At 52.7% G+C, this 70,020-nt stretch overlaps 5 protein-coding genes across 5 annotated transcripts in view; 4 read left to right on the forward strand and 1 right to left on the reverse strand.

Annotated features, from left to right (window-relative positions):
* The first annotated feature begins 8,229 nt into the window (after positions 1–8,229).
* On the forward strand, positions 8,230–9,276 carry LOC142076236 (olfactory receptor 14A16-like). Its single transcript, XM_075138614.1, has one exon. It carries the CDS (start codon positions 8,230–8,232, stop codon positions 9,274–9,276), a length of 1,047 nt encoding a protein of 348 aa, XP_074994715.1.
* Positions 9,277–15,670: 6,394 nt separating this feature from the next.
* On the reverse strand, positions 15,671–16,627 carry LOC142076212 (olfactory receptor 14J1-like). Its single transcript, XM_075138592.1, has one exon. It carries the CDS (start codon positions 16,625–16,627, stop codon positions 15,671–15,673), a length of 957 nt encoding a protein of 318 aa, XP_074994693.1.
* A 5,479-nt stretch (positions 16,628–22,106) lies between these two features.
* LOC142076244 (olfactory receptor 14A16-like) lies at positions 22,107–23,042 on the forward strand. The gene has a single exon (XM_075138623.1). It carries the CDS (start codon positions 22,107–22,109, stop codon positions 23,040–23,042), a length of 936 nt encoding a protein of 311 aa, XP_074994724.1.
* Positions 23,043–34,397: 11,355 nt separating this feature from the next.
* LOC142076213 (olfactory receptor 14C36-like) lies at positions 34,398–35,333 on the forward strand. The gene has a single exon (XM_075138593.1). It carries the CDS (start codon positions 34,398–34,400, stop codon positions 35,331–35,333), a length of 936 nt encoding a protein of 311 aa, XP_074994694.1.
* Positions 35,334–64,418: 29,085 nt separating this feature from the next.
* Positions 64,419–70,020, forward strand: part of LOC142076214 (olfactory receptor 14I1-like) — an 8,957-nt gene continuing 3,355 nt past the window's right edge. Inside the window, exon 1 of the mRNA XM_075138594.1 lies at positions 64,419–64,863. Coding sequence (XP_074994695.1) covers positions 64,419–64,863 — 445 coding nt within the window. The remainder of the gene's footprint in view (positions 64,864–70,020) is intronic.

Genomic DNA, 70,020 nt, shown 5'->3' on the forward strand with positions numbered 1-70,020 from the left:
GAGGTCTCCCCTCAGCCTCCTCTTCTCCAGGCTAAACAACTCCAGTTCCCTCAGCCGCTCCTCATAAGGCTTGTGCTCCAGGCCCTTCACCAGCTTCGTTGCCCTCCTCTGGACACGCTCCAGCACCTCCATGTCCTTCTTGTAGTGAGGGGCCCAAATCTGAACACAGTATTCGAGGTGCGGCCTCACCAGTGCCGAGTACAGGGGCACGATCACCTCCCTACTCCTGCTGGCCGCACTATTCCTAATACAGGCCAGGGTGCCGTTGGCCTTCTTGGCCACCTGAGCACACTGCCGGCTCATGTTCAGCCAGCTGTCAATCAGCACCCCCAGGTCCTTTTCCTTCGGGCAGCTTTCCAGCCACTCTTCCCCAAGCCTGTAGCGTTGCCTGGGGTTGTTGTGGCCCAAGTGCAGGACCCGGCACTTGGCCTTGTTGAACCTCATACAGTTGGCCTCGGCTCATCGATCCAGCCTGTCCAGGTCCCTCTGCAGAGCCTTCCCACCCTCCAGCAGATCAACACTCCCGCCCAACTTGGTGTCGTCTGCAAACTTACTGAGGGAGCACTCGATCCCCTCGTCCAGATCATTGATAAAGATATTGAACAGGACCGGCCCCAGTACTGAGCCCTGGGGAACACCGCTCGTGACCGGCCGCCAACTAGATTTAACTCCGTTGACCACAACTCTCTGGGCTCGGCCGTCCAGCCAGTTTTTTACCCAGCGAAGAGTGGACCTGTCTAGGCCGTGAGCCGCCAGCTTCTCTAGGAGAATGCTGTGGGAGACAGTGTCAAAGGCCTTACTGAAGTCCAAGTAGACCACATCCACTGCCTTTCCCTCATCCACTAGGCGGGTCACCTGGTCATAGAAGGAGATCAGGTTGGTCAAACAGGACCTGCCTTCCATGAACCCGTGCTGGCTGCGCCTGATCCCCTGGTTGTCCCGGACATGGCTCGTGAGCACCCTCAAAACCAACCGCTCCATGATCTTCCCCAGCACCGAGGTCAGGCTGACCGGCCTGTAGTTCCCCGGATGCTCCTTCCGGCCCTTCTTATAGATCGGCGTCACATTGGCGAGCCTTCAGTCGTCCGGGACTTCCCCAGTTAACCAGGACTGCTGGTAAATGATGGAGAGCGGCTCGGCAAGCTCCTCCGCCAGCTCCCAGAGGAGGATTGTCCTGGGAATATGGCAGGAAGAAAGGCCCTTCTTGTACAAACAGGGATGATAGAGACATTTCCACCCTGTGTGCACGGCTCAGCCTGGCAGAAGGGGAATGCCCACTGCTGAGGGGAATGTGCTCAATAGTGTCCAATGAGCTGACCTTGATCTCTTTTCTTCCTTCACTGCCCACAATTGGAAGGACCTCAGGCAAACATCCATGAGCCTGGGGAATGCCAAACCTCCTGGCCTGATGTCCCATCACATCTTGGTTGTTTCAGGAGCATTAGCAGGGCTTTGGAAGGAGCTGGACAGTTTGTGGAGAACTCACAGCCGTTGCAGAACCTCAGAAAACCACAGCTTTATTTTTGACGAACTAGTCAATGAGGACAGAAAGTCATCAGTAAAGCTTGGGACATGATGGGATGAGAGTGAGGTGGGGAATCAGGGCTGGTGGTTAAAATCTGCAGAGAAAGAGGCACAGGCACAGAACAGTGTAGGACAGCCTGTGGAGGGGATGGCCCCTTTGTGGGGGCTGGGACCCCCCAACGGAACTGAAATCCTTGTCCTTTCGACTATGGTTGCTGTCTCTTCCACTGTAGCCCCTGAGAGGACACCAGTTCCTTACAGCCCCAGCACTTCCTTGCCTCCTCACCCACCCTCCACACAGCCTGGGAGGAGTCCTACTGCAGCCCTGCCCTCGGCATCGCACCCCCCACATCTCCCTGCTCCCTGGAAGAGCCCTGAGCATCACAGGAGGGAACGGATCCCCATTCCTAGGGCATGGGGGTCAGCGCTTGAGCATCTGCTTGATGAAACACATCAAGGCCTTTCACAGTTGCCTGCACATCTGATCTTCAACCTGTAAGCAGTGCCTCTGCGTTCCTGCTTCACTGGCCCCCAGAGACAGTCGCCTTGTCATCTCATTCCCTTCATGATCTCTTCAGTGATGGCCCGCAGGGGGACTAAATAACACCTGCAGAAACTTGGAGACGTGCTGCTGGCTTTTCCTTCTCCAGAGGCCAGTTCAGTCTTCTTTCAGTATCTGCAGTTCAGGACCTTGGCACCAGAGGGCTCATTAACATGCAAAATGCCCTAACCAGCCAAGTCTCTGCGCATAACTTTCCTTCACTCCTCTGTTCTTATGTGGTTAATGTGAGAGGTTTCAGGAGTGTAGTCAAAGTGAAAAGTTTTCAATACTAAATATCAGTAAGAAACCATTTCTTCTTTTTCCCCTTCTTCTTTTTCTGCTTACACATTCCGTGATACCAGAAAACTCCAACTGATATTGATCCTCAGCATCTCCTCACGGAGGCTGAAGATGTAGGGAAGTCAAGGCCCTGTATGTCAGACTGGCAGTCTTTGTCCCTACCTCCAACCCCACCATTTCTCCCATCAGCCCCTGGGACTTACAGCACCTTTGTTCAAACCTGAGCTTTCTCCACTACAGTCCGTAGCTGCGTGTTTCAGCCCATCGGCACCAACTCCCACCCGCTTTGCTTGGAGAACGAGCTGCACGCAGACACAGAAGGACGTTTCTTAATTCCAGCAAACAAAACCAAATGAAGGCATGGTTCAATAAAAAATAAACCACACTCCTCTGCTGTATATTAAGTCCACCTTACCTCCTCTGAAGTCCACTTTCCACAGTGCATGGCCTTAGACCAACAGAAAACACGTTTGTGTCAAGCACAGATCCCAAGAACCCCCAAAGCACTCCCTGCCCCAGACTCTGTTTCTCCATACTCACTCAGAGCGAGTCACACGCTGAAGTCATGAGCTCCCTTAATGCACAGAGGGAAGCAAAGAGACAAAGTGCATGGAATGCTCTCTTTTGAATAGCCAAATCTGCACTAGTCCCAACATAGCGGGGTTACAGGAGCATCTTCAAGTAGACTCTGCAGCACCTAGACCCACTCATTTCTCATTCTCCTCCAGTGCTGGACATCTTGGGGGCAATTGTCCAGGCTTCCCTTCCTACTCAAGGGAGAGAAAGGAGTTGTCTGAACTGAGATGCTTTGGTCTACCTGCCTGTCCACCAGCTCCTGCTCCAGAAAGGCTCCTGTCAGCCTTGGGTAACATTTCCCAGTACCACGTGGGGTCTTCAGCTACCCCTGGGAATCTCAGAGGCAGTGGCCACCTCGGTGTGGGCAAGTGCATCAACCCCTGAAGGAAGATGTTAGGCAGAAGTTGAAACATATGCAGAAACGACCTCGGTGTAATAAGTGTTTAAGAAGGCTTCATCTTGACAGCTTTGACACTGGTCTGTAAATTCTCATTATTTTTTCACAGGCCACGGACATGGACCAGCAAGCTGATGACACTTTCTCTCCCTCGATGTAAATACAGATTTCTACATCCGGTCCCTTTTCACTGGTAACATTTGAGTTTGCTCAAGCAGCTACTGATTTGATTCCTGTCCACTGAAGGCTGTTTTCCTCTGGAGTCCTGCCTTGAGGCGCAAAGGCCTGGGAGACCTTGCTGGTGATAAGAGCACATCAAATATCTCAGATCTATCCATGCCTACTCTTACTAGATTTAGGAGTGATCCCATATTATCTTTGCTTCTTCTTGAACTGTCCCTGAAGTAGTAACAGCTCATTATGGTGCCCTTGAATTTACATCCAAGTTTCAACTGAGTTTTCATAGAGACCATTTCTGTGCTTGGAGGATGCTGTCCTTGAAGACCAGCTGCACTGAGCTCTGCTGCCCTTCAATGCTGCTGACCACGAGACCCCACCAGAACACCCCAGAAGAGGCCAAAGTCTGCTCCTCTGATGTCTGGCATCTACAGCCTTCAATTCTCCTTCCTGGCTTCCCTTGGGAGCTGGGACCCCACTGTTTCAGTGTCAGGACAACCAAGGCTTACACTGACCTTCAGTTCACTGGCCAGCTCTCACCTGCTTGCAAGTGTCAGATCCAGGTTTGCATTACATTTGCTGGCCCATCTGGCTCCAGCTCGTCCTGGCTGTGCCCCTGGCTGAGGGCATCAGTGCACATTTGGGCTGTAGCACTGCAGGTGCAGCCCCAGGCCAAGCTCTCACTTGTCTTAGGCAAACCTGGGACCAAGTGTCCAAGCCCCTCTGTGTGCAAAGGCTTTGCTTCACAGCAGAGACATGCCGGGGTGGAGAGCAGGTGGAAACATAAAGCTGAACCTGGGTGCCAAGAGAGTGAGGAAACCCTGCTGTCCCCAAGGGCAGAGAGGACCAGGGCTGGGAAGGCAGCCCTGGCAAGACATGGGTTTGCTGTCGGTGGGGTCTCTGCTGTCCCCGAGGGCCTTTGGTGGAGGTGAAGCTGATCTCCAGGAATGACAAGGTGCTCCTGACAGGCCCACTGTGACAACTGTTGGTCTGGTCCTTGACTGTGTTCTGCAGGGGGTGAGGGAAGGTTGGTGGAGAGAAAAACCAGAAGTCTGAAGGTGTAGGCACACGCGTGGTGGCCCTGGTGTGATGGGCTTCCTATTCATGGAGTGCCCTACCTCTACTGGAGAGAGAAGGCACGGACCTTGCCACGCTGCAGGGGTGGCAATCAGTTTCTGGCCCAAAGGCACTGGATCTGTCGCAATGCTGTCTGGGTGTCTGTCACACCCTCGCTCTGCATGGGGATGGCTTTCCTGTGTAGGACCATCGCTGTCCCTGCCAACTGCATGTCGCTGTGTGTGAGAGCCTTGGCACCTCACCTACCATGACAGACCTGTAACTGGCCTTACATGGAATAACTGCCCTGAAGTGGATTGGGCAATGCGAGAATGTTCAGGACACCACCGCCATTAGAGTCAATGGAGATCTAGTCAACCTGGCGGATGGGAAAGACAGAGAGGAACTGAGCTCTCCCTGTGGTACATGACTCCATCAGATGAATCACTGCGTAGGCTGCCCAGAACATAAAGAAGAGAGACAGGCTCCATCATCCTAAATGTGGGCATCTGATGCCATTTCCACTGGCCAGAGAGATTCACCTCCAGCCTCCAAGAAGATGCCCCCAGATGCTGCCCTGTCTCTCAGCATTGCTCCACTAGAGCTTGCAGCTAGCTCCAGGTATCTTGGACCACCTCTGGCACTCCAAATGTCCCCAGGTCTTTGCATGTGACCACGTCAGCCCTGGCCTCCATCTCCATTAATTAGCAGGGAGCTGAGAGAAGGAGCTGACATGCAGGTGTCTGCTGTGTGCACACCTGAGCTGAGGCCAGAGGAATCCCACCTCTTGTGGGCTTGTGCTGTGCGTGGGGGGCAGCTGAGCCCACTGCTAGCCCCAGGGCCACAACCATGGAATGGGGGCTGAATCCCTTCCCTGGGCACTGCTAAATGAGATCCTTCCCTGTCCCTGTCCGGGTGTCCTGTCTACAGATGGGCCAATGAAAAGGTGATTCCTGGAGCTGACTCTTCTTCAGATGGGAGAAATGCCCCTGCTGGAATGAAGTGTCTCTCCCAGCTGAGGGAGGGACCATCAGTGATGGCTTCAGGCTGTTCCCAGCAGGTTCCCTGGAGGCGCAGGGACACGTGGAGGGAGCCCCGAGGGGGCAGAGCAAGTGGTGCCTTGGGCTGGTCCTCTGCTGCTGAGCTGGGCTGGGCTCCTGGGATGGAGGGAGCTCCTGGCAAGCGGGCAGTGCTGCAGAGAGACAGCTCTGCCCAGGAGCAGGGCTGGGGGCACTGCCTGCAGGCACCGAGGGGAGAGGAGCGAGGCAGAGAGAGCTTAGAGGCAGTCTGGGCTGGGAGGATGCTGAGAACGAACGGGAGGAGAAACCTTCACAGCCCTTGACACGGTAAGTCTCCGGGTGCAGGGCAAAGAAGCTGCGGTGCCTGGAGAGATCTCCAAAAGCTGGCACATGCCACAGCCTGTGGGGCATTTCCGGAGGTCTCTCCCACCTTCTCTGGTGTGGAGGAGGAGGACATGGTGCAGAGCAGGGCTTCCCTGCTGCACGGTCAGAGGGACAGGGCATGAGGGCTGCCTTCTGCTGGGGGGGACTGCAGGGGTGTGCAGGCAGGGGTGCCCAGGGCTGTCCTTGCGAGCAGGGTCCCTGCACCCCAGGGGCTGTGTGCTGGGGCAGGGACTCTGCCGCCTGCCAGGGTCAGCACTCAGCCTGCCCGGGGAGCTCCCCACGGCGCTGTGGGGAGAAGCTGTGGGTGGAAGGAGCGAGCCCCAGCAGGGCAGGGTCCTTCTGCTGTCGAGAGGGTGCTGCCGGGGTCAGGGCTATGCACACCTCCAGATCAACACGAGGAAACTTCCAAGGGGATGTTTCAAGGGGAAGGTGATGGCAGGGTTTACTATAAAGATAAGGAGATTTCACGAGTCTGTGGTTTCAGTTTCCTACCCTGAGGGCAGGGGACAGAAGAGGAGCAGTGTGGGAGTGAAAGAGAAATAGAGAAGGACCTGTCAAGTTTGAACAAGCTATTGAGACTTCTGAACTGTATCTCTGAGTGGTCAGTAGGTCTGCTAATAGCCTCTAAAGTGTCTTCAGCTACTCCTCTGCCTATGGACAGCACCAGCATCACCTTTGTTGGACCCATCAGGTTGTTCTGACCTTTTGAACCTCCAAACAGGACCTGTGCCCAGGTAGTGCCCTGCAAACAGGCAGGTTTCTGTAGGTGATTGCACAGAGATTACAATGGGGTTAGTGAGCAGGGAAAAGACATGGGACAGGAAAACACCTCCCAGGAGGAAAACCTCCAGGCAGAAGGGATATGATGAGGGAATGAGAGGAAACCAAAACCAGAAATATTGTGGGAGGGAGGATTTGGAAATCTCCTTATCATCCCCTCCAATGCAAACCCCTTCCTCTGAGCAAGCCCCTTGCCTCCTCTCCCACCCAGCATAGCCCCTGTCCTCAGGGCACTGGGGTCCAAGGCAGGAACCACCTCCTCTGCAGCCAGAGCTCCAGCAGAGCTGTGGGGCAGCTCTCCAGCCACGTGCCCAGTTCCCTCTGCAGAGCACAGGGGCTGAGAGCAGCTGCCCGGCAATGGAGGTGTCTGGGAGGTGGCTGCAGAGCTGGGTGCGGGGAACGCTGTCCTGAGTGCCCGGCTGCCTCTGCCCTGGCCTCGCTCAGCCAGACCCTCACCGTCTTCTTCCTTGTTTCTGCACTGCCCTGTGTTACTGTTCTCTTGTTCTTGCTGTCAGGCTCTCTGGGGATGGGAGTTTCAGCTGCAGGGTCACACGCTGATCTTGTGGGTCCTCCCACGCAGGTGTGTCCATGGGAAGAAGTGTCCCAGCTTTCCTCTCCCCTGTGCGGTTGTGGGCAATGCTGTCAGTGGGGATGGGGAATGAGCTGATTTTCCCTTACAGAGATGCCATCATTAGGACAGGTGGCTATCTCCCCAGAGTGGCCTTCCAAGCTGTCAGCTGCCCGGCAGGATGCAAACCTGCCCCGTAGCAGCTTTGTGTTATCTGAAAGCCCCATGGAGATGGCAAAGACTCTAGGACTGAGGAAATGCTCTTGGGTTGGTGAAATGAGCCACGAGTGTCCTGGGCTAGAAGTGGGGTGCTGAGACCTTGAGAAAGGGTGAGACATTTTGTGGTCTGTAGTGGATCCTTCTGCTCTCAGCAGAGTCTGGTTGCTTTTCAGGGTAACATGGGAGTGTAATCGCCCTCCATCTCGGAAAAGTGCAAGCACAGGGAAACTGGGAACCAGGTGGAGGGACAGACCAGCTCCCCTCACTCCGCACTAAGCCACAGGCAATCCTCTTGCCTTATAGGACTCATTGTGTTCTCCCTGAGTGTAACAAAAATGCTGGAGGTTTCTGACATCCAGAAAACTCCCCAGGGGAGATGGAGGGGGAGCTGTAAAAAAATACAGAACTCTCAAATTGCCTTTACCATGCCGGTTTCTTAGCACTGGGAGTGCAGATGCTGACAGGCCCTTCTGTGTTAGGAGCAGTTTCATTTGACAAAGTCAAACACTTGTCCCATGAATCCATTGCTGCAAAGCAGGGCTGATTTATCAAGAGCCCATGGGCAGAGGCCCTGATCTTCATGACACGCTTGGCCAGCACCAACAAGGGTTCCAGCCACAGACCTGAAGGAAGGTCTCCTAGAAAAAGAAAAGGGTCTCTGTGTGTGAGAGGGCGAGGGTCTATGGGAATGGCTTTGATATTACTCAGAGTAGTCTCCCGTAACTTGTCACTACCTTTTTCTCCTACGACAGTGCCCAATGCCCAGAGGAAGAAAATGTCCAACGGCAGCTCCATCACCCAGTTCCTCCTCCTGGCCTTCGCAGACACACGGGAGCTGCAGCTCTTGCACTTCTGGCTCTTCCTGGGCATCTACCTGGCTGCCCTGCTGGGCAACGGCCTCATCATCACCGCCATAGCCTGCGACCACCGCCTGCACACCCCCATGTACTTCTTCCTCCTCAACCTCTCCCTCCTCGACCTGGGCTCCATCTCCACCACTGTTCCCAAAGCCATGGCCAATTCCCTCTGGGACACCAGGGACATCTCCTACGCAGGATGTGCTGCACAGCTCTTTTTCTTTCTCTTTTTTATCTCAGCAGAATTGTACCTTCTCACTGTCATGGCCTACGACCGCTACGTTGCCATCTGCAACCCCCTGCACTACGGGACCCTGCTGGGCAGCAGAGCTTGTGTCCACATGGCAGCAGCTGCCTGGGGCAGTGGGTTTCTCACTTCTCTCCTGCACACGGCCAATACATTGTCACTACCCCTCTGCCACGGCAATGCTGTGGACCAGTTCTTCTGTGAAATCCCCCAGATCCTCAAGCTCTCCTGCTCACACTCCTACCTCAGGGAGGTTGGGCTTCTCGTGGTTAGTGCCTGTTTAGTGTTCGGGTGTTTTGTTTTCATTGTGGTGTCCTACGTGGAGATCTTCAGGGCCGTGCTGAGGATCCCCTCTGAGCAGGGACGGCACAAAGCCTTTTCCACGTGCCTCCCTCACCTGGCCGTGGTCTCCCTCTTTGTCAGCACTGGCATGTCTGCCTACCTGAAGCCCCCCTCCATCTCGTCCCCATCCCTGGATCTAGTGGTGGCAGTGCTGTACTCAGTGGTGCCTCCAGCAGTGAACCCCCTCGTCTACAGCATGAGAAAACAGAAGCTCAAGGATGGTATTAGGAAAGTGAGGTCAGGGATGTTTCTCAACAGTGATAAACTTCCTATCTCTCTCCACAAATGACTCCTATGGTTTCCCATTGCAGACCTGTACTTTCTTTATCATAATGGTTAATATTATTTCCCTTGTTATTTCTGCTTATTATGTTCCTACATAAATTTCTGTATTCATCTCACTTCTCCAGAGGAATGAACCTGCTCTGTCTCACATTGAAACTCTATAAAAGTGTCTCTACCACTGGGTCAGAGTTGACTCTCTCATAGCATCTCTGTTATGAAATGGCATCTCCCCAGTGCAGTTCCTCAAGATTGGGCTGTCCTTCCTGAGCTGATGTCAACAACAGGACCAAGGAATTTCACTCCAAGAGGACCTGTTGCTCCTTGGATTTCAGAAAGAAAAGCTCATGGTCATGTTGGTAGCTGTTAGAGACCAAGGGTTGCGTTTCTGACCTACCCGTTGGTGTGTGGTTACAGTGGAGATGGTGAATTGTCACTGTGGTACATACCCAGGGCTGTCCCACATGGGACAGGGCAGAGGACATCCTCCAGGAGAGGAGCGTGGAGTTGCCTGGGGAGCCTGGGGGATCTCCAGAGACAGCATGTGCCTGGGGTGGGCACTGACTGGAGCCCCACAAAACAAGAGATTGCGCAAGGTGGCATCACTCAAACAGAAAGTGCTAAATCCATGTATCTGCAAGGAACTCAAGTTGGACACACCCGACCATCCACAGATCAGCTCCAACAGGGAACAGCACCTTTGCAGCCACCACACCAACAACAGCACACACACAGCTGGAAAGACAACTGGCCCCATCCCCTTCCCCCTCTCAGGCTGATCTGGTGTGAAGGTCATGAGTGGTCCATGCATCCCCTGCAGCATTCCAGCAACCCATGGGCACTCCGCCCCCACCCCAGTCTCCCTCCCGTGTGGGCCTGGGCTTTGGGTCTGCCCAGATCCCCTGTCCAGACTTGGGGATGTTACCCACTTTTCAGCCCCGACCCTGGCTCTCTCCAGAGCCTGTCACCCTCCTCCTTGCCAGCCCCACTTGGACTTGGCCGGCAAAGCATCTGCAGAAGTTCACCCCCCAACACATACACAATAGCATCGTCACACAGCAAATAGCCAGGAGCAGAGTTTTATAAGAAGGCAGGACAGACCATGGTGATCAGGCACAGGGTTTGGACAGACCAGCAGTGACCAGCCCCCTGGCAATGTGCAGCTGTCCTCTTGCGTCCCCCTCCTCTCCCTGTCCATGGGCTTCATCCTCCCAGTCCACCTGGATCCTTCCCTCTCTCTGCCACAGTCCCCTCCCCAATTAACAACCGTCACCATTTACTTTTTCTCACATCTCTTCAACCACCCATGGGATCCAGCTGGGGCACACAGAGCTGCCTGTACATCTGGTCCCTTCTCGCACGGTTCTCCACCTTCTGCAATTTCTTATGCCATGTCCCATAGGTTCCCGTGTCGTATAGCTGTGGCTTCACCCCAGGGTAGGGCTCACCAGGGGCTACTCATCTGCCTGGAGCCTTCACATCTGGTGCTTTTGATGACCTCATGATGCCTGGCTGCTCCTGGCTAATCATATTTGCTGTAATGAGGTGACCTCACAAGCAACAGCCCAACCTTGTTGGCTTTACCCACCTCTACCCCTCTCCGCTCCCTGAGTTGGCATCTGTGTTGCTTTGGAGTTTAAGATGTGCTTGATGACATCATAGTACCTGCCTGCCTGCTGCAATAGAAATGGTGTCACAGTCCATCTCCCAGCCATCTGATCTTCACCTTCCTCTACCCCTCCCCTCTCCCTAGCTCTCGGCACCGCTGGGTGGGTTTTCTGATGCTCCAGGTGGCATCATGAGGCCTACCCAAGCACCTGGACAATTGGGTGGTTGCAGAAGTGACCTCCAAATCCACCTCCCAGCTATGATGCTTCTCCCTGCATCTTCTTTTCCTGCAACACAAGTAACCTCCCAGCCAACCTCCCAGCCGATTCCCCTTTGCTGGCCTCTCATCTCCACTCCCCAGCGCTGTCATTTCTGCTGTACAGGCAGAAACGGGCTCCCCTCAGGGACTGCAGAGCCCGGGTGAGACATCTCGAGTGGTGGGAGGGCAGCCGTGGATGGCAACGGCTCCTCAGAAAAGCAGGCAGGAGGATGAGGAGGTGGAGGTGAGCTCTGTGCAAAGGGGAGGCTGGCATGCACAGAGCTTTGCTTTGGAGGACCCAGAAGGGCTTCTCTTAAAGGGTTGTCAGCACAAGGAAGGCAGCTAAGGGAAACGTGGTCCTAGCGGGCAGGGGACATAGCGACAAAGAGTATAAATACAGCAATTCCTCAGAACAGAGTTTCTCCATTCTGAATGTTGGTAGGAAATGTATTTTGTTGAGTAACTGTGCCCACCTACACATTTTTCTATACACTTACTTACACAGAGATTTTTATATATGCTTGCATAGGAAGACAAGTAACACAGATTTGATGAGATTAGTGCAATTTGGCCACTAACAAGGAAAGCTCAGTCATCTCAGAAACAGCCTATGATTTGCCCCATCACCTTTCCAGGGACTGAAACGATGCTGAGCAGCCTGTGACAGAATGCCCAGCACAGGCTGAGCAGCCTGTGACCCAATCCTTCTTCTTGCTCTTCTTGAAGGTGGGTTTGATTTCTGCCTTTTCTGAAGGAACATCCCTGACCACTCTGGCCTTTCCAAGATGCTTGAGAGAGGTCCCACGATGACACTGGCAAGCTCCACCAGCACCTCTCTGCCCCTTCCCACACCAAAAGCCTTCTCAGCATCCCACACTTCCCGAGGAGTGCCTGGGACACAGCACACCTGCCCAGGTCCTCTGGGCCTGTTCGGAAGAGAACCAGAAGAGATTTCTTCTGGCCAGGCCCATGACCTCAATGACTTCTTTGTGCAATTCACAGGGTGGCACCTCTGATGCACTCACAGGATGCCCACGGTAACAGGAAGAGGAGGACTGGGTCTAAAAAGCAGGTTATGAAAGCAAAGCATGTGAGTGCCATGGTGTCACTGTGTGAGAGCTCCAGAAATCATAGAAGGAGTGCTCCAGTACGTTGGGGCCCACAGAACTGTATCTAGGACAACCATGAAGTGACTCCTGCAGAGGACAGAAATACCCTAGCAAAGGTTCAGCTGCCTTCTAAAGAAAGACCTTCCAGTTTGTAAGCCTTGCAGAGAGAAGCGGGTGGCACACAGCCCGGTACCAGTAGTAGGATGTGGCCACCAGCAGGAAACACTCAGTGCATGTCAAAGGTGCGAGAAATGGCACTAACGCCGCTGTGATCAGAGATGGTGCTGTCCCCAGTCACAAAGCTGGCTAGCAGCTGGGACAGGGTGGTGGAGCCGTAGCAGGAATCCAGGGGGGACAAATTCCCCAGGAAGAAGTCCATAGGGTTGATCGGATACTGGTTTGCCACCAGGAGCACAATGACGAGCGTGTTCACAACCCCAGTCATGGGGCAGGACATGAGAGAGACGAGGAAGAGATTTGTTGAAGGGTTGGGGACATTCCCCGTTTGCAGTAGGGGAAACTCCACCGGTGATGTCTGATTTTCCCATTGACGTTTCTCCATGGAAGGCTAAGGTCCTTCTTGTCCCCTCTGATCTCGATTTAGGACACCTATGAGGAAGAACATTTGTTTCTTTGTTACTTGCTTAAAGAAATCGTGAAGGAAGTTCAGAGAAGGGAAAGAGGGAGGTGTGTGTGCCTGTGAGTGTATTCATGTTTCCTAAATGGTCTCTGTGCTTTGTGAAAGGGTGAGATGCCTTATTCGGGAGGGCAATGCCACTCATGGAGCAGCACCCTTCTGACTGCAGAGGTGAGGGGCTCCTCACACCTGCCGCTTCCATGGTGTGTGATGAGAGGGACAGGCCAGAAAGGCAGGGGAGGGGGATGCAGCAGACAGGGGCAGTTGCAATGAGCCTGTCCAAAGGCAGGGAGATGAATGTAGCTGGGACGGTGGGGGGTGTTCCCGGAGAGGCACAAGGAAACGTCAGGGCTCGGTGAGGTGTCCACGCCTGAGCTGGCCTCACGCACTCCTCACACACACAGGGCTGTTCAGAGACAGGAGCCCTTCCCTTGCACACGCACCGGCAGAGCACTGCAGCACTCACAGTGTCCCCCCGGCCTCCTGCTGCCATTCCCAGCGGCTGGCAGGCACCTCAGCCCTGCGCTGTGCCGCCCTGCTCCGCACTCCTCTGAGATGCCCCACAGCACGAGGCGTGGACACAGGGACCTGTTCAAGGAAGCACATCCCGGGGCTGCATTCAGGTGGTTTCCCAGGGGACGTCACTCTCAACGTGAAGTCCCCTCAAGACACTGTCTGTCCCACAGACCTCCATGGCACCCCCAGGGATAGATGATGGCATTTGGGCTCACTCGGATTCGTATTACAACACGCACACGATGTGCATGCTTGCATCTCGTCTGTACAGTGCAAAGGTGGACTTCTGACCTCGTCATTCGGTGCTCCTCCATGGAGGGACAACCAACCTCTCTGAGCTGGGGTGAGAGGTCAGTGCTGGAAGTGGAGGTTGTTACTGGCTGGTCGGTGACAATTGCCCTGGGGCAGCTTCCGCGGGGTGCCCAGCGCACACGGGCACAGCCCCTGCTCTGCTGCTCCTTTATGTCTCTGCCAGGAGCCTGGCTGTGCAAGGACACTGTGGTGTCCCCCCGCCCTGCACCCTCACACGCTTTCCAGGTTCAACTGGTGGTTCCCTCCCTGGGACTCTTTCCAGCCCAGCCCAGCTCTCCCCCAGCTCTCGCCACCTCCCCGCTCTCACTCCAGCCCAGCCCAGCGGAGAAGCCCGCTCTGGGCAGGCCCTGCAGAAGGAAATGGAGGAAAGGGCGGGCAGTGACAGTGTCTCTCTGGCGGGCATGCTCAGGATGTCCTGACGCCAGGCAGCCCGCAGCCCCCGGGCCAGGCCCGCTCCCAGCACAGCACAGAGTCCTGGCCCTGGGGCTCCCCAGGCAGCTCCTGCTGCCCCAGTGACAGGACAGCCTGCCCCAAGCTGGCACCTGCAGCAAAGGCTTTCTCTTTCTGTGCCTCCCTGCTCTTCTCCCGGGACATCCCGTCTCCCCACAGAGCCTTTCCCCAGGTGAACACGTCTGCGCTGGCCTGGCCGGCCATTCCTGCACCCTCTCCCCAGGCTCCTCACAGCCCCCGAGCTGGGGGTGCTGCTCTGCAGAGCACGTGGGCTCTGGTGCCCAGGGCCACGGGGGGACTCTGTTGGGCTCTGCTGGTCAAGCTGGGAGCAGACCCGGCTGATGGTGGGCACAGCCGCTGACCGCCTCCCACTCAAGCTCTTATGTGGCCATGGAGGGTGCCCAGAGGTACCCTGCCTTATTCCAATGCTCTGAGATGTGTTTGGGTGCCGCACTGGATCCAGCCTATGAAAGTGCACTGAGGGTAAAACGAATCACTCGCCAGACTCCTTCTCCTGTGCCTGCTGTGGCCCCTGGGGTGGCAGAGCTCTCGTTTGCTGCTTCACAAAAAATTTAGGATATTATCTCTGAGAGGCACCACGATGGACAGGCTCGTGTTCAGTGGCCTCCAGTCACTGCTGACTCCCTGGCACACGCTGTCCCTGCAGATCCCTGTGCTCTCCTGGCAGCTCCCAAGTCCCTCCAGAAAAACGTTCACCTGCCATCAGCCCTGTCACATGCTGTAGAGCCCCAGGAAGGTTAATTGGAGACCATTCGTCATCTGCATGGGCGCTGGCCACCAACAAGCCAAACCCGAACCAGCCCTAAGTCCCTAGAAGGCCATACTGGGACCCTCACCTCATCACACTGAGCCCATGGAGATACAAGCAAAGCAAGGAGTCTCTTCAGAGTCTATTCCTTGGGCAGGATCTTGAGAGAAACTTTGGAAGAAGACCTGAGCCTTCAGGCACTGTACCAAGGAGATCCCTTTCATGGCTGAACTGCTGTTCTGGAGGCCAGCTCTGTCACAGAAGTGCCCATTGCCTGTCCCTGCCTGCGGTCACAGGACTGCCACACCACAGGGATGTGACCAAGCTGCCAGAGCACTCAGGCCTTGCACCAACACAAGGGCTCAGGAGGAGAGTGTGGAAATGGAAAAAGAGCAGCTCCAGAAAGACCAAGCAGCAGTGCTACCTGGTGCTCCCTGGCTGTTTTTCCTCTCTACCTCTTCGCCTAGGTTCTTAACCTGCAGATTTACAAATATCTCAGAGGAAGGATCTCAGACAAACAAGTTACTACAGGGTCCTTAATTTTGTTTAAATGCACAGAGAGCACGATACTTCATTTACACAGTTTGTAAAAGGTAGACAGTGAATTAGAAGTGGGATGAATAATAACATTTCATTGTGCACAACATTATCACAACAAAAACAAAGAAACCCCAGCCCCACACCCCACCACCAAAAACTTTTGAAGGCAGGCTGGGGCTGTAATGAGTTACATTATCAATGCTATGCAGAGGAAAACAGGCAGTTTGTTGCTTCTGAAAAACATCCTGTCATCATTTTCCTCAGGGCATCCTTGAGCTCCTGGTTCCTCATGCTGTAGATGAGGGGGTTCACTGCTGGAGGCACCACTGAGTACAGCACTGCCACCACCAGATCCAGGGATGTTGAGGAGATGGAGGGGGGCTTCAGGTAGGCAAACATGCCAGTGCTGACAAAGAGGGAGACCACAGCCAGGTGAGGGAGGCACGTGGAAAAGGCTTTGTGCTGTCCCTGCTCAGAGGGGATCCTCAGCACGGCCCTGAAGATCTCCACATAGGACACCACAATGAAAACAAAACATCCAAATGCTAAACAGACACTAACCACGAGAAGCCCAACCTCCCTGAGGTAGGAGTGTGAGCAGGAGAGCTTGAGGATCTGGGGGATTTCACAGAAGAACTGGTCCACAGCATTGCCGTGGCAGAGGGGTAGTGACAATGTATTGGCCGTGTGCAGGAGAGCATTGAGAAACCCACTGGCCCAGGCAGCTGCTGCCATGTGGACACAAGCTCTGCTGCCCAGGAGGGTCCCGTAGTGCAGGGGTTGGCAGATGGCAACATAGCGGTCATAGGCCATGACAGTGAGAAGACACACTTCTGCTGAGATAAAAAAGAGAAAGAAAAAGAGCTGTGCAGCACATCCTGCGTAGGAGATGTCCCTGGTGTCCCAGAGGGAATTGGCCATGGCTTTGGGAACAGTGGTGGAGATGGAGCCCAGGTCGAGGAGGGAGAGGTTGAGGAGGAAGAAGTACATGGGGGTGTGCAGGCGGTGGTCGCAGGCTATGGCGGTGATGATGAGGCCGTTGCCCAGGAGGGCAGCCAGGTAGATGCCCAGGAAGAGCCAGAAGTGCAAGAGCTGCAGCTCCCGCGTGTCTGCGAAGGCCAGGAGGAGGAACTGGGTGATGGAGCTGCCGTTGGACATTTGCTGTTTCTTGGCATAGGGGTACTGTTCAAAACTGGAAAAGACAAGGAAAAAGTATGACAGACTTCTCCAAGCAAAGCCACTCCATTTTTCATAGAAATTCACCCCCCCCTAAAATTGAAACGCATTTCCTTCTCTGGTTTGTGCTGGCTGAGTGTGCTGTGAGGAGCAGGACCTCTGTCCACGGCCAAGGAGCCAGCTTTTCTCTGCTGCAGTGGGTACCTGGCAGCTGGTTTGTGACAGCTCCAATGTTCCCAAGGGATGTCAGATGTCATCCGCCCTTAATGGAAAAGATCAGTATCTGCACTCATGACTCTCAAGAGCGTGGGCTGCAGAAGAGAGGCTTAGGGTGACCTTATAAGAATTTTGTCTCTGTTTTTTATTTTCCACCATCACATCTGGTAAGTGTTCTTTTTAGGGGTAGAAATGCTCATTTCTATGACTGAAAATGTGAAGAGTCTTGAGACAGGACAGGCAAAGGGGCTCAGCTCTCTGTGGCTTAGTGCAGTCAGGTGAGCTGCAGTGTCCATCAGTCTGTTACCCAGCTGCCCTGCTCTTTCCCTTGTGCCGCCTCAAAGATGACTTCACACACAAATTACTCATTAAAAGAAACCAAACCAAAGCACTGGACTCTGATGAAAGCAGGGGAGCACTGTTGCAGAGGGCAGATCTGCACACTCTTCTCTTTCCCACCCCAGAGGTGGAGTTGTGATGGAGAAGGACACCGTCCCTCACAAGAGAAGCAAAGGACTCTGAGCGGAGAGTACTGACCTCCAAGGGAAAGCTCAGCCCTCCCTGGGATCCTGCAGGAGAGCTGTGCCTTTCTGGAGGGCAGCTCGCAAGCCCAGCAGGACAGGCAAAGCGGAGGGTCAGAGGTCCTGAAGAAGGGATGTCCTAAAGGGAGAGTCAGCTCATTGCCCAGCAGACAATGCCCAGAAGACATCCACAGTGAAGGACCGAATGAGAGCTGCCTTAATGGAGCCTACCCCGGTGCTTGTTTGCAGCTTCCTCCCACCCCCTGCCCAGGTCTCTGCTGCCTGGAGCTGTCCCTGCCGAGAGCTGGTTCCCTGTCCGCACCTCTCCTCCCTGTCGGTGCTCACAGACCCCATCCCACCCGCTGTGTGCTCAGCTCTGCCCTGCAGACCCCTCCCAGCAGCAGGGCACTGCGCAATGTCTTCTCTGTCCATGCAGGCTCTGATGGGATCATCAGACCAACCCTGATGAGGCTGGAGAAGTTGTACTGATGCTGTCTGTAAGCCATGGTGTGTTGATTTTTCATACTCCCTGCTTTATTCACCTCCAAGAGTAACAGATTTGGAAATCCAGTGCCTCCTCTTGACATGAGGCATTAATTTCTATGTCCCATTGCGCACCCAGGCAACCCAAAGTAGAAGATAGAACAGGATCCTTCCTTTTCAGGTAGCCCCTGCCTTGCTGTGCTTCTTCAAAAGTCTTCTGGGAAAGTCCTGTAGTGATCTGAAGATGTGAGCAGGGCTGACCCAGGCAGCAGCCTCTCGACAGCAGAAGGACCTGCCCTGCTGGGGCTCGCTCCTTCCACCCACAGCTTCTCCCCACAGCGCCGTGGGGAGCTCCCCGGGCAGGCTGAGTGCTGAGCCTGGCAGGCGGCAGAGTCCCTGCCCCAGCACACAGCCCCTGGGGTGCAGGGACCCTGCTCGCAAGGACAGCCCTGGGCACCCCTGCCTGCACACCCCTGCAGTCCCCCCCAGCAGAAGGCAGCCCTCATGCCCTGTCCCTCTGACCGTGCAGCAGGGAAGCCCTGCTCTGGAGCACCTCCTCCTCCTCTACATTACAGAAACTGAGTGAGTCCTCCTGACAGAACCAACAAAGTGTCAGATGGAGCACTTCTAGGAGATCCCTCCAGGAACTGAAGCTGCATTGTCCCGCACCCAGAGACTTACCACGTAGAGGGCTGTGAAGATTCTCCCCCAGTGAGCTCTCAGCATCCTCCCACTCCCCACTGCCTTTAAGCTCTCTCAGCCTCGCAGGTCTCCTCTCGGTGCCTGCAGGCAGTGCCCCCAGCCCTGCTCCTGGGCAGAGCTGTCTCTCTGCAGCGCTGCCCGCTTGCCAGGAGCTCCCTCCATCCCAGGAGCCCAGCCCAGCTCAGCAGCAGAGGACCAGCCCAAGGCACCACTTGCTCTGCCCCCTTGGGGCTCCCTCCACGTGTCCCTGCGCCTCCAGGGAACCTGCTGGGAACAGCCTGAAGCCATCACTCATGGTCCCTCCCTCAGCTGCGGAGAGACACTTCTTTCCAGCAGGGGCATTTCTCCCATCTGAAGAAGAGTCAGCTCCAGGAATCACCTTTTCATTGGCCCATCTGTAGACAGGACACCCGGACAGGGACAGGGAAGGATCTCATTTAGCACTGCCCAGGGAAGGGATTCAGCCCCCATTCCATGGTTGTGGCCCTGGGGCTAGAAGTGGGCTCAGCTGCCCCCCACGCACAGCACAAGCCCACAGGAGGTGGGATTCCTCTGGCCTCAGCTCAGGTGTGCACACAGCAGACACCTGCATGTCAGCTCCTTCTCTCAGCTCCCTGCTAATTAATGGAGATGGAGGCCAGGGCTGACGTGGTCACATGCAAAGACCTGGGGACATCTGGAGTGCCAGAGGTGGTCCAAGATACTTGGAGCTAGCTGCAAGCTCTAGTGGAGCAATGCTGAGAGACAGGGCAGCATCTGGGGGCATCTTCTTGGAGGCTGGAGGTGAATCTCTTTGGCCAGTGGAAATGGCATCAGATGCCCACATTTAGGATGATGGAGCCTGTCTCTCTTCTTTATGTTCTGGGCAGCCTACGCAGGGATTCATCTGATGGAGTCATGTACCACAGGGAGAGCTCAGTTCCTCTCTGTCTTTCCCATCCGCCAGGTTGACTAGATCTCCATAGACTCTAATGGCGGTGGTGTTCTGAACATTCTCCCATTGCCCAATCGCCTTCAGGGCAGTTATTCCATTTAAGGCCAGTTACAGCTGGTCTTCAAGGACAGCATCCTCCAAGCACAGAAATGGTCTCTATCAAAACTCAGTTAATACTTGAAAATAAATTCAAGGGCACCATAATGAGCTGTTACTATTTCAGGGACAGTTCAAGAAGAAGCAAAGATAATATGGGATCACTCCTAAATCTAGTAAGAGTAGGCATGGATAGATCTGAGATATTTGATGTGCTCTTATCACCAGCAAGGTCTCCCAAGCCTTTGTGCCTCAAGGCAGGACTCTAGAGGAAAACAGCCTTCAGTGGACAGGAATCAAAACAGTAGCTGCTTGAGCAAACTCAAATGTTACCAGTGAAAAGGGACCCGTTGTAGAAATCTGTATTTACATCGAGGGAGAGAAAGTGTCATCAGCCTTGCTGGTCCATATCCATGGTCTGAGATAAAATAATGAGAATTTACAGACCAGTGTCAAAGCTGTCAAGATGAAGCCTTCTTACACACTTATTACACCGAGGTCGTTTCTGCATATGTCAACTTCTGCCTAACATCTTCCTTCAGGGGTTGATGCACTTGCCCACACCGAGGTGGCCACCGAGATTCCCAGGGGTAGCTGAAGACCCCACATGGTACTGGGAAATGTTACCCAGGGCTGACAGGAGCCTTTCTGGAGCAGGAGCTGGTGGACAGGCAGGTAGACCAAAGCATCTCAGTTGAGACAACTCCTTTCTCTCCCTTGAGTAGAAAGGGAAGCCTGGACAATTGCCCCCAAGGTGTCCAGCACTGGAGAAGAATGAGAAATGAGTGGGTCTAGGTGCTGCAGAGTCTACTTGAAGATGCTCCTGTAACCCCGCTATGTTGGGACTAGTGCAGATTTGGCTGTTCAAAAGAGAGCATTCCATGCACTTTGCCTCTTTGCTTCCCTCTGTGCATTAAGGGAGCTCATGACTTCAGCGTGTGACTCGCTCTGAGTGAGTATGGAGAAACAGAGTCTGGGGCAGGGAGTGCTTTGGGGGTTCTTGGGGTCTGTGCTTGACACAAACGTGTTTTCTGTTGGTCTAAGGCCATCCACTGTGGGAAGTGGACTTCAGAGGAGGTAAGGTGGACTTAATATACAGCAGAGGAGAGTGGTTTATTTTTTATGGAACCATACCTTCATTTGGTTTTGTTTGCTGGAATTAAGAAACATCCTTCTGTGTCTGCGTGCAGCTCGTTCTCCAAGCAAAGCGGGTGGGAGTTGGTGCCAATGGGCTGAAACACGCAGCTACGGACTGTAGTGGAGAAAGCTCAGGTTTGAACAAAGGTGCTGTAAGTCCCAGGGGGCTGATGGGAGAAATGGTGGGGTTGGAGGTAGGGACAAAGACTGCCAGTCTGACATACGGGGCCTTGACTTCCCGACATCTTCAGCCTCTGTTAGGAGATGCTGAGGATCAATATCAGTTGGAGTTTTCTGGTACCACGGAATGTGTAAGCAGAAAAAGAAGAAGGGGAAAAAGAAGAAATGGTTTCTTACTGATATTTAGTATTGAAAACTTTTCACTTTGACTACACTCCTGAAACCTCTCACATTAACCACACAAGAACAGAGGAATGAAGGAAAGTTATGCCCAGAGACTTGGCTGGGTAGGGCATTTTGCATGTTAATGAGCCCTCTGGTGCCAAGTTCCTGAACTGCAGATACTGAAAGAAGACTGAACTGGCCTCTGGAGAAGGAAAAGTCAGCAGCACGTCTCCAAGTTTCTGCAGGTGTTATTTAGTCCCCCTGAGGGCCATCACTGAAGAGATCATGGAGGGAATGAGATGACAGGCGACTGTCTCTGGGGGCCGGTGAAGCAGGAACGGTGAGGCACTGCTTACAGGTTGAAGATCAGATGTGCAGGCAACTGTGAAAGGCCTTGATGTGTTTCATCAAGCAGATGCTCAAGCGCTGACCCCCATGCCCTAGGAATGGGGATCCGTTCCCTCCTGCGATGCTCAGGGCTCTTCCAGGGAGCAGGGAGATGTGGGGATGCAATGCCGAGGGCAGGGCTGCAGTAGGACTCCTCCCAGGCTGTGTGGAGCTCCCCTCACTGCGCTCTGAGCCACAGGCAATCCTCTTGTCTCGCAGGACTCACTCTGTTCTCCTGAGTGCAGCAGAAAACCCTCTCCAAGTGCCTTCTGCCACCTCAGTTCCTCAGCACGGGGAGTGCAGGTGCTGACAGGCCCTTCTGCGTTAGGAGCGGTTCCATCTGACCAAGTCAAACGCCAGCACTGGCCCCTGCCCCCACCCTTCCCAGGAACCCACTGCTGCAGAGCAGGGCTGACTCTTCGGCAGCCAGCGGGCAGAGGCCCTGCTCCTCACGCCACATTCAGCCAGCACCCACCAGAGCTCCAGCCCCGCAGCTGAGGAAGGATTCCTGGAAAATGCAGAGGGGGGGTGTGCAGCAAGGGCAGGGGCTGTGGGAAATGGCTTGGATTTTGTCAGAGAAGTCTCCCCTAACTTCTTGTGTTTTCCTCCTCCAACAGGTCCCCGTGCCCAGAGGGCCCAAATGTCCAACGGCAGCTCCATCACCCAGTTCCTCCTCCTGGCCTTCGCAGACACACGGGAGCTGCAGCTCTTGCACTTCTGGCTCTTCCTGGGCATCTACCTGGCTGCCCTCCTGGGCAACGGCCTCATCATCACCGCCATAGCCTGCGACCACCGCCTGCACACCCCCATGTACTTCTTCCTCCTCAACCTCTCCCTCCTCGACCTGGGCTCCATCTCCACCACTGTTCCCAAAGCCATGGTCAATTCCCTCTGGGACACCAGGGACATCTCCTACGCAGGATGTGCTGCACAGGTCTTCTTTGTATTCTTCTTGTTTGGTGCAGAGTATTCTCTCCTCACTGTCATGGCCTACGACCGCTACGTTGCCATCTGCAACCCCCTGCACTACGGGACCCTCCTGGGCAGCAGAGCTTGTGTCCCCATGGCAGCAGCTGCCTGGGCCAGTGGGTTTCTCACTGCTCTCCTGCACACGGCCAATACATTGTCACTACCCCTCTGCCATGGCAATGCTGTGGACCAGTTCTTCTGTGAAATCCCCCAGATCCTCAAGCTCTCCTGTTCACACTCCTACCTCAGGGAGGTTGGGCTTCTTGTGGTTGGTGTCTGTTTAGCATTTGGGTGTTTTGTTTTCATTGTGGTGTCCTACGTGGAGATCTTCAGGTCTGTGCTGAGGATCCCCTCTGAGCAGGGACGGCACAAAGCCTTTTCCACGTGCCTCCCTCACCTGGCCGTGGTCTCCCTCTTTGTCAGCACTGCCATATTTGCCCACCTGAAGCCCCCCTCCATCTCCTCCCCATCCCTGGACCTGGTGGTGGCAGTGCTGTACTCAGTGGTGCCTCCAGCAGTGAACCCCCTCATCTACAGCATGAGGAACAAGGAGATCAAGGACGCCTTGCAGAAACTACTTGAAGACGCACTACTGCAGCATCAATAAGGTGTCCATCATCCTCAGGAAAAGCTCAGATGCTATGTTGATCATATGTGTCTTGTTTTTCTCTTGTTAATTACATGTCATATATTACTTATGCTTAAATAATGCTGTTCTTAACCACCCCGACTGGTGTTTTCGGACCCGAAAGACCTCATGTACATATGGAGCCAGGCTCCCTGTGCAGGTGAAGGAGCTGGGAATAAAGAATGCAGCAGAAAATGATTTGTCTCTGCTCCCATCTCTTACATCTGCTCTGGAGCTGGGGGTGCAGCCCCCAGGAGGGCTCAAGGGGCCACGAGCCCCCCTGCCACATGGAGGAGCAGACACTTGAGGACCTCGGGGCTGCCCCTCGCTGCCTCAGTGGACAGATCCTTTCTGCCACCTTCACATGGGGCTGCTGCTTCCCTGGAGCCATGGCCGTGGACGACAGCAGGACCTGGTCTTTCCAGAGCAGCACTGCCAGCTCAGGGCCCTGTGGAGAGCATGGGGTGGGAACCAAGACAGGCTGGCCAGGCCAGCACGGACATGCTCGCCTGGGGCAAGGGACATCCAGGGAGAAGAGCAAGGGAGCATTTCTGTGCTGCAGGGAGGAATCCCTGAGAAAGAGAAAGGTCTTTCTGCAGGCACCCACTCGGGGCAGGCTGCTCTGTCCCCTGACCAGGACTCTGGTGCTGGCCTGGGGAGAGGGGCTGGCACTGAGCTCCAGAGGCAGCCTGGGCTGGGGATCTCCTGCACCCAAGACCAGGAGCTCTTCGGTTTCACTGACCTCCATTTCCTCGTGGCATGGTGAGCCTCCAGGCCTGGGGCTGATGGGGAGGCTGAGACCCCTCTCTGCCCCCCAGCAGCTGCTGTGCCCCTCAGAGGGGCTGGGGCCGTGGGGTGAGTGCCCAGAGCTCTGCAGCACCCTGCGGTGGGCACTGCCGTGGGACCAGCCCAGGCTGGGCTGCTCTGCGGGGCTGGGCTGGGGAGAGGGCAGGGGAGATGGGAAGAGCTGGGAAAGGTCTGGGCTGGGCTGGGAAGTGCCTGGGAGAGGACAACACCGATGTTACCTCAGCTGTGTGACCAAGCAGGGCAGGGCCATGCTCCAGTGGGTGTGTGGTGTAGAGCCCGGTCTCCTGGCAGGGAACTGAGACAGGCGGGTGCAGGAGAGAGGAGGCTGCTCTGTGCCCTTGGTGGCATGGACAGAGCGAGAAGGTGCCCCAGGGCATTTATCACATCCCCATCCCAGCCTCTTCCCTTGGCCATTTCCAGCACTGGCCACTCATCCCAGTTTACGGGTGGTTTTGCTCTGTGGCCACCTCCTCCCTCCTGTTGGTCTTGGTACCTGGGTTGGGAGAAGAGCCAGCCCTGCCCCAGGCTCTCTTCTTGCCCAGACCTGGCAGAGCCCAGAGTGGGGCTCTCTGCAAAGCCTTGCGTGGGCTATGGCTGGGGCTGGGCACTGGTGGGCTGCAAAAGAAGGAGGGCTGGTGGGGATGGACCCTGAGGTCTGGCACGGGGACTTGTGGTGGGGAGCGTTTCCCCACCCCAAACGTACCCTGTGCTGTGCTGTGTCTGCTGAGGGGGATGTGGGGGCACGTGCTGGGCAGTGGGGCTGCACTGGCTCAGGCACAGGTGGGAGCTCCAGCACAGCCATCAGGAGGTGGAAGCAAGGACAGGCTATGCAGGGGGGATTCAGGAACATGACCTGAGCATGCGGGGATGTGTTTAGGAAAGCCAGAGCTCACCTGGAGCTGATGGGGGCTGCAGGCAACACCAAGAGCAAAACGGAGACCTTCAATCCCTGGGTTTGCAGTAAAAGGCTGAACAAGGAACACGCTGGTGAGTGATGAGGGAGGGGTCATAGCAGCAGACCCAGACGAGGCTGAGGCACTCCATGCCTTCAGTGCCTGGGTCTTTGCTGAAAAGGTCTCCCAGGCCTCTGCTCGGTGAAAGGGCTGCAGGAGGAGGAGAGCACGTATTGGCAGGAACCTCATGAAGTCCACAAGGACAGATGCCAGTGTCTGCCCCGGCAGGGGACTCACCCTGGCAATGGCACAGGCTGGGGGCTGCCTGGCTGGGAGCAGCCCTGTGGGAAAGGTCTTGGTGGGCAGGGAGCTGGACAGGAGGCAGCCGTGTGCCCTGGCACAAGGGAGGACAGCAGCGCCCTGGGCTGGACGACCAGGAGCACGGCCAGGAGATGGAGGGAAGGGATGATCCAGGTTACCGTGTCCAGATTTCCAGACTGGAACAGGTTTAGCAAAGGGCCTCCAAGATGGTCAGGGCTGGAGCACTGTGCCTGTGAGGAGAGGCTGAGGGAGCTGGGCTTGTCCAGCCTGGAGAAAGGAAGATCTTGGGGGGAACATGCAGCAGCGTTGCACTGTTTCAGGAAGGCTCAGTCAGGCTCATGTCCGTGATAGAAGACACAAGGCCAAGAGGCAATGGGCTGAAACAAGAGAGGGTCAGGCTGCATACAGGCAGAAAGTTTTCCAACATGAGGATAGTCAAATGCTGGAAGCTGTTTCCCAGGGAGTGTGCATCGGCTCTATCCCAGAAAGTGACCACGACATGTTTGGATAAAGCCCTGAGTAATCTGGTCTGACCCTGCTTTGAGCAGGAGGTTGGTGCAGACACCTCCCGAGGTCCCTTCCAGCCTCTATGATGCTGTCCTTCCTTCCTCTTCATGGTTTCAAATTAGGCAAAGCTCTCAGGTTCTCCCTGACCAGAGCAGTAATGCGTATCAGGCACAGGGCTGCTTCACAGGTGCCCCCAAACAGCCCTGACCACATCCTTTGCTTCTGTTTTTATTTCCCCCCTACCCAAGATCTTCTCTGTTACTGTTGTAATGCCCTCCAAAAAGAACATTCTACCCTCTTAATTCTTTCCCCATTGGCCATGCAGTTCTTGTTTTGTGACCTCTGATGGCATTTCTGAGATAGTTTCTGTGGTATTTTCCACCTTGGGTAGCAATTCCATTCAGCACATCATTTTCTTTCTTTCCCTGTAGTGTCCTGCAATTCCCCATATTCTTATCTTGCTTGAGGCACTGCCCACAAACCTTAACTGCTGATGTGTTGGAGTTTCAGTCTGGAGGGACCTTGACACACTTGCGGATTTGGGCAACAGAAACCTCCTGGAGTTCTACAAGGCGAAGGGGTCAAGGTCTTCACTGGGGGCAGAATAACCCCGTGCATCAGGACAGGCTGGGACCTGAGTGGCTGAGGAGTGTCCTGGGGAGAAGGGCATGGAGTTACGATGGATGTCACATGAGTCAGTGGGTTTCCCATTTTGAAAGGAGGATGTGGAGACTGGAAAGGCCCAGAGGAAGTCTGTCATGATGGGGTTAGGAGCCTAAAGCACATGAGCTGTGTGGAGAGGCTGAGGGAGCTGGGCCTCGTTAGTCTGCTGAAGGGGAGGCACAGGGCACTCTAAAAGCAGGTGGCACCCACCTGGAGAGGTGGCAGATGGTATGGAAGAGGCAACAGCCACCAACGTCCTCCTGGGAGCTTCACCCTGGGCATTAGGGAAAACTGCCTAGGAGGGTGGTGCTGCACTGCAGGTAGACACTGAGAGAGGATCTTTGATCTCCGTCTTTGGAGGTTTTCAGATTGCAGCTCCACAAAGTCGCAGCCAGCCAGACTCTAGGGTTGGTTATTCCCCATCCTTTGCTGGCAGGCTGGACCGCAGACCCCAGCAGACCCTTTCCCACAAACCTTCCACGAGCGTGTGCCTTGCAGTGTGCCCCAGGAGAAGGGATTCAGCTGGAGGTGAGGGGAGCTACAGCAGAGACACAGGGGACGATTCCGGGAGCAATTGTGCGTGCTCAGGAGGTCCCTAGTCCTCCCTTTGGTTCCAAGAAGGGCCAGCGCTGAGGTTTGAGCACGTTGCTCAGTAAGTGTCAGCACCCATGTGCAGAGTCTGCACATGAGCCAGGCGTCGAAGCCACCATTACAGAAATAGAAACGGGGCACTTGACCGGCTCCTGGAAACCAGGGATCGGCATGCCATGCCCCCTGACGTTCCTGGGAACACCTGAGCTTTATGTGCAGAGAAGAGTGAGTCCTCTTCTGATGCCTGGCCTGTCCCCTGGCCTGTGTGGTGCTTTAGGCTCTGCAGAGAATCCACACCAACTCTTTGAGGAGGTGAGGTTCATGTTACATGCGGACATGCAGGGCAGGTGAAGGGAACTCACAGCTGACCTTGCTCTCTTTTCCTCCTTCACTCACCAAACTTTGATGGACCTCAGGAAACATCCGTGAGCGTGGAGGACACACAGACCTCCTGGGGTGAGGTCCCATCACTGCAGGGGAAGAGGGAAGGCTTTGTGAGACACGTGGGCGTGCAGGGTGATAGCGGTGCGTGTGTGGCAGTGAGTGTGTTAAAGGCAGGACCAAGGCCTGAAATAGCAGCTGGGTGTGGGGGGGCTGTCATGCTGAAGTGGAGAAGGTTGAGTGTTGACTTTGAAGGATGCAGAAGCAAAAGGATGTGCGTTTCAGTGCTGGGATATGAAGAGAAATCGTGGATTCAAGCAAGTCTGGGGTAGGTCGTCTTGGGTGTTAGAGGAACAATAGGGCTTTGGAAGTAGCTGGATGGGTTGTGGGGAACTCACAGACATTGGCAAATCCTCGGAAAATGACAGGTTTGTGTTTGAAGAAATAGTCAGTGAGGACAGAGAGTAATCGGGAAAGTTTGGGACATCATGGGGTTAGAGGGAGTCAGGGGATCAGGAGGGTGGTTAAAATCTGCAGGGACCCTGGCAGAGCCATAGGACAGTGTAAAAGAGTCTGTGGTGGGCATGGCTGAGGACTTTGGTAGGGCTGGGACCCCCAACAGGACTGAGGTCCGTGTCCTCTTGGCTATGGCTGCTGTCTCTTCCGCTGAGGCCCACGGGAGGACACCAGTTCCATACAGCCCCTGTGCTTTCTTGCCTCCTCACCCTTGACAGAGCCTGGGAGGGGTCCTACCACTGACCTGCACTCAGCATCGCAAACCCTCGCATCTCACTGCCCCCAGAAAACGCCCTGAGACACCCATGAGGGAAGAATCCCCATTCCTAGGGCACTGGGCTCAGGCCTTGGCCATCCTCCTTAAGGAAACACATCAAGGCCTTTCACAGCCACTTACACGTTCATTTTTCTACCTGTATCCAGGGCCTCTGAGTTCCTGCTTCACCAGCCCCCAGGGACAGTCACCTTGTCTGGTCGTTCCCTCCATGGTCTCTTCAGTGATGGCCCTCAGTGGGGCCCGCTAACACCCTCAGAAACTTGGAGGCTTGGTGCTGACTTTTAGATCTCCAGAGCCTTGTTCAATCTGCTTTCAGTATCTGCAGTTCAGGAGCTTGGCACAAGAGGGCTCCTGAACATGCAAAATTCCCTAACAAGCCAAGTCTCTGGGCACAATTTTCCTTAATTCCTCAGTTCTTATGTGGTTAATTAGAGAGATTTCAGAAGGGTTGTCAAAGTAAAAAGATTTTCATAAAAAATCACAATAAGAAAGGATTTCTTCTTTTTCAACTTTTCTGCCTTTTCCTGCTTCCACATTAAGGGATATCAGCAGTCCCCAATTGATACTGGTCCTGAGCATCTCCTAATTGAGTATGGACATACAGGGAAGCCAAGGCCCTTTATGTCAGACACTCCATGGGAAGTGTTTGTCCCTACCCCAACCCCCCCCATTTCTCCCATCACCCACCTGAGATTTAGAGCAGCCTTGTTCAAATCAGACCTTTCTCCACTACAGTCTGTAGCTGCGTGTTTCAGCCCATTGGCACCAATTCCCACCTGCTTTACTTGGAGAACGACCTGTACACAGGCACAGAAAGGTGTTTCTTAATTGCCAACAAGCAGAACCAAAGTCAAGCACAGCTCATTAAAAACCCAAAAGACATTCCTCAGCTGTATATCAAGTCCATGTTACCTCCACTGAAGTCCACTTCCCACTGTGGATGACCATACACCAGTGGAAAACACATTATTGTCTCCAGCACACATCCCAAGACACCTCAAAGCACTCCCTGCCCCTGACTCTGCCCATATTTGCTCTTTGCACCCCGTCAGTCACACACTGGAGTCACAAACTCCCTCGAGCCACAGGGAGAAGCAAAGAGACAAAGCGAATGAAAAGCTTTGTTCTGAGCATGGAAATCGGCATAAATCTGAACCTGTAATGGTTACAGGAGCATCTTCAAGTAGACTCTGCAGCATCTAGACCCACTCAGTTTTCATTGCCTGCAGGTAAATTACATATGACTTCACTGCAGGTGAAGAGAGGGATGAGAGTGATCTCTAATGTTGGACACCTCGAGTGCAACTGCTGAGAGGTCCCTTTCTAGTCCAGAGAGAGAAATGAGGTGTCTCAACCGAGGTGCCTTGGCCTTCTCTGCCTGGCCACCAGCTCCTGCTTCAGAAAGGCTCCTGTAGGTCCTGGGTCATATTTCCCTGTCCCACGGAAGGGCTTCAGCTACCCCCATGTACCTTGGAGGCAGTGGCCACCTCTGTGCTGGCAGCTGCATCAATCCCTGAAAGAAGATGTTAGGCAAAAGTTGAAACATGTCCAGAGAAGAGGTCTGTGTAATGACTGTTGAGAAGTCTTCATTTTCAGAACTTTGAGGTTGGTCTATAAATTCTCCTGATTTTTGTCATAGGCCATGGACATGGCCATGGCCATGGACAAGCAAGACGACGACCCTTTCTCTCCCTCTATGGAAATATAGATTTCTACAGCCATTTACAAAAATACATTTCCTCCCAACGCTTTGAATGAAGAAATTATTCTGCAGAGCTGCAAGACATCCAGGGAGTCCCGAAGCTGTGTCACTTGGAGGGGCTCGTCCGCCCCAGAAATGCAATCCAGAACAACCTCTGGGACATGTTATTCACCCAAAGCGAAGCTAACCAGCCTTTCCCTCCCCAGTTCATCCTCTGGGACTCTTTGAAACAGGCATGCAACTTTTGCTTTTGCCAGTTGTCAGGGAGTCCCCCCAGTCTCCATGACCTGTCAAAGATGATGGAGACTGGCCTCACTCTGACATCATCTTGCTCTCTCAGCACCCTTGGATGCAGCCCCTCCATTCTCATGGACTGGTAACATTTGAGGTTGCTCAAGCAAACCAGGACTTGATTCCTATCCAGCCCTGACTGTTCCCCTCCAGAGTCCTGCCTCGAGGCACAGAGGCCTGGGAGACCTTGCTGGTGAAGACTGAGGCACAGAGGACATCGAGTATCTCAGCTCCATCCACACCTGCTTTACTCAATGGAGCAGTGGCCACACATATTCTTCTTGACCTGTCCCTGAAGTAGTCACAGCTCATGGTGGTGCCCTTGAAATCCCATTCAAGTTTCAACTGAGTTTTGATATGGACCATCGCCAAGCTTGGAGGATGCTGTCCTTGAAGACCAGCTGCACTGAGCTCTGCTGCCCTTCGGTGCTGCTGACCATTGGATCCCCACGAAAACTCCCTGGAACAGGCCAAAGTCTTCTCCTCGATGTCCACCATGTGCAGTCCTTAACTCTCCTTCCGCACGCCCCTCGGGAGCTGGGACCCCACTATTTCATGGTCACAACAGCCAAGGCTTACATCGACCTTCACATCCCTGACTAGCTCTGTACTGCTTGTGAGTCTCAAATCCGGGTTTGGATTGCCCTTGTTGGCCCATCTGGCAGCTGTGCTGAGAAGTGGTTCCCCAGACATAAACCGCCTGGACTGTTTGCATCCTGCTGTGTTCCCCTTCCAGAAAATGCCAAGGCCATTCAAGTTCCACACATCCAAACAACTTCTTCACTTTGAGGGAACCCCACTCGTGACCCTTCCAGCCTGTGTCTCCTGAAAAGCCTCTACCCAGCCATTGCAGCACCCCAAGCTGTGTCACTTGTCCCACCATGCCATGGCACTTCCTCCATGCATGTCAAAAAGCAGAGGCTCCAGCTCGTCCTGGCTGTGCCCCTGGCTGAGGGCATCAGTGCACATTTGGGCTGTAGCACTGCAGGTGTAGCCCCAGGCCAAGCTCTCACTTGTCTTGGGCAAACCTGGGACCAAGTGTCCAAGCCCCCGTGTGTGCAGAGGCTTTGCTTCACAGCAGAGACATGCCGGGGTGGAGAGCAGGTGGAAACAGAAAGCTGAACCTGGATGCCAAGAGAGTGAGCAAACCCTGCTGTCCCCAAGGGCAGAGAGGACCAGGGCTGGGAAGGGCAGCCCTGGCATGACATGGGTTTGCTATCGGTGGGGTCTCTGCTGTCCCCGAGGGCCTTTGGTGGAGGTGAAGCTGATCTCCAGGAATGACAAGGTGCTCCTGACAGGCCCACTGCGACAACTGTTGGTCTGGTCCTTGACTGTGTTCTCCAGGGGGTGAGTGAAGGTTGGTGGAGAGAAAAACCAGAAGTCTGAAGGTGTAGGCACACGCGTGGTGACCCTGGTGTGATGGGCTTCCTATCCATGGAGTGCCCTACCTCTACTGGAGAGAGAAGGGACGGACCTTGCCACGCTGCAGGGGTGGCAATCAGTTTCTGGCCCAAAGGCACTGGATCTGTCGCAATGCTGTCTGGGTGTCTGTCACACCCTCGCTCTGCATGGGGATGGCTTTCCTGTGTAGGACCATCGCTGTCCCTGCCAACTGCATGTCGCTGTGTGTGAGAGCCTTGGCACCTCACCTACCATTACAGGCCTGCAACTGGCCTTACATGGAATAACTGCCCTGAAGTGGATTGGGCAATGCGAGAATGTTCAGGACACCACCGCCATTAGAGTCAATGGAGATCTAGTCAACCTGGCGGATGGGAAAGACAGAGAGGAACTGAGCTCTCCCTGTGGTACATGACTCCATCAGATGAATCCCTGCGTAGGCTGCCCAGAACATAAAGAAGAGAGACAGGCTCCATCATCCTAAATGTGGGCATCTGATGCCATTTCCACTGGCCAAAGAGATTCACCTCCAGCCTCCAAGAAGATGCCCCCAGATGCTGCCCTGTCTCTCAGCATTGCTCCACTAGAGCTTGCAGCTAGCTCCAGGTATTTTGGACCACCTCTGGCACTCCAAATGTCCCCAGGTCTTTGCATGTGACCACGTCAGCCCTGGCCTCCATCTCCATTAATTAGCAGGGAGCTGAGAGAAGGAGCTGACATGCAGGTGTCTGCTGTGTGCACACCTGAGCTGAGGCCAGAGGAATCCCACCTCCTGTGGGCTTGTGCTGTGCGTGGGGGGCAGCTGAGCCCACTTCTAGCCCCAGGGCCACAACCATGGAATGGGGGCTGAATCCCTTCCCTGGGCACTGCTAAATGAGGTCCTTCCCTGTCCCTGTCCGGGTGTCCTGTGTACAGATGGGCCAATGAAAAGGTGATTCCTGGAGCTGACTCTTCTTCAGATGGGAGAAATGCCCCTGCTGGAAAGAAGTGTCTCTCCGCAGCTGAGGGAGGGACCATGAGTGATGGCTTCAGGCTGTTCCCAGCAGGTTCCCTGGAGGCGCAGGGACACGTGGAGGGAGCCCCGAGGGGGCAGAGCAAGTGGTGCCTTGGGCTGGTCCTCTGCTGCTGAGCTGGGCTGGGCTCCTGGGATGGAGGGAGCTCCTGGCAAGCGGGCAGCGCTGCAGAGAGACAGCTCTGCCCAGGAGCAGGGCTGGGGGCACTGCCTGCAGGCACCGAGGGGAGAGGAGCGAGGCAAAGAGAGGTTAGAGGCAGTCTGGGCTGGGAGGATGCTGAGAATGAACGGGAGGAGAAACCTTCACAGCCCTTGACACGGTAAGTCTCCGGGTGCAGGGCAAAGAAGCTGCAGTGCCTGGAGAGATCTCCAAAAGCTGGCACATGCCACAGCCTGTGAGACATTTCCGGAGGTCTCTCCCACCTTCTCTGGTGTGGAGGAGGAGGACATGGTGCAGAGCAGGGCTTCCCTGCTGCACGGTCAGAGGGACAGGGCATGAGGGCTGCCTTCTGCTGGGGGGGACTGCAGGGGTGTGCAGGCAGGGGTGCCCAGGGCTGTCCTTGCGAGCAGGGTCCCTGCACCCCAGGGGCTGTGTGCTGGGGCAGGGACTCTGCCGCCTGCCAGGCTCAGCACTCAGCCTGCCCGGGGAGCTCCCCACGGCGCTGTGGGGAGAAGCTGTGGGTGGAAGGAGCGAGCCCCAGCAGGGCAGGGTCCTTCTGCTGTCGAGAGGGTGCTGCCTGGGTCAGCCCTGCTCACAGCTCCAGTCCAGCCCTGGGCATTTCTGAGGGGACTTTCCATGAGTATGTTCAGGGCAGGGGTTTCCTGCTGCAGTCTGTGCTTTCCTGAACCTGCGCTTCCACTTTTCTCTGGCTCAGCTTGGTTGGAATGGAGACCAATGCAGGTTAGAGCAGGGTCTGAGACTCTTAAACCATCACGCTGAGGTTTACTAGGAACCTCAGCAAGCGCATTCACCCCCCACCAGCCTGCAGATAAAACCAGCACCACCTTTGCGTTTTCCTCAGGGTTTGTGTGACCTGTTCTTTGAGCCCTGCACACACAGCGTGGCTGCAGGGCAGAGCTGTGCAGACGGGGACTGGGATGGGCTCTGTGAGCACTGGCAGGGAAGAACCATGGGGCCAAAGAAACAGCTCCCAGCTGGGGAGGCAGCTCCAGGCAGCAGAGACATGAGCAGGGAGGGAGGGAAATGCTGCTGGAAACCCTGTTGCAGGGGAGATACGGGCACCTCCCAGCCATGCGCTGCAGTGCAGACTCCTTCCCTGGGCAGCACCCCTCTTGTCTCCTCTCCCACCCAGCACAGCCCTTAGCCCGTGGGCTCTAGGCCGTTAGCCACCTCCTCGTCCAGCAGACCAGCAGAAGAGATGAAGCGCATCTCTCCTGCCACGTGCCCATTTCCCGCTGACCAGGGCCTGAGGGCGACTGTCCTGCATTGCTGTTGTCTGGGAGGGGTGTGCAGAGCTGGGTAAGGGAAAGGCTCCCCTCAGTGCCCATCTGTCTCTCTCCTTGCCTTGCTCAGATGCTCTTGGTATTGCTGACAGGCTCCTGGGAATGGCAGTTTCAGCTGCAGAGTCAGGCACAGACCTTGTGGGTCCTCCTATGCAGATGTGTCCACAGCAAGGAGGTGTCCCAGCTTTCCTCTAGCCTGTGCAGCTCTGGGCAATGCAGTCTGTGAGGCTGGGGATGAGCTGACTCTCCCGTAATAAGTTGCCATGGTTAGGACGCTTGGCTCTCTCCTTGGGGTGTCCATCCAGGGCCTGCTCCTCACGCCACATTCAGCCAGCACCCACCAGAGCTCCAGCCCCGCAGCTGAGGAAGGATTCCTGGAAAATGCAAAGGGGGGTGTGCAGCAGGGGCGGGGGTGTGGGAAATGGCTTGGATTTTGCTCAGAGAAGTCTCCCCTAACTTCTCACTGCCTTTTCCTCCTTGGACAGGTTCACGTGCCCAGAGGGACCAAATGTCCAACGGCAGCTCCATCACCCAGTTCCTCCTCCTGGCCTTCGCAGACACGCGGGAGCTGCAGCTCTTGCACTTCTGGCTCTTCCTGGGCATCTACCTGGCTGCCCTCCTGGGCAACGGCCTCATCATCACCGCCATAGCCTGCGACCACCGCCTCCACACCCCCATGTACTTCTTCCTCCTCAACCTCTCCCTCCTCGACCTGGGCTCCATCTCCACCACTGTTCCCAAAGCCATGGCCAATTCCCTCTGGGACACCACGGACATCTCCTACGCAGGATGTGCTGCACAGCTCTTTTTTTTTCTTTTCTTCATTGGAGGAGAGTATTTTCTTCTCACTGTCATGTCCTATGACCGCTACGTTGCCATCTGCCAACCCCTGCACTACGGGAACCTCCTGGGCAGCAGAGCTTGTGTCCACATGGCAGCAGCTGCCTGGGCCAGTGGGTTTCTCTATGCTCTCCTGCACACAGCCAATACATTTTCACTACCCCTCTGCCACAGCAATGCTGTGGACCAGTTCTTCTGTGAAATACCCCAGATCCTCAAGCTCTCCTGCTCACACTCCTACCTCAGGGAGGTTGGGCTTCTTGTGGTTAGTGCCTGTTTAGGATTTGGGTGTTTTGTTTTCATTGTGGTGTCCTACATGGAGATCTTCAGGGCCGTGCTGAGGATCCCCTCTGAGCAGGGACGGCACAAAGCCTTTTCCACATGCCTCCCTCACCTGGCCGTGGTCTCCCTCTTTCTCAGCACTGCCATGGTTTCCTACTTGAAGCCCCCCTCCATCTCCTCCCCATCCCTGGATCTGGTGGTGGCAGTGCTGTACTCGGTGGTGCCTCCAGCAGTGAACCCCCTCATCTACAGCATGAGGAACCAGGAGCTCAAGGACGCACTGAAGAAGCTGATTCAATCACTTGTCTTTCAGCAGCAATAAGCCCCTCCACTTCTCCAAAGGCATGAACCCAGCCTGTCTGACCCAGGGGCCCTTGTCCATGTGTCTGGCAGGATGGCCCAGCTGGCCTCCTGTGTCGCATCTCTGTAATAAAATGGATTTCCTCAGTGCTTGTGTCTGGAGCTTGGGCTCTTCTTCCAAAACTGAGGTCAGGAATAGGCTGAAGAAATTGCCCCCACGAGGCCGTGCTGCTGTGCTTGGGTTCTCCATGGGCTCAGGGTGGGAGGGCATGGGGCGATGTGTTAGGGAATGGGCTTGTGCTGACCCTTCACATGTGGGTGCCCAGTGCCAATGGAAATGATGGATGATCTGCAGGGATTGACCTGGGACTGTGTTTCTGTGGCTTTCAGGCACCACTGCCCTGAGGAGCAGCCCTGCCAGCTCAGGACCATGCTGAGATGACATCCCTGGACAAGATCAGAGCTATTTCTGCATGCACCAGTTGGGGCAGGCTTTTCTCTCACTGGTGCAGCAGGAGCTGCCTGGGGGGACCCCAGGCCAGGGGTCTTGTGCTCGGTAGAGGGACTGGCACAGAGGGGCTGCCAGCATTGGGCAATAAGGATCTCTTTGAGAGAAGAGCAGCAGACACAGGGAGCCGCTGGCCTCCGTCTCCTCATGCCATGGCTGGCCCCAGGCCTGGGGCTGATGGGGAGGCTGAGACCCCTCTCTGCCCCAGGAGCTGCTGTGCCCCTCAGAGGGGCTGGGGCCGTGGGGTGAGTGCCCAGAGCTCTGCAGCACCCTGTGGTGGGCACTGCCGTGGGACCAGCCCAGGCTGGGCTGCTCTGCGGGGCTGAGGAGGGGGTGGTGGAGGTGGGGAGAGCTGGGGAGGAGCTGGGCTGGGCAGGAAAGTGTCTGGGAGAGAAAAACACCAGTGTAGAGCTTGTGCTGCATGAGCATGCAGGGTGAGCACTGACACCAGGGGGTTTGTGGTGCAGAGCCAGGGCTCATGGAAGGGACCAAAGACATGCAGGCGCAGGAGAGAGGCTGCCGGTCTGTGCTCTCGGTGGCATGGACAGGCTGGGGAGGTGGCCCAGGACCTTTGTCACCCCCCAGCCTCTCTCAGCAGCTCTGTCCAGCACTGGCTGCTCCCCTCAGGTTCATGGGTGAGTCTTGCTGCAAAGCCACCTCCCTCCTCCTGCTGGGCTCAGTGCCAGTTCAGGGGAACAGCCAGCCCTGCCCAGCCTCTCCCCTGGCCCATGCCCCAGCAGACCCCAGGGCAGGGCTGTCTGCAAAGCCCCACGTGGGACATAGCTGGGGCTGGGAGAGGCTCGGGTACTGGGGGAGGCTGCAAAAGTTATGTGATGGGGTTATGGTTTGTTGGGGTTCTGGGGGGACATTGAACTGAAGGCTGTCTTTGGAACCATAACTGGGGGAACTTTCTGCACCCCGGAATGTACCCTTTCCCACGCTGTGCCTGCACAGAGGGGCTGTGGGACCATGTGTGGGGCATAGGGCTGGGTGAGCACAAGGAGAGGGTGTTTACAGGGGCCATGAAGCAGCTGCCAAGAGGTGACAACAAGGACGGGCTGCAAAGAAGGAACTTCTATATATTGCCTGTGTGGTAGAGGCACTTTTGAAGGAAAGGCAAAGGACATTTGCAGTCGGTGGCTGCAAGGAATGTCAAGTGCAAAAAGACAACATTGATTGCTGCGTTAGAAACCAAGGCTGACCAAGGAAAATGCAGGGCTGCTGCTGAGTGGGGAGGGGGATTTAATAACAGCAGACACAGGTGGGGCTGAGGGACTCAATGCCTTCTTTGCCTGAGTCTTTATTGAAATGGTCTCCAGGCCTCTATGCTCAATGAAGGGGTTCAAGGAGGAGGAGAGCACGTGTTGGCAGGAACCTCATGAAGTCCCACAAGGACAGATGCCAGTGTCTGCCCCGGCAGGGGACTCACCCTGGCAATGGCACAGGCTGGGGGCTGCCTGGCTGGGAGCAGCCCTGTGGGAAAGGTCTTGGTGGGCAGGGAGCTGGACAGGAGGCAGCCGTGTGCCCTGGCACAAGGGAGGACAGCAGCGCCCTGGGCTGCACGACCAGGAGCACGGCCAGGAGATGGAGGGAAGGGATGATCCAGGTTACCGTGTCCAGATTTCCAAACTGGAAGAGGTTTAGCAAAGGGCCTCCAAGATGGTCAGGGCTGGAGCGCTGTGCCTGTGAGGAGAGGCTGAGGGAGCTGGGCTTGTCCAGCCTGGAGAAAGGAAGATCTTGGGGGGAACATGCAGCAGCGTTGCACTGTTTCAGGAAGGCTCAGTCAGGCTCATGTCCGTGATAGAAGACACAAGGCCAAGAGGCAATGGGCTGAAACAAGAGAGGGTCAGGCTGCATATAGGCAGAAAGTTTTCCAACATGAGGATAGTCAAATGCTGGAAGCTGTTTCCCAGGGAGTGTGCATCGGCTCTATCCCAGAAAGTGACCACGACATGTTTGGATAAAGCCCTGAGTAATCTGGTCTGACCCTGCTTTGAGCAGGAGGTTGGTGCAGACACCTCCCGAGGTCCATTCCCGCCTCAATGATGCTGTCCTTCCTTCCTCTTCATGGTTTCAAATTAGGCAAAGCTCTCAGGTTCTCCCTGACCAGAGCAGTAATGCATATCAGGCACAGGGCTGCTTCACAGGTGCCCCCAAACAGCCCTGACCACATCCTTTGCTTCTGTTTTTATTTCCCCCTACCCAAGATCTCCTCTGTTACTGTTGTAATGCTCTCCAAAAAGAACATCCTACCCTCTTAATTCTTTCCCCATTGGCCATGCAGTTCTTGTTTTGTGACCTCTGATGGCATTTCTGAGATAGTTTCTGTGGTATTTTCCACCTTGGGTAGCAATTCCATTCAGCACATCATTTTCTTTCTTTCCCTGTAGTGTCCTGCAATTCCCCATATTCTTATCTTGCTTGAGGCACTGCCCACAAACCTTAACTGCTGATGTGTTGGAGTTTCAGTCTGGAGGGACTGTGGTGTATGGTTGCACGGACTCTCACATAAGCATGCACAGAATCATTTCTTGTTACAATACAGGAGAATATATCCTTTACCATAACGGGGAGGTCCCGCTGTCTCCCCCAATCATCACCCAATTCGTATCCCTTATTAACTAAGAAAAACAGTCTCTCTTCCTTTTGGCAAAGATCCACACGACTGCTCTCAGATCCGCTTATTCTCACGGTTAACCAGTTACATAATTCTCTTGATGTTTTTCAGTTTCCTTACAGAGGAGACAACTAAGCCAGGTGTTCAGGTCTTATCTCAGGCTTATGTGCGCGTCTGCTAGTTCTCAGCGCACAGGCCGAATTCCTGTCTTATCTTGGCCGAAACTCCCAACTCCACAATTCTTCTCCACATCTCCCCCTTTTTTGTTTATCACCACCCCATTGGTAAGTAAGGTCACCATGATGAGAGCTTCCATTTTGCGCACGTTGCGGATCGCAGACCGAAGGACCTGCAGGAACACTAGGAACAAAATAAACATTCCTGCCCCTATGCCAACAAACACCCACATGCGTAGATTGAGACCATTAAACCAATTTTTTTGATTTATCCAAGACAAGTCTTGCTGTAACCTGTCAAACACACTTTGGCCAGTCAATTCCTGTAATCTGTGAATCTGATCCTGCAGCTGATCATGTAAAGATTGAATATTTCGCTGCAATGACAAATCGAATGCTCCCATCAAATGTCGCTTAATAAAAGTCCAATCATGTTGTGATGAATTCCATGGTAAGGGGGTTACACATAAAGATTTGTGTACGTGTTCCTAATCACACGGCAGACTAATTCTCGTTTTTAACGCTTCCTGCCGATCCCCCAACCACATCACAGTAGCCTCTAGGGCTTGTAGCCGAGATAATACCTTCTCATCAACTTTCTCTTGAATTTGGAATTCTTTAGTAACATTGGTCAATGCCTCACTTACCTCATGTGCAGTTTTTACAGACTGTGTCAAGGAAGCGATAGCTGCAGTGGCACTTGCTAAAATAATAACAGCAGAAATAATTGCAAAAATTAACCAACCTAAGAATCGTTTTGCTCTTTTCTTAGACTTATCTATATCTTCTACTAGAATTCTAACAAATCTACACAAACCATCCTCCCCTTCCCACTGTCTGGTTAAATTAACTGGTATCCATAGTTCTGCCCGATGTCGAAGGGGAAAAATATAAGCAGTTTCATTAAAATCATGTTTAGATATACAGCTTCTAAAAGAAGGAGAATAAAGCTGAATACAAAAGGAGTGATTACATCGAGTAATGTTTACACGCGAAGTCATAGCAAAAAGATAAGGATGAGTAGTACATACAGTCACATTAATTTCATGTATTATACTCAGATTAGCTTGTGTTTTGTTGACAATCCATACTTGAGATAGTTGCCTCGTAAAAAAAGGCAAAGCTAAACGCCACACATTCGGTTGTGGAGGAGAAAATGAACCATTATACTCCATCTGCAGGATGGGTCCTGCGGACCCACCATTGTGCCAGACTATTGAATGATTGGCTTTCTGAAAAGGCAAAACAGATTGATTCAAAGATGGATCCCAAAATGACCCATAAGGGCCCCAATCTATAATACGACCAATGGTTAAATTTTGCTCTCGAGGCCGTTCTCCCAAGCATGGCTTCCAACCAAATTGTGTGATCGATGAGAGTTTGTGCAAAATGCATTGCGGAAAATCAGGAACAAAGTCACCAATTAACATATCATTATTAATAGTATTTTTTGATGCCAACCCAGGAATGGTGACCATTGTAAGGTTCACCCGTTTTCCATGTGACACTGCTACTAAGTGTTGCTGTGTTTCAACGATCACACAATACTCTGACTTATTATCTACGGTAAGACATAATGGAGGAAAATCAGAAACAAACATTGTGTCATTAGCATAATATGTATCATCTTTCCCATCTGGAGATGGGGGAACCCAAATGCCACCTGACCATAAATATCACTATTGCTAATCGGTAATGACGCGTCCCACCATGTCAAAGGTCGGAAAAAAGGAGGGTCCACCACATGTGCCCAATAAACGTGAGCTTCCACAGGTTGAAACATCATGGTAGTGCCAATTCCCCATAGCATTATCGTGGGACAAGATTGAACAGAAAACAGCACTATAGACCATATTACTGATGTTGACCTGATTGCATTACCGAACCGTCGTAGGAGCAGCATCCTCTTGTTGTTTTTCCTCGGGTCCTTTTTCTGAGCCATCTGCCAACACTTGCGCTGGCTTGACATTCTTCGCAGGGACCCAATATGGGCCTGTAGGAAGAGAAACACAAGCGTATCCCCATCCCCAGGTAAGCAAGGGAACCGGACCTTTCCATAGACCAGATTCTAAGTGTTTATAAAATACCTTCGGATACACTTCAGTAACCTCTCCTGTTCGAAAATGCCGGTCAGCAGCTGAATGATATTGCTGCTTTGTCCCTGACAAATTTAAAAAATTTAATACATATGTGGCTTTATCTAACATCTCTTGAGGGGTAGTTCCCAGTGGATTCCCCCTTTTTTGTTTTTCAAGAATCAGCTTTAAGGAAGAGTGAGCACGTTCCACAATTGCTTGACCTGTGGGGGAATGCGGAATACCTGTAACATGATACACGCCCCATGCCTGTAGGAATAATAACAACCGTTTAGAGACATAGGCAGGTCCATTATCTGTTTTGAGTTTACGGGGGACCCCCAATACTGCAAAGCATCGAAGAAGATGTTTGATAACATCACGAACACGTTCACCCGTATGAGCCGTTGCGACCAAAAACCCAGAAAAGGTATCAACAGACACATGAACAAAGCGCAAACGACCAAAGGAGGAAACATGAGTAACATCCATCTGCCATAGTTCATTGGAAGTCAGTCCCCTGGGATTCACAGCAGATACTACTGGCATTGGCGTGAGCCGCTGACAATCCGGGCAAGCACGAACGATGTCCTGGGCCTGTTCAGCTGTAAGAGAAAACTGCTTCGGTAAGGAGCGAGCATTCTGATGAAAAAATTCATGGGATAATTTTGCTTGTTCCAAACGGCGAGGTAGGACTGCCATCAGAGTGAGTGCATCCGCAGCAGCATTACCGGAAATGAGCGGTCCTGGTAAATTAGTATGAGATCGGATATGCATAATAAAATACGGAAATCGTCTAACACGCAGCAGCTGTGCTAACTGTATTAGTAAAGAAAATAGTTGCTTATTATCTACTTCTCGAATAAATGCAGTCTCTATGCGCTGTGCTATGCCTGTGACATAAGCTGAGTCTGCCACTGTATTAAGTGGTATTTGAGAAAACAATTCAAAAGCGCGAACAGCAGCTGCTAATTCAACTACCTGCGTAGATCCAGGTAGAGAAGTAACATCCGAAGACCAGGGGGCCTGATCTGTTTCCTCCACTTGGTGTTCAGACGTTTTCCGTCCTCCCGGCGTCTTCCACGCCACTACAGCTTTACCTGTTTTTCCAAATCCATCAATGAAAACAGTTTGCGCCTGTGGAATAGGCACAGAACTTAATAGTATGCGTGGCTGTAGTGGTAGAGACTGTAAGGAATTCAAAAGTCGATGGCGTGGTAAGTTGTGTTCTATGGAGTTAACGTAATCCGCCATTGCAATCAGAAAACTCAGGCTGTTTTGTAATAATGTCCAAAATTCATCTCCTGTGAAAGGCAAATGCATAACATCTGGATCTCGACCTGTCAATTGTTGACATCGTAGTCGACCTTGTGATATCAAACGAGAGATCATTTCAATTGCAGTGGTCAACGTCTTACTAAATGAGTGAGGTAAAAACAGCCATTCCAGAATGCGTAAGGCATCCTTTTCAGTTTGTACCCTAGCATCCCATTGTCCCAGTAAGGCAAACGGCTGAAAAGAGTGGTAAATAAGGAACAATCGAACTGGCAACGATAGCCGGATTCGATGTGCGAAGGTATCATTAATTTTATCCATTACCTGTTGCAATGCTTCTTGGCCTGGTTCCGAAAGAGATCTGGGGGATGCCAAATCAGGATCCCCTTTCAGCAACGAGAACAAGGGTGACAGTTCATGAGTGGTAATTCCCAATAGAGGTCGCACCCAATTGATTGTGCCCAACAACTTCTGTAGATCGTTCAGAGTACTTACAGTAGTGGCAAGCCGCAAGGCTTGTGGACACACATGCGACTCGAAGAGTTTCCAGCCTAGGTATTTCCAAGGAGAAACTGACTGTACCTTCTCTGCTGCTATCTGAAATCCATATCGATGTAATTCTGTGGACAAACACTCAAAAATTTGAGAGAGATATGATTCTGTCTCAGCTGCCAACAAGATATCATCCATATAATGATACAATACAATATTTTTATACCGTTGACGAATTGACAAAAGTGCCTCTCCCACCACTATTTGACAAATGGTAGGACTATTCTTCATGCCTTGAGGTAAAACAACCCAATGGAACCGTTGCATAGGTCAATCATTGTTAATTGTAGGAACAGAAAAAGCAAACCGAATACAATCCTCTGGGTGTAGATAAATTGTAAAAAAACAATCTTTGAGATCAATAACTTTTAAATGCCAATCATCAGGGATCATGGTAGGATTTGGGGTCCCGGGCTGCAAGGCCCCCATGGATACCATAACGGCCTTAATAGCTCGCAAATCCTGTAACAATCTCCATTTTCCTGATTTTTTAGGTATGACAAAAATAGGCGTGTTCCAAGGACTGGTGGATGGCACTATGTGTCCTAATTGTAATTGCTCCTGTACTAATTCCCAAGCTTTTTCTAGCCGCTCACCCTTCAAAGGCCACTGATCAACCCACACTGGCTTGTCTGTAAGCCAAGTCAGTTTCAGGCGCGGCTGTACTTCAGTGGCCTTCATTAAAAATGTGTCGTGAGTGCTACATTCCATTGTTGCAACAGATCACGTCCCCATAGGGTGCATGGGACATTTAAAACGTAGGGTTTCAGCATGTCATGTTTATTTTCCGGACCTTCCACCAGTAAAGAATGCAAGCTCTGCCATGGTATTTGGGTACCACCAACTCCGGTAACAGCAGCAAAAACTTGTACTAATGGCCAATCAGAGGGCCATTCAGATCTCTGAATTATCGAGACATCCGCCCCTGTATCCACCAGTCCAGTAAAAGCACAGCCATTTACTTTACACATCAACATAGGCTGACCCGTAGTTATCTTTTGAGTCCAGAATATTCGAGGCAAACCTGTGCTTCCAAATCCTGCTGACCCCCTCTTTGCCCGATTCCGAATGGGATCTATAGCTTTTCTACAATCAGAATTAGCATTCTCAATTGCAAGCTGAAAAAGCAACAACTCGGCGGCTTCAGGAGACTCTATCTGACGTTGTATAGCAGTTTGTAATCGATCTAAAAATTGCACATAGGGTTCTTGCGCCCCTTGCCGGATCGTAGCAAATAATGATTCTGGCTTGCCAGAATCCGGCACTCGCCTTAATGCTTTCATAGCCAAATCAGCCGCCTGTGTAAGCAGTTCACAGGGTAAGGTGGCTTGTGCAGCAGGTGACGCCCAATTCCCTTCACCTAACATTTGATCTCGCCCATAGGGTAGTTGCAAATTGTCCAAATTGTCTACTACCTTTGCAATAACAAGTTCACGATACTCAAAAAACCACACAGAATACTGCACCGCTGACAAAACAAGGCGTAATACAGACTTCCAATCTAAAGGAGTCATCGTATAAGATTCCCCTATTGCTTGCAGTAAGTTTATAGTAAATGAAGCCTGTAACCCGTACTCCTTTATCGATTTGCGCACCTCCTTAATCACCTCATATGGTAAATGAGCATACTCTGGCGCTCTGCCAGGTTGATAAATTACAGGCATTGCCTGGAGAAGCCTTATATCCCCTTTTTTAATGCCTCTGTACGACACTCATCAAAGGACAGCCTTGGCACTACCGTACCTAAAGGCTGATATGTGGGGGGGGTGCGCAGATCCCTGCAGCGGATCTCCTCGGGTGGGGGGGAGGGGGCAAATGGTGGTGGTTTCATGACGGACAACCGAGAAAGTGTCTTTTGTCTCTGTCGATGTAAGATTTCATCCGCCGTTGGCGCAGATGCAGCCATTGCTTTAACTGGCGAAAGTGGAGGGTATAAATCAGGCTCTCGTTCGGGGTCTATCGAGCCCGTGTCAAAGGGATCGTCTAGCTCCGAATCATCCTTCAGAGGCGGGGGCTCCGCGTGAGGCATTACAGTTTCATCAGGAGCCAACAGTTCAAACGAATCTCCCCCATCTTTTGATTCTCCCCCCGGTATGGCTGGATCAGTCACATTTTGCAACACCTGTTCGGCAGGGCATAACTTTTGCAGAGCTGTATACACAACTCGCCAGGTAATCAATATTCCCTCTGGAACTTCTAGTTGCAAAATCTGTTTAGTCTGTAATTCCTCACCCACTTTTTGCCATTGCTTTAAATCATAACACCCAGCCGTTCCTACAGAAGGGAACCAAGGGCAGTGATCCCGGACCCACGCAAGGAGTCTCACCAATTGTATTGGAGCGACCTTAAAACCTTGTTCCTTTAAAATACGTTGAAATATTTCAAGTTGAAGCTTTTGTGACTGAGATGCCGACTGCCCCATGACCAATGTATAAAGTTCGTATAACTTCCCCGCGGCTGCTCACCTGAATCGTCCTGCAACCGGTGATGAATCGAGCTCGATATGTTGATCGTCCGTTTATCCTCCGTCCAGCTCAACAGGGCTACACCACAGGATATTTCTATTTCCTTTCTTCAAGACCTTCTTTCTTCAGGTCGTCATCTCCTTTTTTTTTTCTCAATCGTGCCCCACGTTGGGCGCCATTTGTGGTGTATGGTTGCACGGACTCTCACATAAGCATGCACAGAATCATTTCTTGTTACAATACAGGAGAATATATCCTTTACCATAACGGGGAGGTCCCGCTGTCTCCCCCAATCATCACCCAATTCGTATCCCTTATTAACTAAGAAAAACAGTCTCTCTTCCTTTTGGCAAAGATCCACACGACTGCTCTCAGATCCGCTTATTCTCACGGTTAACCAGTTACATAATTCTCTTGATGTTTTTCAGTTTCCTTACAGAGGAGACAACTAAGCCAGGTGTTCAGGTCTTATCTCAGGCTTATGTGCGCGTCTGCTAGTTCTCAGCGCACAGGCCGAATTCCTGTCTTATCTTGGCCGAAACTCCCAACTCCACAATTCTTCTCCACAACAGCCTACCTTGGTAATCCTTTCAGAGCAGGTTTCGCAATAGGTGTCAGCAGCCATGTACAGAGTCTGCCCATCAGCCAGGCATCAAAGCCACCATCACAGAAATGGAGACGAGGCACTTGACCAGCTCCTTCAAACCAGGAATCGGTATGCCATGCCACCTGAGATTCCCTGGAACCCTAAGCTTTAAGTGCAGAGAAGTGTGAGTCCTCGTCAGGTATCCTGGCTTGTCTCCTGACCCATGTGGTGCTTCAGGCTGTGGAGAGAACCAAACCCAACTCTGTGACTAGGTTAGTTCCATTTCACATGCTGACATGCAGGGCAGATGAAGGGAGCTCACAACTCCAGGCTCTCTGCTGCACAGGTAGGACTTTGGGAACTGGAAGTGCAGGTACTGGTGGTGTACCACTAATTCAAAAACACCCTTGAGAGCTGCTCTATTTTTCCTTGGCTCCAAAGCTCACCCTGCTCAGATTTTGAAAGGACTACTTCAAACCTCTGCAACCCAAATCTCTACAGCCTTCTCTCATCGAGGGTCTTGTACCCCAGGAAGAGGAAAACTTCCAATTCAGGCATCAACCCATTGCCCAGCCTGCCTGGAGAGCCGGGACAGTTGTGCCACACAACAGCCAGCCTCAGAGGGAAGCTGGAGGCAGTGTGAACTGAAAGGGTTTTGACTCAGATGGAAGCTCAAATCCCGAGCTGGCAGGACAACGTTGGCTGCAGTTAGACATATGATACTTGTCACGACTGTGAGCTCAGACCTCGTTGGCAGAGGTTCTCACACGCCTCACAGAGGAGGGCAGGGTGTTGGGGAGGTGGGAGCACGCTTCTGTTTCTCTGATCCCAGGACGGTGCCCAAATCATCCAACCTTGGCCTCTGGCATCCCATTACATGCAAAGCTGGTGGGCCTTTTGTCCATAATCATGTTAAAATGCATCAATAATCCTCCAAGTGTTTGTGTGATTTCCTGAAGGGTATCAGTATTTTAGAAAAATAAAAGCCAATTTCAAAAGGGTTAATCTGCCTGAATATAAACACCTGCAACATAGCAGTCTGCATCTGTGGGTGCCCTTCTGGGCAGTGCCCATTAGATCGGTGTTTGCACTCCAAGGCATGATACCCCATGCCCAAGTACATATCGAAGTGGTTCAGATGAAGGGCGGTCTTGCACAAGTCACCCTTTTTCTCCCCAGGTGGCATGGACGCTGCTGGTTTGCCTCTCCAGAGAGTGGCAGAGGCTGGATCCCTTCTCAGGACAGACTCCTTGCCAGAAAGACACAGCCGCGGGGGGAACTCAGCAGGTTTTTATGGCATTTCACGCAGCATCCGTTTTGATCTCTTTGGTACTTTTCTGTGACTGCTCTTTCTGCACAGACGATCACAAACAGAAAACGGTTTCATAAGAGCTGGTCAAAAAGGCCCTGTTGTGGATAAGAAAACTCACCATGAGCTCTGGAGCGAGCGAGGAAGTTTATAATGAGCACCAGGAAGAACCAAGAAGCTCAAGGCCTCTTCTGAAGAGCGAGAGGCCCTGGGCAGCAGTGATTGGCCATGGTAGGTCTGGGAGAGAGGGTCGGGGGATGTCCGGGAGAAGCAAGGGGATGGCTGATGGCTTTAGCAAATCCTTACAACCATGCCTGAGCCCAGCAATGGACAGCAGTTGATGTCTGCAGGTGGGGGAGGAAGAAGAGGAGGATTGTCCTGGGCATATGGCAGGAAGAAAGGCCCTTCTTGTACAAACAGGGATGATAGAGACATTTCCATCCTGTGTACACGGCTCAGCCTGGCAGAAGGGGAATGCCCACTGCTGGGGGGGAATGTGCTCAGTAGTGCCCAATGAGCTGACCTTGATCTCTTTTCTTCCTTCACTGCCCATGCTTGGATGGGCCTCAGGCAAACATCCATGAGCCTGGAGAACGCACAAACCTCCTGGGCTGATGTCCCATCACATTTTGGTTGATTGAGGAGCATTAGCAGGGCTTTGGAAGAAGCTGCACAGTTTGTGGAGAACTCACAGCCATTGCAGAACCTCAGAAAACCACAGCTTTGTGTTTGAAGAATGAGTCAATGAGGACAGAAAGTCATCAGTAAAGCTTGGGACATGATGGGGTGAGAGTGAGGTGGGGAAGCAGGGCTGGTGGTTAAAATCTGCAGAGAAAGAGGCACAGGCACAGAACAGTGTAGGACAGCCTGTGGAGGGGCTGGCCCCTTTGTGGGGGCTGGGACCCCCCAACGGAACTGAAATCCTTCTCCTTTCGACTATGGCTGCTGTCTCTTCCACTCTAGCCCCTGAGAGGACACCAGTTCCTCACAGCCCCAGCACTTCCTTGCCTCCTCACCCACCCTCCACACAGCCTGGGAGGAGTCCTACTGCAGCCCTGCCCTCGGCGTCGCATCCCCACATCTCCCTGCTCCCTGGAAGAGCCCTGAGCATCGCAGGAGGGAACGGATCCCCATTCCTAGGGCATGGGGGTCAGCGCTTGAGCATCTGCTTGATGAAACACATCAAGGCCTTTCACAGTTGCCTGCACATCTGATCTTCAACCTGTAAGCAGTGCCTCTGCGTTCCTGCTTCACCGGCCCCCAGAGACAGTCGCCTTGTCATCTCATTCCCTCCATGATCTCTTCAGTGATGGCCCTCAGGGGGACTAAATAACACCTGCAGAAACTTGGAGACGTGCTGCTGACTTTTCCTTCTCCAGAGGCCAGTTCAGTCTTCTTTCAGTATCTGCAGTTCAGGACCTTGGCACCAGAGGGCTCATTAACATGCAAAATGCCCTACCCAGCCAAGTCTCTGGGCATAACTTTCCTTCATTCCTCTGTTCTTATGTGGTTAATGTGAGAGGTTTCAGGAGTGTAGTCAAAGTGAAAAGTTTTCAATACTAAATATCAGTAAGAAACCATTTCTTCTTTTTCCCCTTCTTCTTTTTCTGCTTACACATTCCGTGGTACCAGAAAACTCCAACTGATATTGATCCTCAGCATCTCCTCACGGAGGCTGAAGATGTAGGGAAGTCAAGGCCCTGTATGTCAGACTGGCAGTCTTTGTCCCTACCTCCACCCCCACCATTTCTCCCATCAGCCCCCTGGGACTTACAGCACCTTTGTTCAAACCTGAGCTTTCTCCACTACAGTCCGTAGCTGCGTGTTTCAGCCCATTGGCACCAACTCCCACCCGCTTTGCTTGGAGAACGAGCTGCACGCAGACACAGAAGGATGTTTCTTAATTCCAGCAAACAAAACCAAATGAAGGTATGGTTCAATAAAAAATAAACCACACTCCTCTGCTGTCTATTCAGTCCACCTTACCTCCTCTGACGTCCACTTTCCACCGTGGATGGCCTTAGACCAATAGAAAACACATTTTTCTGTCATGCACACATCCCAAAACCCCCAGAGCGCTCCCTGGCCCAGACTGTGTTTGTCCATATTTGCTCACAAGAAGTCACACGCTGAGGTCATGAGCTCCCTCGATTCACCGAGGGAAGCAAAGAGGCAAAGTGAATGGAATGCCTTTTTTGAATAGCCAAATCTGCACTAGTCCCAACATAGCGGGGTTACAAGAGCGTCTTCAAGTAGACTCTGCAGCACCTAGACCCACTCATTTCTCATTCTCCTCCAGTGCTGGACACCTCAGGTGGATTTCTCCAGGCTTCCCTTCCTACTCAAGGGAGAGAAAGGAGTTGTCTCAACTGAGATACTTTGGCCTACCCTGCCTGTCCACAGCTCCTGCTCCAGAAAGGCTCCAGCCCTGAGTCACATTTCCGAGTCCGATGTGGGGGCTTCAGAACTTTGAGGGTTGTCTATAAATTCTTATGACTTTTTTCCTAGGACATGGACATGGACTGGCAAGATGATGACACTTTCCCTTCCCCTATGTAAATTTAGATTTATGCAGACATTTCCGAAAATGCATTTTCTCCCAACACTTGGAATGGAGAAGCTGACTTCAAAGGATATATTTGTATGAGTACACTTGACATCTACATTTCCTATCTAAAAATAGCTGGGAGCAGTGAAAGCTGGTGAAGCTGGATAGATCCCCCTGTTATTTCTTTGCTATCAAGCAATGGCTACACCTGCTAGCACTTCCCTCCTGTCATCCCAAATATTTATGGGGTTTACAGTGCCACAAAACCATGGCCCTCCAAGAGCCAGACCCCAGCTGCAACACAGAGGCCCAGGGCACAGCCATATCACTGCAGGGCTTCTGCAGTCGGGCCCAGAGGGTGCTCACCATGCCAAGGCCCAAATTGGGCAGCTGGACCCTTCAGCTGATGCATGATCTTTGCCAGGAATGGGATTCATCCCGCCTGATTTTAAGGGTTGGATTAAGTTGCCCAAACTGAAAGATTTACATTTATGTGGTTGTTTATCAAAGCCTCCCTACACGGGTTAATGCCTTGAGCCATCCAACTGTGAGCTGCAGCTTGGACAGAAACTGTCCTGTGCAGCGGGGAATAACCACTTCCCCTGGCTCTGCTCCTGCTCATACAGCTGAGGATGCTGTTGGACTTCTTTGCTGATAGCTCAGGTTTTGTTCAGCATAACCTAAGGACCACAGGGTTATTGCATGCGGTCCATCCACCCAAAGGACAGGGCTTTTGATTTGTCCTTGTTGGATATTGTGAGGATCCTGTTGGCCCATCCTTCCAGCCTCTTTGTTCTTGGAAACAAAAATAATGTGGGGGATGGCGTTGAAAGCCTTGCTGGTGTCCTGGAGAACGACAGAGCTCTCCACTCACCCAGAGATGCGGTTCTTTCACCATAGGAAGCAATGAGGATGCTCAAGCATGATCAGCCCTGGGGTCATCCAGTCACTTGCTCCTTCAGATGCTCAGAAATTCAATCCAAGAGGACTCCCTCTGGGAGACGTTCCTCATCCAAAGTGCAGCTAAGCAGCCTTTAGCTCCCCAGCTCATCCTCTGGGTCCTTTTGAAAGATGCACGCAATATTTGCTTTTTGGCAGTTGTCGGGGAGTCCCCCCAACCTCCATGACTTTTCAGAGATGATGGGGACTGGCCTCACTGTGACATTGTCTTGCAGTCTCAGCATCCATGGATGGCCCCTGATATGATTCCTATCCACTTTTGGCTTTTCTACTCCAGAGTATTGCCTTGAGGCATCCGTTGGGCATTTTTGAAAAGTGTATGCAACATTTGAGTGCTGCCAGTTGTCAGGGAGTTCCCCCAGTCTCCATGGTCTTTCAAAGATGATGGAGAGTGATCTTCCTGTGCCATCGGCCTGCTCTCTCAACTCCCTGGGATGCCGCCCCTTCAGTCCCACAGACTGTAAAAGCCTGAGTTTGCTTAAATAACCCCTGATTACTTCACCATCACTGGCTTCTACTCCAGAGTCCTGCCTTGAGGCACAAAGGTCTGTGAGACCTTGCTAGTGAAGGTTGAGGCAAAGTGAACATAGAGTATCTCAGATCTCTCTACACCTGCTCTTACTAAATTCAGCACTAGTCCCATATGATCTTTGTGTCTTCATTGACTGTTCCCGAAGTAGTGACAGATCTTTATGGTGCCCTTGAATTCCCTTTCTAGATTCAACTGAGTTTCTATCTGGACCATTGCTGAGCTTGGAGGATGCTGTCCTTGAAGACAAGCTGTGCTGAGCCCTTCTGCCCTTCAGTGCTGCTGACCATTGGATCCCCAGAAAACTCCCCAGAATAGGCCAAAGTCTGCTTCTCTGATGCTAAGACAAATCCTCAAAACCACAGACCTAGAACAGTAATTGTCACTTTTTCTGACACTTAAATATTACTTGAGACATATCTCCAATGATCTGGCCAACCTGCATCAGTCTAGACCAAAATACATGGCAAAAATATTTTCTATTCCTTCAAGCGAGTGGCAGCATGAAAAATCTCAAAAAAACGAAGAGAGAATCTTGACTCCAGCATTGCTACGCTGTGCACAGGTGTGGTGGGTTGGCCCAAGGCAGCAACTAAGCACAAACCCATTGCTCACTCCTCTCCTCCAGCAGGATGGGGAAGAGCAAAAACGACAGAACTTGTGCGTCTAGCTGAAAAGCAATTTATTAAGTGAAGCAAAGCTGAGCGATCAAGCAAAGTGAAATAAGGAATTCATTCCCTACTTCCCATCAGCAGACAGATGTTTAGCCTTTTCCATAAACCAGGGCCTCAGCAGTTACTTGAGAAGACAAATGCCATAACCACAAACATCCTCCCCTCCCATGTCCTTTTCCTCAGCTTTTATTGGTGAGCATGCTGTCATACGATGACATTCTCTGGGCATAGTTTTTCTTAATTCCTCAGTTCTTATGTGGTTAATTAGAGTGGTTCCAGGCGTGTAGTCAAAGTGACAAGATTTCAATAATAAATAACAATAAGAAAGGCTTTTTCTAGTTTTCCTATTTTTTCTGCTTACAGAATAAGTGATATCAACAGTCTCTGATTGATGTTGTTCCTGAGGGTTTCTTAATGGAGTATGAACACGTACAGAAGTCAAGAACTGTTGGGGAATTTCTATTGTACCCCTTGAGGCAAATTAAACACACATTTGTGCTTAAATGTATATATATATAAAATAAATTAATGAACAATGCTTTGGGCAGAGTGCTATGACCAGGAGCGGTTCTTCAAGGAGTCTGCAAAGATGCATCCCAAACTGATTCCTTATATACACTTGCACCAGCACGAATCCTCTGGGTGTCCGAACCGGGCACCTCAGCCCAGCCTTGGGTCCATCCCCCAGCGCAGCTCTGCTGCCCAAAGGTGGTCCCTGAGTGCCCACATTCCAGGATGGCTACAAGGCAATACTGTGGCTTCTCATCTCGTCACCAAGGGAAACTTTATTCCCTTACAGGGAGTCCTTCTGTCCCTGGCATTCCCGCTTCCAGCCAGTTTAACCCCTTCTGCAGTTGGGCCTTCTTGCCCTCCGTGCCAGATTATTCCTTGGTCACAAATTACCAGTGCTGAGCAGTCACAATTTGAATTTCCCCTTCAGGTCTCCTGGACATGGCGCACCCTGTTACAGATAGGATCTGGCAGGAAAGCTCTCAGGGTTTCTTTAGTGTGGAGAAGGATGTGCTGCAGAGCAGGGCTTCCCTGCTGCACGGTCAGAGGGACAGGGCATGAGGGCTGCCTTCTGCTGGGGGGGACTGCAGGGGTGTGCGGGCAGGGGTGCCCAGGGCTGTCCTTGCGAGCAGGGTCCCTGCACCCCAGGGGCTGTGTGCTGGGGCAGGGACTCTGCCGCCTGCCAGGTTCAGCACTCAGCCTGCCCGGGGAGCTCCCCACGGCGCTGTGGGGAGAAGCTGTGTGTGGAAGGAGCGAGCCCCAGCAGGGCAGGGTCCTTCTGCTGTCCAGAGGGTGCTGCCTGGGTCAGGGCTGCTCACAGCTCCAGCTCACCACAGGACATTTCCAGGGGGACTTTTCAAGAAGTCTTTTCAAGGCAGGGGCTACCTGGAAGGAAAGGTGCTTTCCAGGGTCTGTGCTTTCAATTTCCTGCTGTGGTTGTGGGGGGAAATAGCAGATGTCAGTGTGTGTGTCAGTGGGTGAAACCACCAGCAAACATCAAACCAAAGCAGCCAGCTAGTATAAAAAGAGGCCCAGGAGCCAGTTATATGAGAGACCTTAAGTCTGGAGTGGATATTGGAGAGCCCAGAGAGTCTGCGAGTTGGCTACTGGATGGATAATGTGGCCTAAACCACCTCCTGGAGAAGCTGTGGGGTCTTGTGGGTCAGGTGCTGATAAAGCCATTGGTCTGAGCCTGGAGGGGAAGCTGCCCTTTGTGTGAGAGAGCAGCAGGAATGCGTGGAGCACTGCTGGATACGGACAGTCGGACAGTCGGCATGAGAGGGCAGAACGGTGTGAGCAACACTGGGGCGGGTGGATGTGTGCTGCAGACCTCAGGAAGGTGTGGTCAGGAGGAAGAAGTAGATGACGCCTTCTTCAGACAACTGGAAGAAGTCTCATGTTCCCAGGCCTTGGTCCTCATGGCGGGCCTAAGCTATCTCAGTATCTGCTGAAGGGGCAACATAGCAAGGTGCAAGCCAGCCAGAAGGTTTTTGGAGCTTATTACGAAGTCTTCCTGACAAGGGTGACTGAGGAGCCCCTGAGGGGAGGTGTCCTGCAGGACATCATAGGTCAGGGATGTAACAGTCAGGGGTGAGAAAGTAGAGTTGGGGTTTCTGAGAGAAGGGAACAAGGCAAAGAGCAGGGCTTCAGGAGAGCAGGCTTTGGCCTGCTGAGGGACCTGCTTGATAGAATCCCACGGGACATGACACTGAAGAGAATTGGGGAGAGCTGTTTGATGGTCAAGGATCTCTTCTTCAGGCTCCAGAATAGTACACCTGGACACGCAGGGAATCAAGTAACATTGCAGGAGGCTGGTATGGATGAGAAAGGAACTCCTGACAAAAATCATGCCTGAAGAGGAAGCCCAGAGAAGGTGGAAGCTGGCTGCTTTCCAGCCTCAATGGCTCTGTGTTTCTGGGCTGGAGGGAGCCATTTGTGTGTGTGTGTGTGTTTGTCTGTGCGTGGGGGAACTGGAGGGATGAGGGGGTGCCAGGGCCAGCTCCTGGATAGATGGAGAGTCTAAGGTCAGCTTCTGGAGTGATCACTACTGTATGTGTGCCCATATAGGTGTATGTTTTCCACTAACACAGCCTAGCATCCAAACAGCCCAACCCTTGTTTCTCTTTTCTCCACTGACAGTGGTTTCACTTGGCCTAGAGACCTCCCCAGGTCCCTTCCAGGATGAGCGATTGTGCATTTTCTTCCACCACAGGTCTTTCCTTGATGACGGTAGGGAGAGCACTCAGGTTCCCCAGGACCATGGAAGCAAGCAGACATAAGTTTAGAGCGATCAACCGTGGCTTTTTTGTCCCACTGAAGTCATTGACGCAGGGCTGCTAGGCAGGTAACCCCAAGCAGGTCTCATCATATCTGAGCTTAACCTTTGGATTCCTTTTTCCTTCTTTTCCCTCCCAAATTCTTCTCTTTGGTCATCCCCAGCTCTGCTCTTTCCCCACTGGCCCTGGCTTTGCTTGCTTTGTGCCTTCCTATAGTGTTTCTAAGAGGGTTGTCGTGCTGATTCCTACATCGGTCAGTACACAACTAGTAAGTCCTTGTATTAGCTGTAGTGTCCTGCAATTTCTTATGCTGTGATCCTGTGTTGATGGTTCACCACAACAGGGTGAGCCATCTGCACACTAACATTAACAGGTGGCAAAATGGAGCTTCAGTCCAGGGTGACTTGGAGAAACTCTGGGATTCAGCCAACAGAAGCTTCTAAAGTTTTTCAAGGAGAAGTGGCCAGTCCTGCTTCAGGGGGAAGAATAATCCCATATATCAGGGCAGGCTGGGTCCTAACTGGCTGAGCAGTGACCCTGCGGAGAAGGGCCTGGGCACTACGAGAGACACCATATGAGCCAGTGGCGCATGCTCACCAGGAACAAGGTCAACTGCATATGGGGCTGCATTAGGAGGAGCATGGCCACCCCAGACATCTTGAGTTTTCATCCCCCTCCAGTGAGCCGTGCTGTGGCCACACCTGGACTAGTGTGTCCCTCTGTGGGAATTCCTGCTCTAGACAGGTGGGGAGGAACTGGAGAGTGCCCAGAGGAGGTCTGCACATGTCCTACACTTTAGGCCCCAAACCCCGTCTTTGCAGACCTCTTCCATACCTACTGAATCCCAGGAACATGCTGTCCCTGGAGAACCACTGTGCTCTTCAGGCAGCTCCAGATTCCCCTCCTAGAGGACGGGTGTCCTTAATGTCACCTGTGTGAAAGCCCTAGGTACATCCCTCAGTTACACTCACCATCTTACCTAGCATCAGACACCAGCTGGTGACTCATAAATCCAGTCCTATGTCTCTAAAAGGTGACAAACAGACACTAAACTTTTTAGTTCTGAACACATGGAGGAAAAGGAGCTTCAGGGGTGCAGTTCCTCAGGCCTCTTTGGAGAAGGAGCCCAGCCTGAAAGCACTGCACCAGCGAGATCCCATTTTATTACAGAGATGACACGAGAGAGGCTAACTCTGAGCCAGTGTTAAACATACTTTTATCAGGGCACCAGGTGCACTTACACATGCAAAGCAGGTACATGACTCAGATGTAGTGACGCAAATGCAAACGTTTGTGTAGGAACATAATAACAATGAACAACAATAACAGCAGCAATAATGATAAATACAATGATTAAAAATACTAAACAAACAAGAAAAAAGGATGGAATCAGGTCTCTGGGAGTCATTTACGGAGAGAGGTCGTAAATTTCTCACTCTTGGAAAATGTCCATGAAATCAGTTTCCTAATGGCATCCTTGAGCTCCTGGTTCCTCATGCTGTAGATGAGGGGGTTCACTGCTGGAGGCACCACCGAGTACAGCACTGCCATCGCTAGGTCTGAAAATGGGGAGGAGATGGAGGGGGGCTTCAGGTATGCAAACCCTGCAGTGCTGACAAAGAGGGAGACCACGGCCAGGTGAGGGAGGCACGTGGAAAAGGCTTTGTGCCGTCCCTGCTCAGAGGGGATCCTCAGCACGGCCCTGAAGATCTCCACGTAGGACACCACAATGAAAACAAAACACCCAAATGCTAAACAGACACTAACCACGAGAAGCCCAACCTCCCTGAGGTAGGAGTGTGAGCAGGAGAGCTTGAGGATCTGGGGGATTTCACAGAATCATAGAATCATAGAATCATACAGGTTGGAAAAGACCTCTAATATCATCGTGTCCAACCGTCAACCCAACACCACCATGCCCTCTACACCATGTCCCTAAGGGCCTCATCTACACGTCTTTTAAATACGTCCAGGGATGGTGACTCCACCACTTCCCTGGGCAGCCTGTTCCAAGGCCTGACCACTCTTTCAGTAAAGAAATTTCTCCTAATGTCCAGTCTAAACCTTCCTTGGCACAACTTGAGGCCATTTCCTCTTGTCCTATTGCTAGTGACTTGGCAGAAGAGACCAACACCCACCTCGCTACAACCTCCTTTCAGGTAGTTGTAGAGCGCGATGAGGTCTCCCCTCAGCCTCCTCTTCTCCAGGCTAAACAACCCCAGTTCCCTCAGCCGCTCCCCATCAGACTTGTGCTCCAGGCCCTTCACCAGCTTCGTTGCCCTTCTCTGGACACGCTCCAGCACCTCCATGTCCTTCTTGTAGTGAGGGGCCCAAAACTGAACACAGTATTCAAGGTGCGGCCTCACCAGTGCCGAGTACAGGGGCACGATCACCTCCCTACTCCTGCTGGCCACACTATTTCTGATACAGGCCAGGATGCCATTGGCCTTCTTGGCCACCTGGGCACACTGCCGGCTCATGTTCAGCTGTCGACCAGCACCCCCAGGTCCTTTTCCTCCGGGCAGCTTTCCAGCCACTCTTCCCCAAGCCTGCAGCGTTGCCTGGGGTTGTTGTGGCCTAAGTGCAGGACCCGGCACTTGGCCTTGTTGAACCTCATACATTGGCCTTGGCCCATCGACCCAGCCTGTCCAGGTCCCTCTGCAGAGCCTTCCCACCCTCCAGCAGATCAACACTCCCGCCCAACTTGGTGTCGTCTGCAAACTGACTGAGGGAGCACTCGATCCCCTCGTCCAGATCATTGATAAAGAGATTGAACAGGACCGGCCCCAGTACTGAGCCCTGGGGAACACCACTCGTGACCGGCCGCCAACTGGATATAACTCCGTTGACCACAACTCTCTGGGCTCGGCCGTCCAGCCAGTTTTTTACCCAGCGAAGAGTGTACCTGTCTAGGCCGTGAGCCGCCAGCTTCTCTAGGAGAACGCTGTGGGAGACAGTGTCAAAGGCTTTTCTGAAGTCCAAGTAGACCACATCCACTGCCTTTCCCTCATCCACGAGGCGGGTCACCTGGTCATAGAAGGAGATCAGGTTGGTCAAACAGGACCTGCCTTCCATGAACCCATGCTGGCTGGGCCTGATCCCCTGGTTGTCCCGGACATGGCTCATGAGCACCCTCAAAACCAACCACTCCATGATCTTCCCCGGCACCGAGGTCAGGCTGACTGGCCTGTAGTTCCCCGGATCCTCCTTCTGGCCCTTCTTATAGATCGGCATCACATTGGCGAGCCTCCAGTCGTCCGGGACTTCCCCAGTTAACCAGGACTGCTGGTAAATGATGGAGAGCGGCTCGGCAAGCTCCTCTGCCAGCTCCCAGAGGAGGATTGTCCTGGGAATACGGCAGGAAGAAAGGCCCTTCTTGTACAAACAGGGATGATAGAGACATTTCCATCCTGTGCGCATGGCTCAGCCTGGCAGAAGGGGAATGCCCAGTGCTGGGGGGAATGTGCTCAGTAGTGCCCGATGAGCTGACCTTGATCTCTTTTCTTCCTTCACTGCCCACACTTGGATGGGCCTCAGGCAAACATCCATGAGCCTGGAGAATGCCAAAACTCCTGGGCTGATGTCCCATCACATCTTGGTTGTTTCAGGAGCATTAGCAGGGCTTTGGAAGAAGCTGCACAGTTTGTGGAGAACTCACAGCCATTGCAGAACCTCAGAAAACCACAGCTTTGTGTTTGAAGAATGAGTCAATGAGGACAGAAAGTCCTCAGTAAAGCTTGGGACATGATGGGGTGAGAGTGAGGTGGGGAAGCAGGACTGGTGGTTAAAATCTGCAGAGAAAGAGGTACAGGCACAGAACAGTGTAGGACAGCCTGTGGAGGGGATGGCCCCTTTGTGGGGGCTGGGACCCCCCAACAGAACTGAAATCCTTGTCCTTTCGACTATGGCTGCTGTCTCTTCCACTGTAGCCCCTGAGAGGACACCAGTTCCTTACAGCCCCAGCACTTCCTTGCCTCCTCACCCACCCTCCACACAGCCTGGGAGGAGTCCTACTGCAGCCCTGCCCTCGGCATCGCACCCCCCACATCTCCCTGCTCCCTGGAAGAGCCCTGAGCATCGCAGGAGGGAACGGATCCCCATTCCTAGGGCATGGGGGTCAGCGCTTGAGCATCTGCTTGATGAAACACATCAAGGCCTTTCACAGTTGCCTGCACATCTGATCTTCAACCTGTAAGCAGTGCCTCACCGTTCCTGCTTCACCGGCCCCCAGAGACAGTCGCCTTGTCATCTCATTCCCTCCATGATCTCTTCAGTGATGGCCCTCAGGGGGACTAAATAACACCTGCAGAAACTTGGAGACGTGCTGCTGACTTTTCCTTCTCCAGAGGCCAGTTCAGTCTTCTTTCAGTATCTGCAGTTCAGGAACTTGGCACCAGAGGGCTCATTAACATGCAAAATGCCCTACCCAGCCAAGTCTCTGCGCATAACTTTCCTTCATTCCTCTGTTCTTGTGTGGTTAATGTGAGAGGTTTCAGGAGTGTAGTCAAAGTGAAAAGTTTTCAATACTAAATATCAGTAAGAAACCATTTCTTCTTTTTCCCCTTCTTCTTTTTCTGCTTACACATTCAGTGGTACCAGAAAACTCCAACTGATATTGATCCTCAGCATCTCCTAACGGAGGCTGAAGATGTAGGGAAGTCAAGGCCCTGTATGTCAGACTGGCAGTCTTTGTCCCTACCTCCAACCCCACCATTTCTCCCATCAGCCCCCTGGGACTTACAGCACCTTTGTTCAAACCTGAGCTTTCTCCACTACAGTCCGTAGCTGCATGTTTCAGCCCATTGGCACCAACTCCCACCCGCTTTGCTTGGAGAACGAGCTGCACGCAGACACAGAAGGATGTTTCTTAATTCCAGCAAACAAAACCAAATGAAGGCATGGTTCAATAAAAAATAAACCACACTCCTCTGCTGTATATTAAGTCCACCTTACCTCCTCTGAAGTCCACTTTCCACAGTGGATGGCCTTAGACCAACAGAAAACACATTTTTGTGTCAAGCACAGACCCCAAGAACCCCCAAAGCACTCCCTGCCCCAGACTCTGTTTCTCCATACTCACTCAGAGCGAGTCACACGCTGAAGTCATGAGCTCCCTTAATGCACAGAGGGAAGCAAAGAGGCAAAGTGCATGGAATGCTCTCTTTTGAATAGCCAAATCTGCACTAGTCCCAACATAGCGGGGTTACAAGAGCGTCTTCAGGTAGACTCTGCAGCACCTAGACCCACTCATTTCTCATTCTCCTCCAGTGCTGGACACCTTGGGGGCAATTGTCCAGGCTTCCCTTTCTACTCAAGGGAGAGAAAGGAGTTGTCTCAACTGAGATACTTTGGCCTACCCTGCCTGTCCACCAGCTCCTGCTCCAGAAAGGCTCCTGTCAGCCCTGGGTAACATTTCCCAGTACCATGTGGGGTCTTCAGCTACCCCTGGGAATCTCAGAGGCAGTGGCCACCCCAGCCTGGGCAAGTGTATCAGTCCCTGAAGGAAGATGTTAGGCAGAAGTTGAAACATATGCAGAAACGACCTCGGTGTAATAAGTGTGTAAGAAGGCTTCATCTTGACAGCTTTGACACTGGTCTGTAAATTCTCATTTTTTTTCACAGGCCATGGACATGGACCAGCAAGCTGATGACACTTTCTCTCCCTCGATGTAAATACAGATTTCTACATCCGGTCCCTTTTCAATGGTAACATTTGAGTTTGCTCAAGCAGCTACTGAGTTGATTCCTGTCCACTGAAGGCTGTTTTCCTCTAGAGTCCTGCCTTGAGGCGCAAAGGCCTGGGAGACCTTGCTGGTGATAAGAGCACATCAAATATCTCAGATCTATCCATACCTACTCTTACTAGATTTAGGAGTGATCCCATATTATCTTTGCTTCTCCTTGAACTGTCCCTGAAGTAGTAACAGCTCATTATGGTGCCCTTGAATTTACATCCAAGTTTCAACTGAGTTTTCATAGAGACCATTTCTGTGCTTGGAGGATGCTGTCCTTGAAGACCAGCTGCACTGAGCTCTGCTGCCCTTCAATGCTGCTGACCACGAGACCGCACCAGAACTCCCCAGAAGAGGCCAAAGTCTGCTCCTCTGATATCTGGCATCTACAGCCTTCAATTCTCCTTCCTGACTTCCCTCAGGAGCTGGGACCCCACTGTTTCAGTGTCAGGACAACCAAGGCTTACACTGACCTTCAGTCCACTGGCCAGCTCTCACCTGCTTGCAAGTGTCAGATCCAGGTTTGCATTACACTTGTTGGCCGATTTGGCAGCCATGCTAAGAAGTTCTCCCAAGACACTCCAGAAGCTGCCTGGACTCTTTGCATCCTGCTGTGTTCCCCTTCCAGAAAATGTCAAAGCCATTAAAGTCCCCCAGTGAGGCCCCGGGTTCTGCAGCCAGAGACTTCTTTGAGGTGCTCCAAAAAGACTCTGCCCTTATCATGCCTGTGGGTTCCTCATCTCCCACTCTTACGTCACTTTTACTGGCCCCTCCTCTGACCCACACTCACAAGGGTTCACCCAACATCTCACTGGCCCCATGAACGACCTCCAGACATCCAAACAACTTCTTCACTTTGAGGGAACCCCACTCCTGAGCCTTCCAGCCTGTCTCTCCTGAAAAGCCTGTACCCATCCATTGCAGCACCCCAAGCTGTGTCACTTCTCCCACCATGCCATGGCACTTCCTCCATGCATGTCAAAAAGCACAGGCTCCAGCTCGTCCTGGCTGTGCCCCTGGCTGAGGCCATCAGTGCACATTTGGGCTGTAGCACTGCAGGTGCAGCCCCAGGCCAAGCTCTCACTTGGATTAGGCAAACCTGGGACCAAGAGTCCCAGCCCCGGTGTGTGCAAAGGCTTTGCTTCACAGCAGAGACATGCCGGGGTGGAGAGCAGGTGGAAACAGAAAGCTGAACCTGGGTGCCAAGAGAGTGAGCAAACCCTGCTGTCCCCAAGGGCAGAGAGGACCAGGGCTGGGAAGGGCAGCCCTGGCAAGACATGGCTTTGCTGTCAGTGGGGTCTCTGCTGTCCCCGAGGGCCTTTGGTGGAGGTGAAGCTGATCTCCAGGAATGACAAGGTGCTCCTGACCGGCCACTGTGACAACTGTTGGTCTGGTCCTTGACTGTGTTCTCCAGGGGGTGAGGGAAGGTTGGTGGAGAGAAAAACCAGAAGTCTGAAGGTGTAGGCACACGCGTGGTGACCCTGGTGTGATGGGCTTCCTATCCATGGAGTGCCCTACCTCTACTGGAGAGAGAAGGGACGGACCTTGCCACGCTGCAGGGGTGGCAATCAGTTTCTGGCCCAAAGGCCCTGGATCTGTCGCAATGCTGTCTGGGTGTCTGTCACACCCTCGCTCTGCATGGGGATGGCTTTCCTGTGTAGGACCATCGCTGTCCCTGCCAACGGCATGTCGCTGTGTGTGAGAGCCTTGGCACCTCACCTACCATTACAGGCCTGTAACTGGCCTTACATGGAATAACTGCCCTGAAGTGGATTGGGCAATGCGAGAATGTTCAGGACACCACCGCCATTAGAGTCAATGGAGATCTAGTCAACCTGGCGGATGGGAAAGACAGAGAGGAACTGAGCTCTCCCTGTGGTACATGACTCCATCAGATGAATCCCTGCGTAGGCTGCCCAGAACATAAAGAAGAGAGACAGGCTCCATCATCCTAAATGTGGGCATCTGATGTCATTTCCACTGGCCAGAGAGATTCACCTCCAGCCTCCAAGAAGGTGCCCCCAGATGCTGCCCTGTCTCTCAGCATTGCTCCACTAGAGCTTGCAGCTAGCTCCAGGTATCTTGGACCACCTCTGGCACTCCAAATGTCCCCAGGTCTTTGCATGTGACCACGTCAGCCCTGGCCTCCATCTCCATTAATTAGCAGGGAGCTGAGAGAAGGAGCTGACATGCAGGTGTCTGCTGTGTGCACACCTGAGCTGAGGCCAGAGGAATCCCACCTCCTGTGGGCTTGTGCTGTGCGTGGGGGGCAGCTGAGCCCACTTCTAGCCCCAGGGCCACAACCATGGAATGGGGGCTGAATCCCTTCCCTCGGCAGTGCTAAATGAGGTCCTTCCCTGTCCCTGTCCGGGTGTCCTGTGTACAGATGGGCCAATGAAAAGGTGATTCCTGGAGCTGACTCTTCTTCAGATGGGAGAAATGCCCCTGCTGGAAAGAAGTGTCTCTCCGCAGCTGAGAGAGGGACCATCAGTGATGGCTTCAGGCTGTTCCCAGCAGGTTCCCTGGAGGCGCAGGGACACGTGGAGGGAGCCCCGAGGGGGCAGAGCAAGTGGTGCCTTGGGCTGGTCCTCTGCTGCTGAGCTGGGCTGGGCTCCTGGGATGGAGGGAGCTCCTGGCAAGCGGGCAGCGCTGCAGAGAGACAGCTCTGCCCAGGAGCAGGGCTGGGGGCACTGCCTGCAGGCACCGAGGGGAGAGGAGCGAGGCAGAGAGAGGTTAGAGGCAGTCTGGGCTGGGAGGGTGCTGAGAATGAACGGGAGGAGAAACCTTCACAGCCCTCGACACGGTAAGTCTCCGGGTGCAGGGCAAAGAAGCTGCAGTGCCTGGAGAGATCTCCAAAAGCTGGCACATGCCACAGCCTATGGGACATTTCCGGAGGTCTCTCCCACCTTCTCTGGTGTGGAGGAGGAGGACATGGTGCAGAGCAGGGCTTCCCTGCTGCACGGTCAGAGGGACAGGGCATGAGGGCTGCCTTCTGCTGGGGGGGACTGCAGGGGTGTGCAGGCAGGGGTGCCCAGGGCTGTCCTTGCGAGCAGGGTCCCTGCACCCCAGGGGCTGTGTGCTGGGGCAGGGACTCTGCCGCCTGCCAGGGTCAGCACTCAGCCTGCCCGGGGAGCTCCCCATGGCGCTGTGGGGAGAAGCTGTGGGTGGAAGGAGCGAGCCCCAGCAGGGCAGGGTCCTTCTGCTGTCGAGAGGGTGCTGCCGGGGTCAGCCCTGCTCACATCTTCAGATCACTACAGGACTTTCCCAGAAGACTTTTGAAGAAGCACAGCAAGGCAGGAGCTACCTGTAAATCAAGTGTCCTGTTCTTTCTATCTTGTACTCTGGGTTGCCTGGGTGGGCAATGGGACATAGAAATTAATGTCTCATGTCAAGAGGAGGCACTGAATTTCCAAATCTGTTACTCTTGGAGGTGAATAAAGCAGGGAGTATGAGAAATCAACACACCGCGGCTTACAGACAGCATCAGTACAACTTCTCCAGGCTCATCAGGGTTGGTCTGATGATCCCATCAGAGCCTGCATGGACAGAGAAGACATTGCGCAGTGCCCGGCTGCTGGGAGGGGTCTGCAGGGCAGAGCTGAGCACACAGCGGGTGGGATGGGGTCTGTGAGCGCCGACAGGGAGGAGAGGTGGGGACAGGGAACCAGCTCTCGGCAGGGACAGCTCCAGGCAGCAGAGACCTGGGCAGGGGGTGGGAGGAAGCTGCAAACAAGCACCGGGGTAGGCAGCACAAGGGAAAGAGCAGGGCAGCTGGGTAACAGACTGATGGACACTGCAGCTCACCTGACTGCACTAAGCCACAGAGAGCTGAGCCCTTTTGCCTGTCCTGTCTCAAGACTCTTCACATTTTCAGTCATAGAAATGAGCATTTCTACCTCTAAAAAGAACACTCAGCAAATGTGGTGGTGGACAATAAAAAACAGAGACAAAATTCTTATAAGGACACGCTAAGCCTCTCTTCTGCAGCCCACGCTCTTGAGAGTCATGAGTGCAGATACTGATCTTTTCCATTAAGGGCGGATGACATCTGACATCCCTTGGGAACATCGGAGCTGTCACAAACCAGCTGCCAGGTACCCACTGCAGCAGAGAAAAGCTGGCTCCTTGGCCGTGGACAGAGGTCCTGCTCCTCACAGCACACTCAGTCAGCACAAACCAGAGAAGGAAATGCATTTCAATTTTAGGGGGGGTGAATTTCTATGAAAAAAGGATTGGCTTTGCTTGCAGAAGTCTGTCATACTTTTTCCTTGTCTATTCCAGTTTTGAACAGTACCCCTATGCCAAGAAACAGCAAATGTCCAACGGCAGCTCCATCACCCAGTTCCTCCTCCTGGCCTTCGCAGACACGCGGGAGCTGCAGCTCTTGCACTTCTGGCTCTTCCTGGGCATCTACCTGGCTGCCCTGCTGGGCAACGGCCTCATCATCACCACCATAGCCTGCGACCACCGCCTGCACACCCCCATGTACTTCTTCCTCCTCAACCTCTCCCTCCTCGACCTGGGCTCCATCTCCACCACTGTTCCCAAAGCCATGGCCAATTCCCTCTGGGACACCAGGGACATCTCCTACGCAGGATGTGCTGCACAGCTCTTTTTCTTTCTCTTCTTGATCACAGCAGAGTATTGTCTTCTCACTGTCATGGTCTACGACCGCTACGTTGCCATCTGCAACCCCCTGCACTACGGGACCCTCCTGGGCAGCAGAGCTTGTGTCCACATGGCAGCAGCTGCCTGGGCCAGTGGGTTTCTCTATGCTCTCCTGCACATGGCCAATACATTTTCGCTACCCCTCTGCCACGGCAATGCTGTGGACCAGTTCTTCTGTGAAATCCCCCAGATCCTCAAGCTCTCCTGCTCACACTCCTACTTCAGGGAGGTTGGACTTATTGCGGTTAGTGTCTGTTTAGCATTTGGATGTTTTGTTTTCATTGTGCTGTCCTATGTGGAGATCTTCAGGGCCGTGCTGAGGATCCCCTCTGAGCAGGGACGGCACAAAGCCTTTTCCACGTGCCTCCCTCACCTGGCCGTGGTCTCCCTCTTTATCAGCACTGGCATATTTGCCAACGTGAAGCCCCCCTCCATCTCCTCCCCAGTTCTAAATCTGGTGGTATCATTTCTGTACTCAGTGTTGCCTCCAGCAGTGAACCCCCTCATCTACAGCATGAGGAACCAGGAGCTCAAGGATGCCCTATGGAAACTGGCCCAGTGGACGCTGTTTCACCGACAATAACCTGCCTCCCCTTCTCCGCACAGTCCCCAGAGTTTATCTTAGGCCACGAGTCTGCTTTTTTCTCTTGTGATAATCCTTCCTATATATAATTTTCTGGGGTTATACTACTTGTCTTGAGGCTTGATCCTGTTGTGTCTGACTCTTGCCCAACACTGTGTCAGATGTGGCATGGCCAATAGCAGCTCTTCAATAACACGGGGTGTCCCAGGTGCAGTGCCTGAAGGCTGGGCTTTTTCTCAAATTTGCTTCCAAGAAAATGTCCAAGGAATTGATCTTTCAAAAAATCTGTTCTCCTTTTGTTCTCAATGTTTTGGGAGTTAAGCTCATGGTACCACTGGGTTCCACCGGACCAAATGGTCTGGATTTAAGAGCTCTCTTCTTGGTGTCCAATGGCAGGGGAGCTGCTTCATAAGCTCCCGTTATCTTCTCAGGTTTCTTCAGGATGATGTCCTGGTTCTGGCTGGGACAGAGTTAACTTTCTTCCCGGTAGCTTGGGGGGTGTGCTGTGTTTTGGGTTTGGTGTGAAAGGAGCGCTCATGGCCCATTGATGCTTTGGCTGTTGCTGGGTGGTGCTTGCACTGGGGGGAGCACACTCGGGGTGGTGGACCCAGCTGGCCAATGGGGTATTCTATACCATGGGACATCATGCTCAGTATAAAAACCAGGTGTGTGGGGGGCTCGCCCCCCGTTTGTGACACATGGTCGATGGTCTGTGAGCAGTTGCATTGTGCATCGCCTGCTTTGTATATTCTTTTATTGTTGTTGTTCTCATTGTTATTATTACTGCTCTACTTCATTTTATTCCAATTATTAAACTGTTTTTATCTCAACCTGGGAGTTTTCCTGCTTGGGCCCTCCCGATTCTCTCCCCCATCCCACTGGAGGGGGGGTGAGCGAGCGGATGCATGGGGTGTATTTGCTGGCTGGGGTTAAACCACGACAGTCCTTTTTGGTGCCCAATGTGGGGCAGCGAAGGGTTGAGATAACAACAAATTAATTAGCGCATATTAAGGAATTTATATCTGTTAACATATTAATTTGTTCTGCACCATGCTCTTGTTTTTACTGTACCTGTTAAAGATTGGAGTTGGGTTTTGTAGTCTGGTGTGCTCTGCAATTATTGATGATGTTTTGCTGTGTGTGCAGGAAAAGCAAAATGGGGAATTCATTCACACTTCCCATTGGCCAGCAGATGTTTAGCCACTGCCAGGAAAGCATCATGTGTGTCAGTTGCTTGGGAAGACAAATGCATGACCACAAATGTCCCCCCTTCCTCCGTCTTTCCTTGCGGTTCTTTTGTTGAGCATGACATCATTTGGTACAGAATATTGCTTTGGTCCGTTGGGGTCAGCTTTCCCAGCTGTGCCTCTGCCAACCTCTTGCGTACCCCCAGCCTACTTGCAGAGGGGGCAGAGTGTGAGAAGGAGGAAACCTTCAGGCTCTGCAGGGACTGCTCAGCAGTAGCCAAAACCCTGGTGTGTTACCAGTGCCGTTTAGTAACAAACCCAAAGCAGATCACCATACGGTCTGCTATGGAGAGAATTAACTGCATCCCAGCCAGACCCAGGACAGAGCTACAGGTCATAGAGTCAGGGTGAGGAATGAACTAAGTCTTGTTTAAATGACCTGAGGAAATCTGTGGATCCCAGACCCTGGCTCTTATGGGGGACTCGGTCTCCCTGGTGTTCACTGGTCAAGTGAGACAGCAGGATGCAAACAGTCCAGGAGGCTTCTTGTGGAGGTTCTGGAAAAGTTCTTAGCACAGCTGCCAAACGGGCCACCCAGTCTGACGTTCACCTGGACCTGGTACTCCCAAAGGAGGAAGAGCTGCTCAGGGATGTGAGGACCAGTGTCTGCCTTGGTAAAGCTCCCAAGAGGCAGTTTGTGGCTGTTGCCTCTGTCATATCATTGGCCACTGCAGAAGAGAGCTTGGCTCCATCATCTCTCCAGGTGGCTGTAGGCTCTTACTAGGTTGCCCCATGCCTCCTTTAGCAGCCTAGAGAGGCCCAGTTCCCTCAGACTCTCCTCACAGCTCCTGCTTTAGGCCCCTAGCTCCACCTTGGCAGACCTCCTCTGCACCCTCTCCAGTTTCTCCACTTTCCTTTTGAAATGGGAGGCCCACTGGCTCCTATGGCATCGTCCTGGTGCCCAGGCCCTTCTCCTCAGGGCATTCCTTAGCTGGCCAGGTCTCCACCCATGCTGCTGCATGGAGTTGTTGTGCAGCTTGTGGGTTGAGATCAAAACAGATAAGAGGCGAAAGAAAAAAGGTAAAACCAAACATAAACCAAAACCAACAGGCACCGCAAAGGCAATCACTTACCCCCTCCCACAAGCAGACTGACACCCAGCAGTCTCCCAGCAACAGACACCTTGAACAACAAAAAACTCCTCCTCCTTCTTCCTCTGTCCCAGCTTTTCTTGCTGAGCGTGACATCATATGGTCTGGAATATCCCTCTGGTCAGTCGGGGTCAGTTGTCCTGGCTGTGTCCCCCCACCAACTTCCCGCCCACCCCCAGCCTACTCACTGGGAGGGAGCAGAGTCAGAAACAGGGAAGCCCTTGACGCTGTGCAAACACTGTTCAGCAACAGCCAAAACACTGGTGTGTTATCAACACTGGTTTAGGCACAAATGCCAAAGACAGCGCCACAGAGGACGTTAACCCCATCCCAGCCAGACCAGTACACTTGAACCAGGGGACCAGAAATGGACACAGTAGTGCACTGGTGGTCTAATGAGTGATGACCACGGGGAGACAATCATCTCCCTCTCTTTTTTTCATGAGCTCTTCTTCACACACTCCAGGACACTGCTGGCCTTCTTTGCCTCCAGGTCGCACCGGATCGTGTGGATCGCTGCTGGATCGTGGTTTGCCTTCTGTCCTCCAGCACCACCAGGGAGATCTTAGCCTTTTCTGCAGAGTTGCTCCCCAGCCCCTGCCACTGCAGGGTGCCTCCTCTGGGTCATGGATACAGGTGTTAAACTGCACAGGGCTCAGCAGAGTCCCCTCTGCTGCCCCACAATCCCCCAGTATGTCCCACTGGCCTCCAGGTAGAGCATAGCCCCTTCATCCTGCACTCTCAGCCTCATCATCCAACTGGTGGGCTACCCATCTGTTTGCCTACCCATCCAGACTGGAATGGCCTAACTTGGGTACAAGAATATTGAGGGAGACCATGCCAAAAGTCTTGCTGAAATGGAGGTCAATGACATCCACTCTGCTCCCCTCCTGCACAAATGGAGTTACTCCATCATGAAAGCAATCAGGCTGGCGAGGCATGATTTACCCTTGCAAAGTCCACGCTGATGCTCTTCTCTTTCAGGTGCCCAGGAATGTCACCCACGAAGAGCCATTCAATGGCTCACTCCTCACCAAAGTGAGCTTGTGCAGCCGGTGGTTCCCTGGGTTGCACTTTTGGCCTCTGGCAAAGATGGGTGCAACGTTGGTTTGTCCTCACTCACAAGAGACCTCTACCAATTCCGTGGCCTTTTAAAAGGGGTATACAAGGAAATATTGATCTTGCCCTGTAACTTCATTACCACTGTTCTGCCTGTTATACGGTGTATTCAGTTTCTCTATTCTTTCCTATATTTTCACCTGTCATGATACAATGGCCATTTCTAAAATCATCTTTTCAGATGAAGACTGTCGAGACCAAGGCCCTTTCCATTATTCTCCACTTTTCTCCTCCCCTTAGTCTTTCTTCATTCCGATACCTCTCACCTATGCAGCTGCTTTGAGCTTCAGGGAGTTAAAAGCTTGCCTGTCCTTCAGTAGTCTCATTGGCTCTTTAGCCAACTCCTTCATTAGGTTCCTGTCTATCTTTTTGTATCTGTCTCTCGAAACCATTTCTGATAAGATTATCCCTTGGAGAGAGGCAGCCTCATTAGAGGCAGCTTGTACTTAGCATATGGTTACAGAGTGTGCTTTATTGTTTATGCAGACTGATCATGCTTTAATTTTCTTTCCTTACAAATAGAAAATATTCTTATGTGGCCTGTGTGCAGCCAGTTCTCTGAGGAGAGCAGGTGGGAGATGGTGCCATGGAGCTGTAACACCCAGCTGCAGAGATCAGTGGAGAAGTCTGATGCAAGGAAGAGTGATGTAAGTCCCAGATGGCCAATGAGAGAAATGGTGAGGTTTGGGAGGTGAGGAGCAAAGTTCTCCGCACAGAGTCAGACCTCAAGGGACTGCTTCTCCTGCCTGCCCAGACCTCCTGAGGAGACACCCTGAATCACTATCACTTGGAGAATGCTTCCATCACCTCTTCCCTAAATTGAAAAGATCATTTTTATTAGATGCACTTTGAAATCTTCCTTCTTAACTACTCTGTGAAACCTCTCTAATTAGTTGTACAAGTCTTGAAGACTTGAAGAAAATTACATGGCTCCTTAAGGCTTTCTATATTTTAATGATTCCCACGGTGTGTTTGGTGCTGAGTCCATGAACCTCAGCTACTGAGAGAAGATTGAAGAAACTGCTCAAGAAGTCAGAAGTAAAACTCAAAGTACCTTGAAGTATTAATGGGTCCCACTGAGGACCATTACTGACAAAGCCTCCCCATGGCCTCGTTAGAGCAGATCATTGGAGGCCATGCTTGCAGGTAGGCAAAGGCACTGTGCAGGTGGCTGTAATGCTGAGAAAACCCTTGGTTTATTTTAGGAAG

The sequence above is a fragment of the Calonectris borealis genome, unplaced genomic scaffold, assembly GCF_964195595.1.
Source record: "Calonectris borealis unplaced genomic scaffold, bCalBor7.hap1.2 HAP1_SCAFFOLD_35, whole genome shotgun sequence".
Taxonomy (NCBI): Eukaryota; Metazoa; Chordata; class Aves; order Procellariiformes; family Procellariidae; genus Calonectris; species Calonectris borealis.

Bases quoted from the DNA above. Each gene is read 5' to 3' on its own strand.
- LOC142076236 (XM_075138614.1), top strand. From the start codon at position 8,230: ATGGCTTTGATATTACTCAGAGTAGTCTCCCGTAACTTGTCACTACCT.
- LOC142076212 (XM_075138592.1), bottom strand. From the start codon at position 16,627: ATGTCCAACGGCAGCTCCATCACCCAGTTCCTCCTCCTGGCCTTCGCA.
- LOC142076244 (XM_075138623.1), top strand. From the start codon at position 22,107: ATGTCCAACGGCAGCTCCATCACCCAGTTCCTCCTCCTGGCCTTCGCA.
- LOC142076213 (XM_075138593.1), top strand. From the start codon at position 34,398: ATGTCCAACGGCAGCTCCATCACCCAGTTCCTCCTCCTGGCCTTCGCA.